Here is a 72,089-nt window from a genome sequence, read left to right as displayed (position 1 = left end):
TGGTGAACCTCTCTGTGTTTGACCTGGGTTTCTCATCAACAACTGCTCCCAAGATGCTGTCATACCTTTCAGGGCTGAGTCAAGGTATCTCTTTTCAGGGTTGTGCTACCCAGCTCTTCTTCTACCACTTCCTGGGATGTACTGAGTGCCTCCTATACACGGTGATGGCCTATGACCGCTTTGTTGCCATATGCTTTCCTCTGAGATACATGGTCATGATGAATCACAGGGTTTGCACCATCTTGGCCACAGGGACCTGGATGGGCGGCTGTATCCACGCCATTATCCTGACGTCCCTCACCTTCCAGCTGTCCTACTGTGGCTCTAACAAGGTGAGCTATTACTTCTGTGACATCCCTGCCATCTTACCTCTAGCCTGTGGGGATACATCTCTAGCCCAGAGGGTAGGTTTTACAAACGTTGGTCTTTTGTCTCTTATTTGCTTCTTTCTCATTCTTGTTTCCTACACCCGCATTGGGATTGCCATCTCAAAACTTCGCTCAGCAGAGGGCAGGCAGCGAGCATTCTCGACCTGCAGTGCACACATGACTGCAATTCTCTGTGCTTATGGGCCAGTCATCATCATCTATCTACAGCCCAATCCCAGTGCCTTGCTTGGCGCTATAATCCAGATATTGAATAATCATGTAACCCCCATGCTGAACCCATTGATCTACAGCCTGAGAAATCAGGATGTTAAATCAGCTCTAAGGAATGCATTTCCCAGGAGAGGCTTCGCTCTGAAGAAAAACTAAGAAAAGATCAAGCTTTGCCGGACAAAGTTTGAGTCTCCATTTCTCAGGACTAATTCTCTTTTGCAGCTTCCAAGGCATGTTGAAATCAAATGTACTCTGAATGGATCTACCACTTAACCTCACCAAGTTTTAAAAGCCATGTCTGCTTTCATATTTTCCTGTGTTTATAATGAAATATAATTACTAGAGTAACTACTGACGTCGATCTTATTCTTGAGCTGCCTGGATTCACTGCCAGAACCACCACCCTTCCCCTAACATTTCCTCCCTCGTTAAATCTTTGAAAGAGTTCAGAGAACATATTTTCTTTCTCATAATCTCAGTTAAAAGTATTTCCATATATATCTAAAGGGAAGGGAGAATGGAAAAAAAATTCAAGCAAAGCCTGCTTAATACAGAGTATCAGAACTCAATATCCTTTCTGTAGAGTATAACCTCCAATTTACTTTCACTCAACACCAAAACTCTAACTTGAGTAACATGTAAGGTAAGATCTATCTCATGTGTAGTCTGGTTTGACTTTAATATTTTCCTTGTGTACACATTCCTTTGGGATCCAGATATTCTTGTATTATTAGATGATTGGAAGGCTGTGAACTTGAATCATGTCTCATTAGCCACTACAAAAATCAGCTTTAGTTTTGTAAAGAAAAAAGGAAACGAAAAGATAGTAAGACAAACAAAAACAGTCAAGTTTAAATGTGGTACTACATGTTTTTCTAAAACAACATCATTGATTGATTTGTCTGTTATAAAAAGCAAGCTGGTTAGAATTTTCATTTAAATTCAGGTAGCAATAAACTTGCCTTTCCATTGAAAATAAGGTCTATATAACTTATTTTGATTCTGCTAATCTCTAGGTTCCCTAATGCTAAGGGAAAAAATAGTAAATTTATTATAGAAACTGTTAAATTTTATAGTCTCATTCTCCTTTTGCTTATTTTATTTTGTTTCCTTTTATGTTTTATCTACCAGATATTATTATGACTTTTCTTGTAAGCCACCTTAAGTCATTTTGGTAAGAACCAGAGAATAAATAATGCACTAAAACAAATAATAATAATGATATTAATAAAGCTGTATTTCAGAAGTTAAGTAGTATTGTTTGTAATGGATTTATTATTTTCTTCTTTCTCTGGCCTTCAATTCCTATCTATCAAAGCAAATGATTGAAAATAAGTTCTCAAAATAGAAACTATAAGCATCACAACAAATGTGGAGTGAGCTGTTAGAAAATATTCAATGGTCTCCCATGGCAAGAGATGCCAATCACCAGTGCTCTAAATTTGTTGTAAAATAATCTCTAATGTGAGATACTGTAATTGAATCTGACAAGCAATTCCGGAGTCACTAGACTTTTCTGGCTAGAAATCCAGAGGACATTAACCAAGTAACCTTAATTGCACGGAAGTTGTTTCCAGGTTAGCAACAACTGAAATGAAATATTAAACATATCAAGTGTTAAAAGATAAAATGTAAATAATGGTTGGATTTTCACTCATTGCTTTCATATAAACATCAAAAACTGAGCATCTTCCATTATAGCAAGGTTGTTTTTTCCAACGTTCTCTTAACCGAGAGAGAACTACAGTAGTTCCGCCCTTATCTGCAGCTTCCTTTTTAGTGGTTTCAATTCTGTGGTTTCAGTCACCCACAGGTCAGCCTTGGTCTGAAACTATTAAATGAAAAATTCCAGAAACAGATCATTCCTAAGTTTTAAACAGCCAGCCTTTCTGAGTAGTGTGATGAAATCTTGAGCTCTGTCTGGCCACGAACATGAATCACTGTCCCAGGAACACAGTGTTTATGTTCAAGAAACCTTTCTTTTACTCAGTAAGGACCCAAAGCTCAAGAGAAGTGATGTTGCCAATACAGATAAGCAGTGAAGCCATAAAGTGCTTCTTTTAAGTAATAAAGCTCTCAAGAAAGAAAAAAATCAGTTCTGTATTGAAGTTGCTGTGACCTGTAATACTAATAATGAATCGTATACCCAAGAAATTGTGAAGAAAGAAAAAGAAATTTATACTAGTTTTGTTGCCACACCTCAAACTACAAAAGCTATGACCATAGTGTGTGATAAGTGTTTAATTAGGATGGAAAAGGCATTAAATTGTGCAGTAAAATATTTTAAGAGCAAGAGGGAGACCACATTCATATAACGTTTGTTACAGCATATTGTTATTATTGTTCTATTTTATTATTAGTTATTGGTGATCTCTTACTGTGCCCAGTTTATAAATTAAACTTTATCATAGGTTTGTTATGTATAGGAAAAACATATATAAAGTGTTAGTCGCTCAGTTGTGTCCAACTCTTTGTGACCCAGTGAACTGTAGCCCGCCAGGGTCCTCTGTCCACAGGATTTCCCAGGCAAGAGCACTAGAGTGGATTGTCATTTCCTTCTCCAGGGGATCTTCTGAACCCAGGGATCGAACCGGGGTCTTCTGCATTGGAGGCAGTTTCTTTATAATCTGAGCCACCAGATTCAGGTTTGATACTGTTTGCAGTTTCAGGCACCCATTGGGGGTCTTGGAACATATACCCCAGGATAATGGGCATCTACTGTAGTCACTTCTGTCCTTTAAGCCTTATCTTGATGCTGTCAGCTGCATTCATACCCATCCCATTCATTTCATTCTTCCTCTAGACTCCAAGGATTTATGCTAATTGCTTTCCATTTCCCTAAACATAAATTCCCATATTTTCTTGCCTGATCTCCCACTTTGATGGGCAGATGCTGAAATAGGTTTATGTTTTACAGCCTCTACTCTTCTATTCTTTAAACACATGCACACTTTTTTGTTTTAAGGATTTTACTACTTATCACTACAAAGAAACACATGACGATACTAAAAAATAATAAACATTTGAAAAGTTACAGCGGTCTAGAAAATTTCTTTGTATTTTATCCTAACAGTTTTCCTCTAATGTGCATTTTAAAATGTAATTTTAACTATTCATATCTTTCTACTCACTTCCAAATTCTTCACCTTCCATTGAAGGGCCAAGTTCACAGGCTAAGAGCCTGGATACAGAAATTTCCTTAGTTAGTGGCAGAAGCAAAAATGGAATCCTGGTCTTCTGGTTTGCAAATAAGTTCTTTTCCTGTTCCACAGACTTATAAATGCCAACTGAGGAATTTATGAGTGATCTTGATGCTACAGAACTTTCATTAATTTCCAGACAAGTCATCATAGCAATAAAAACACTAAATAGAAAAGTAATACAGTATTTTATCTTAAGAGGTCACCTCTGATTCAGAAATTTTACTGCTTCTGACACAAAACATATAAAAGCTTTTAAACATAAAAAAGTATGAAGAAATAATGTCTAGTTTTTATAGTCTCATGATACATTCCTAAAGCTTCATCAAACAGACTTTATAAATTTAGAGATAATTTGAAACTTCCAAAAGAGTTACAAAAGTAGTACAAAAAATCCATGTATACCCTTTATTCAGATTCCAAAAATGTTATCATTATATTTATTACAATTCTTCCTCTCTCTCTCTCCCCATACACATACACACAAACACACACTTTTTTTTCCTAAGTCAGAATAAGTTGTTGCCACGATGAGTTGCAGACATAATTCCCCTTTTCCTTACACTCCTTACTTAGAGTGCATTTTTCTGAAAATAAGAAACCTCCTTATATAACTGTAATAAAGTTATCAAAACTAAGAAGTTAACAATGATACAATACTATTAGCTAATCTGCAGCCTTATTTTAGGTTTTAGTAGTCCAATAATATCATCTATAGCAAGAAAAAAATGTCCAGGATCATGCATTCCATAGTCATTTCTGTTTGGTTTCTGTTCATCTACCATGTTTCCTAAGTCATGCCTTGTATTCTAGGACAATAAAGTTTTTGAAGATTTTAGTCTGAGTATTTTGTGGAACATCCATTAATTTGAGTTTGTCTGATGTTTCCTTCTCATTAAATTCAGGTTATGCATTTTGAGCAGGACAAGCTCAGAAATGATGTTTTGTTCTTCCTAGTATATCATATCAGGAGGTATTTGCTATACATTTATCCCTTTAGTAGTGAGGTCAATGCCAATCATTTCTGCCAGATTGCTTAAGAATAAAGTTATAATTTTACTTTCAGAATTAATTGTGATCTTTGTGGGGAAGAGGGGTACTTTGTGATTATGTAAATATCCTGTTACTCCTCAAAGTTTAAACTGATAGTTGTAACCTCCATGGATGATTTCTGTCAGAATTGATTATTATGGTAGTTGCCAAATAATGTTTTTCTAATTTAATCATTCCTACTATAATTACCAACTTCCTACTGTAAGGGAGAGCTTTCCTTTCTCTTTTTAATATAAAACTTATATTTAAATGTATATAAAATGACATTTATATTAAAGTGTCATGCTAACAAACTGAATAAAACATATGATCCTATCTTGTTGAGAATGTGACAAAGGCTGTTAGCTGGAATCACATGGGGTAAGAAAACCATACTAAGACCTTATCTTATTAGGAAGGAGAAATGCTTTTTAGTAGAGGAAATGCAAAAGATAGCAAAACTGAACTAGATCATGTCTCAGTTCCCTTCCAACTCTGAAATACTAATTCTGTGTCTCTATAGAGCTGCCTCATAACTGTGGACCAACCCTTCTGGTTGGGGAAATGGGAGTATGGGTAGAGGAAAAAATGCAAATGAGAGATGACAATGGGACAGGAAAAAAGGCATTTTATTCTTGCCATGAAATCCTTGCTGAATAACCCAACAAATAAAAAAGAAATAACTTCTTGCTGTGTAACACAGGGAGCTCAGCTCAGCGCTATGTAACAACCTAGGGGATGGCATATGGCCGGAGTGGGAGGGAGGTAGAAGATGGAGGGGACACATGTATACTTATGGCTGATTCACTTTGTTGTATGGCAGAAACCAACACAACATTGTAAGGCAATTATCCTTCAATTAAAAACAAATTTTAAAATACAGATTATTTTTGCTCAGCTAGTTGCTTGATCTCAGCTAGCTGCAAACACTAGATATGAATCAACAGACAAGGATACCAGTCCTCCAAATAACAGGCTGTATTTATTGTAAGGATATAGAAGAAAAGTGGACCATCAGGATAGACATATCACAGAGACAACAGCAACATTTTTCAAGACAGAAAGCACAAGGTTCTTGGACCTGAATTTCACCATTAAACGCAGGGTTGTTTATGATATGGGAATGGCTAAGTTTACCTGTGGAAATATTATTGATGCCCTTCAGACCCAGACTGGTGGGCATTAGAACATAAGACTAGACCATCTCTGTGTATATATGTGTCATCAACAACCTCAGTCTGGGGCAGAAATATGTCATCAGTCTCAGTACTACACAAGTACACAATATGATTACAAGACAGAAGACACAATAAACTCAGACCTCTGAAAAGTCCTCAGCCATTGCTCTCAGACTCTGCAGTCCATGGAGTCTCCTATGAGTACATTCCTGAACTATATGCAGCAGAATTAGAAAGGAACTGTTTCCCAGAATTCTTAGGGGACCACATCAAAATTTTCTTTTTCCATCTCATGCACCACTTAGTCTCAGTCTACACTCTTACACCACCTGGGCTGTTTTGGGATTTCACATCTTCTGCAACACAAGATTTCCTGTACTCTGTACTAGCCAGAGGTCCTGAAGACAAATGGCCTGGGACTAGAAGACTTCTAAACATGGTGGCTTTGCCCGATAACATATTAACTTCATAATTCTCTTTAAACCGTCACCTGTGAGCACATGATAGGAAATAACTTTGCCTCAAGCTCACTTAAATAGGCAAGGAACAATTAAATAGCAAACCCTCAACAGAGTGGGGAGATTTGTAGTGGGTGGGCATGGAGGAGTGTGTGGTACAATCAAATTTAGAGCAAGTTAGAGGATGAGATGGTTAGACAGTGTCAGTGACTCAACAGACATGAATTTGAGCAAACTCTGAGAGATAGTGCAGTCCAAGGACTGCAGTCCTTGGGGTTGCAAAGAGTAGGGTGTGACTTAGTGACAACAACAACAGCGCCTGTGCAGAGGGGAGGATATGTTCTCAGGGGAGACGTGGCTTACAGTTATTCATGTGGGTACTCTGTTGGTAAGGTGAGGTAGAAAGACTGTACTTCAACACAAACCTCAAAAGAAATAGAATTTAATAGGTTAAGCATTTGCTGGAGTATGTGTTATTAAGTCAACACATATTTACTGATCATGTGTAAATAGTTAAGAACTGTACAATAGTTGGGGCTTCCCCAGGGGCTCAGTAGTAAAGAACTCACCGGCCAGTGCAAAAGACATAGGAAATTCGGGTTCAATCCCTGGGTTGGGAAGATCCCCTGGAGGAAGAAAGGGCAACCCACTCCAGTATTCTTGCCTGGAAAATCCCAAGGACAAAGGAGCCTAGCAGGCTACAGCCCATGGAGTCATAAAGAATATAATAGTTAGGAAGTGAATAAAATGCACATGGTTTCTGTCTTTAAATAAAACCTGGAGACTCTGAGGTCACCATAGTAAATTTCTGAATACTGAGAAAAAAAAAACCACTAAGGAAAGTCAAAAGTAATTAAAAGATTTCATGTTAGGGCAATTAAAATTGGGAAGTACTAAAGGAACCTCACCCCATTCCATCAGGAGAAAGCCCAGACATTAGGCACGGAAGAAAAAACATGACCCCAAATAAAGCCCCTCAGCCTTAGAATAAGATGGGTATGAAATAATGAAAGACAGAATTTTGGACCTGCAATTCTTTGGCCTTTAACATACAATGAAAAGATATTTCATATTTATATTTAATTCTTTATGAAATTTTAATAAGAAAATTCATATTCAGAATTGATATTCATATACAATTTAATTTTGTTGGCAGTATATTATTTGGCACGTTTTCACACTATTGTGAGTGCTTACTTTAGAGCTTCTTCTGTTGAGCTGTATTGAAAAATGTAGACATAATCTGTGATGAGAAATTGAATAGAGAAGGCATTTTGGGCTGTGAGTACAGTGTGTCCTTGATATTAAATTAATTTATGTTTTGTGCTGAAGAGAGACCAGTGAGATGGGCTGCTGGATGATGCAGGCAGATCTCCCTGGGTTGCCTGGCAACCAGCTGCCTGAACTGAGTGTTCTGCTTTCCCCCAGACCTCAGCAGATGGGGGAGGGCAAATCAAGATGTCACTGGTTCCAAGGTTTTGGAGGGAGAAAATTAGGATATTCTCTTGCCTTTTTATTCCACCTTTATTAGTGATAAAACCAACATTTTATTTTGACCCTCAGTTTATACATCAATTTTTAGTATGCAGAGACGTGGAAGTGGGCAGAAAGGTGATTGTTGAGGCTTCTTCAACATACATTTTTACATTATTTTATCCTCAGGTTGTTATGATATTTCACAAACCCACGTTGTTTGTAGATGAACTGATGGTTTATGAAATATATTCAGTAACTTCACTTAAAATTCTTCCCAACTTCAGCCTAATATATACAAAGAAGCATCATAAATGCTTTCCAAGTGCATATCAAGCTACGCTTTATATAGAGCACAAGACAAACAAGGTAATTCTTCACCAATTATCAGAGCCTTTTTAAGCGATTAAGATATTACACAAAGGAAATTGCAATCTCCCCTCCCCCTTCCATCTTTTGAGTAGTGACTTTGCTACATAATAAAATGCCCTCATCAGCAACCAAGAGCACACCTTTTTTTTTCTCACACTCCACTCGATAGATCATCCATGAAGATCCACTACTCTATTTACCTATTTTTCCCTAATTATCATCCACTCTCCTTCCTAATTGCCAACACCTTTCTTCATACCTCAGTCACACACTGATAGCCTTCTAAATGGAATCCCAGTCACCACTGCATCCGAGGGCATCTCCCTGTTTATAATGGTTCATATCACATTTTCAGAACAGCATCTGATCCCACGCTTGCAATATGAACGTACGTGTGTGTGTGTGTGTGTGTGTGTGTGTGTGTGCTCAGTCATGTCCACCTCTTTGCAACCCCATGGACCTTGGTCTGCCAGGCTCCTCTGTCCATGGGATTTTTCAGGATGAATACAAAAGGACATATCATAAAAGGCCCTTCCCAGTCTGTCTCTTGCAGACCTTTCTATTCATGGGTCTACATATGAACCTGTGCTGTGGGTCCAGGAATGTCAGGTAAACCACTGCTAAGCTCTTCTGTCAGATGTCTCCCAAATAGTGCCTCTTCCATGAGGCCAGCCTGGGAAAGTTGATTTCTCCTCCTTTAGCTTGCATGCATTTTTTCTGATGGGCCTCTTTCAGCAGCACACTCTGGACATACAATAATAGTGAGGAATAGACCTGAGTTGAATTCCTACAAATACTACTTCGTTGCCTGTGACATTGGGTGTGTTGAACTTCCTAGGCTGCCGTTTCCTCCACTTCAGTTCTGAATAATACCTCCTTCCTGTGGATACTGGCAGCATGAGATAATGCTCGTTAAGCAGCCATCATTATTCTGGCCCTTAGAGCTTATACAGGAATTTTTAATTCTTCCCCCCACCATCCCTGTCCTTTCCACATGGGTTGTAAGAATGGGCTACATTTGCCTGAACATTGCTGAAGTTAACCCACTACCTATTCAAATGTGTACTAAGCCCAGAGAGTAGGTTTTCCTAATGTTGGTCTTTTTACCTCTCTCTTCTTTTTCCATTATTCTTACAATTGCAATGGTATTGTCACACAAAAAATTCTCTCAGCAGAAGGCATGCATTGAGCTTTGTCAGCCTACCTCACCCCTCACCCGCAAGCAGCAATTCTTTGTGACCAAGAACAGAAGCCCAGGATCAGAGCCTTCTTTGATTCTTTGACTCAGCTACTGAATTTGAGTGACCCTGTCATTAAATTCCCTGATCTCCAGCCTGAGAAGCAAAAGTGTTCCAAATAAAAGATTTAAAGAACAAACTTAATTCATAAAAATAAATGAGAATACTCAGAACTTCTAGAGGAAACATGACTATTGTTTCTTTAACCACTTTCAAGGGACTGTGCTTTAATCTAGTACTACGTCTTTAACTTCATTCCTAAATCCTATGCCCACATGTAGAAATCTGCTATTAAAACTAGAGTTAAAACTAGAGTTTATTATGTAAGTAACAGAATTTAATTGCTGTTTATGCCCCTGACCTAAACAATTTTTCATTCTTTTCTTATCTCTATGGAGAAAACATGGGAAGGGAGACTTCATCACTGCAAAAACATTCACCAAAAAGGATATTTCCCTTATCCAAAAATAGCGATTTTCAATAAATTATAGAAGAAACTCTACTTACAATTAAATCTTTTCAATTCCTATTCATGAAGTAAAAATAGATGACAGTTTCTAGATAAAAAGATTCTTTTTTTGTTTGTTTGTCTGGAATAAAGCCAAACTACACATAGAAAAACAGGAAATTGGCATAATAGGGTAGTCTTTTGCGTTCACACGGTGAAAATTATCCGACATTATCTTCTACCCGGATGTTTTTTATCAAAAAGAACAAAATTCAAGCAATATTTTTGTTTATTTATTTAAACAATATTTATTGTTTAAATGCTACCTTTTCAGGCACACTGACTCTACTATGGAAATAATTTAGCTACTGGTACCAGGGGGTTTAATCTTATATTTTCAAAGCAGCCATATGAGGCAACTGAAAATTTTGTGACTCATTGTTAATCGTGTTGCTTACTTTCATGGAAAATGAAGAGGCAGAATTTATAGGGAGAATGTGGGCGGGGGGACGGGGGACACAGGGGACGGACTAGTGTTTTGCTTGATTATGAAAATACTAACTGTTGTGAGAGAGAAAATCTGGCAAATGACCATAGTTTTAAATACCTTTTTTCCTTGTTATTGGTCGGTTCTGGGTAATATTTCTCAGAGCAACTAGAACCTGGTTATTGAGATTCTCTATTGTATAACATAATTAATGTGATCCAGCTGCATAAAACCAACAACAATGAAAAGAAAACAAAATTGAGAGCAAATCACACACCCATGAAGTTTCCACATGACTGACACGGGGTCCCAGCTTCTTTGTGATAGTTTGCTTCATGTCTTACAGATAAGCATGGCCGTGCAGTGGTGAAGACCGGAAGCCTGTGCTTCGGCTGTCTGATGAATTCTCACTAGGGATGCATGAGCTGTGAATGCTGTACCTCCTCTCCCGTGTCAATGTTTAAAGCTAGATCAGCTCAGTATTGAATTCATGGCTTCCTGCAAGTCTGCTTATCAAACTGTGAAGTCCTTGGAGTTCCTCTAGTGACATCACTCACCCTCTCTCCTCCTGGATACCCACCAAGAAACAACCCCTCTAGGGGGCTCTGTCCAGGAGCACCAGGTGTTGAAATGATCAGACAGTTCAGGAGCAGCAGGAAGTACATAGCACTGGACTGGTGGGGTGGCAGGGTCGGGGGAGGAGGGACTACTTCCAGGGAGATAACTGAGAAGGGATATTTGATAAAACCTCCCTTCCTAGTACATCTTGGGGCGTGTGTGCTCAGCTACTAAGTCATGTTTGACTCTTTGTGACCCCAAGGACTGTAGTCCTCCAGGCTCCTCTGTCCATGGGGTTTCCTAGGCAAGAATACTGGAGTGGGTTGCCATTTCCTCCTCCAGGGGATCTTCCTGACCCAGGGATCAAATCTGCATCTCTTATGTCTCCTGCAACACCCGGGGAGCCAACATTCTGACTAAGATGACCGAAACCAGGGAGTGAGAGGGTTGATGCATAAGGTAGGCTGTGGCCTGAGTAACAGAGAGCATAGCCCAGTGAAAGAACATTGAGATGAGACTTTCTAGGCCCTTAATTGTCCCTTTTTCTCTTCTTATCACCTAGTCAGCAGATTCTCAGTTGGGTTTCTCAGTGGAAACTGGATTGCCTCCACTGAAGGAAGGGTGAAAACTCAGACACTGTTAATGACAGTCTTGGGGCCAGCAGGAGCAAATCACCAAGAACTCAGTCACTGTAGCAAAATCTATATAGGAACAAATAACCAGAGAGATGATCAGAAATGAAAATTTACCTCATGTAAGTGACATTAAAGGCACTAAAATGTCCTCAGAGATAAAAGATAATATGAAGGAAAGTGAGATATCTTGTCAAATGGTAAATGTTGAAATGAGGGTCGGTTTGCTCTTATCTCTTTAAGATATAGTCAGATGATCTCACAGCTGTGTGATTACAGCACAGTCATTATGTTTTCCTGTGATCTGCTCTCTGGGACATGTGCTGGCCTCTGACTCATGGGTACTGTCTTGTGTCCACTTCCATATCTTGACATTAATTACTGTGCACCCTTTTAAAATTATTTAGAAGTCCTACAGAGTCATCCTGTTATCAACATTTCTTCCTATCTCTTACTTTTCACTTTTTCCTATCTAGGCTTTATTCTCTTTAGGCAAAGAAAGTGAAAAGACACAAATTTTTCAGTGTATTTATGCTCCAATGAGTCATATCCACCCCTTCCTTTAAAGTTGAAAGGTTCTACCACTGGTCATTACAGGGTGTTCAAATAGCTTATTAAGATATAAAAAAATAATAAATCTTGGGTTTCTGGTTCTAGAACAAAGAGTAAGTACATACTGAAAGTGTGATCTCTTTCTCTACACACAGAAATTATAGGAAAAAATATAGTAAGTATACATCTTCAGATGAAAATAATGAAGACTTCTCTATAAACAAGAAACAGCCAGAACACCCATAGCACCCATCTGACCCGGGGCCAGAGCTTCACAGCCCAAACAAACTCCAGGCCACAGTCACATTTCAAAAAGGACCAGCATTAATATTACAAAATCATCACCATTCAGGAAAGAGTCACAACTGAGAACTGTTTTGTCGGTATTTTCATCAGCTATTCAAAGAAATCAATATTCTAAAAAGACACACACAAAATACTTAAAAATCAGAAGTACTTATAAATTTGGAAATAAAAAAATAGTAGGGCATCAAAAAGAATTTAAAATGTAAATATCAAAGAGAAAATTAGACAAATAATATTATTAGGAAATAAGAACAGGAAATTCTAAACAAGGGAAAGAAAAGTTGTGAAAAGAAATCATCAGAAATCTTATATAAATAATATCATGGAATTTAAAAATTCAATAATATATGACTGAATAAGGACTAAAGAGAAAAAATTACTGAACCAGAAGATTTAACTTTGAAAATGATCTAAAATATAGCACAAAAAATTGAAGAAAAGAAAATATAAAAGCTGATAACTTCTAAGCATTTTCTTTTAGAAGTTATTTCCCAGTTTTCTGAAATTTTTAGAGCTGCATCTGCTGTTGTCCTTCCATCCGCTGATTTCAATCTTAGGACTTTCCTTAGAAACCTTTCTTTTTATTTTAGTACTTTTACTGCTGAGAGTATGTTGAGAGCTCCCCACGCCTCCTTCTCTTTACTCTGTGGGCTCAGGAGAGTACAATATCAGGTGTTCTCACATCAGGAGAGAACAATTACTAGAAGATTCATTCAAGAGAATTACTGTCTCTTCCTTTTTAAAAAGCTGCATAATGATCTCATGAGGTGCTAATGATGAAATAAGTAAAGAAAAACACAAAATATTATTTTTAATCCAGTAAAAATTCCACTTCCTAGAAATGACCACTGATAATAATTTTGGTGGGCGTCTATCAAGCACACCTATATATGCCCACACTTACACAGATTTACACACATGAAATAATATTATAGTTATCATCCTGTACTCTAATTTTTATATTTCCTGAACTATTTTTTTCACATCAATAAATCTAGATAGCCATCTTAATTAATATGGCTACCAAAAAATCCATTTTATGGCCACAGAATGTATTTAACTCACTAACAGAAAATGTAGGAGACACAGGAGACCCAGGTTCAATCCCTGGGTCGGGAAGATCCTTTGGCAAAGGAAACACCAACCCACTCCAGTGTTCTTGCCTGGGAAACTCCATGGACAGAGGAGCCTGGTGGGCTACAGTCCATGGGACTGCAAAGAGCCGAACATGACTGAGCATGCACACACATGATCATGAACTATTAAGTTTAACCATCCTCTCAATTGAGACCCTTATTTCATAAGGGTATTTCATCCATATGCATATAATCTCAGTTTCTTCCCTACTTTAGAAAGGCAATATAACATAGCAATACTCTCACATCTTGTCCTAAAGTATTTTTGCTTTATCTTAAAAGGAAGACCTCAATTTTTTTTTTTTTAAGCATTTATTTAGGTTAAAAGTTTGGGCATGAACTTTTTAAATGCAAAGAAAAGAAACTCATATTTTAAAATCAAGCAGTTGAAAAGAGGTGTTTAGAAGGCAGCCTGAAATAAAGAAAACTGCAGATCTCCTTTCCCACTGGGGTATGAGGGGTATCCATCCTATTTAAGAAGATGGGAAGAGGAAGACAGAGCGCCAACCCTGCTTCTTTGCTTACACAGTTACTCGCATCCTTCCAAGGGCAAAAGGAGAAGCATGTAGGGCTCCATAGCGACCCATTAGGACTTGTGTTTATTTAAAAGAGACAAAGCATTTCAAAGACTTTGTTTAAATGGGGAACATATTGGAATAGTAGGTTTATACTATACCTTCATGAATATGGGGAGAAGAAGAAAGCAATTTTGCCTAATAATACATATCTAGAGTAATTTATATTTCCAGAAGAATAAAAATTCACATTTAAATACAAAAATGAATATAAAAATTATCAAGTAAAAGCCAATTAGAAAACCAAACATTTTAGACATCAAAGGCTGCATTTTAGAGGATAGGAAAATTTCTCCATTCCAGATGGATGTCCTAAAAATTTCCATTATTAAAATAATGCTTACAAGAGAAACTTTATAAAAATCAAAGACAGAAATGCAGCACTATGCATTTTCTTAAGACAGAATTTTGTGAATGTTTTTATTTAACATTTTGTCAAAAGGGGGTTGACAAAACAGAATGGTATCGATTACTACAGTTAAAGGAAAAAAGGGAACCTTTACTCCCTTTCATTTTTTTGAGATTTCCTTTGCTAGCGACTGCTAATAGAAGCAGCAAGATTTTCAAGGCTAAACTCAAGAATTTAACCAGTTAGCACAAAGAAAATCTTAAAACTTTGAATATGAGAAATAGTAGGAGAGTAAATGAAAATAAATGAAACAAAAATATAACTGTTCATACTTGCAACCAAGGATTATAGTGGAGGAAAAATTATTAAACTGTTTCTTGCATTTATCAGTTTCAAGTCTACTCAGCACGTTGAGCTTGGAGAACAGAAAGATTTATATTTATGTCAAACTGTTTTAGAAAAAAACAAAAGATGAGTTACTGAAACCAGCATAGAAAAGGAAAAGAGAGTGAGAAAAATAGGAGCAGTTCAGTTTCTGCCTCTGAAACTAAATAAGACAAAGGTACAGGGGCTTCTGTCCTTCCAAAACACGAAACTTTCCGATTTAGTATAAATTTTATCAATATTTATGTCATGAAATAGTAATAATATTCTGTAGCTACCGAAGTCCCTCTGCTGTTTCCTTTTGTCGAAACTAAAACTTGGTATCATGTTATCAACACAGTTTCTATGCAAAGTTAATTCCCTGGGGTTTCTTAATAAAGGAGATCAAGTCCTTTTCTATGACAAGGAAAATGTTCAGTTCTCTTCTCAGTTAGCTGGGAGTTGGAGGGGAAATACACGTACTAATATCAGAGTGGGGGTTTTTTGGCTTCTGTAAACGAAACGCAGGGCCCTGTGACCTCTGCCAGCCATATTTTCATCAAGACTTTCTCTCTTACCTATATTACCTCTTGTATCTAATCTCTATACACAAATAGTGCATACAGTGACACCAACATGTATCAATCACTGATTTGAAACCGCTGCTCCAGAAAGATATTCACACATGGTAGTGTCATCAGGAAGCCATGAGCTTCACAGACCTCTCTCCCACAGTTCTAATCATCATTTTAACCATTCTTTATCCTATCAGTTCAGTTCTGAGACCTTTTTTTTAAGACTATCTCCTTTCTTTTTTTTTTAACTTTTCTTGTTTTTAACACCAAAAGCACTTTGTATTGGGGTATAGCCATAAGCAATGTTGTGGAAGTTTCGGGTGAACAGTGACGGGACTCGGCCATCTTTATTGCAGCCTAAATCAGGGCAGAGAAGACTCTAGCTTGTCGGTGCCCCAACAGTGCCATCTTCTGGCCAATATGAGGAATTTTCCCTTGCTTCGGAAAGGGAAAGTCGCTCAGTAGTTGACTCTTTGCGACCCCATGGAGTGGAACTCTCCAGGCCAGAATACTGCAGCGGGTAGATGTTCCCTTCTCCGGGGGGTCTTTCCAACCCAGGGATCGAACCCAGATCTTTCTCATTGCACCCAGATTCTTTAAGTTGAGCCACAAGGGAAGCCTTGCTTCAGAGGCCAATCTCAAGGGCTGAATTCTAAACAGAAAGCACAGTTGTTCTCACCAGGAAAAAATGAAAGGATAATTAAATGACATGACAGAAGTGTTACTGAATGCTATCGTGGTGATCATATTGCAATATACAAATGAATCAAATCACCACACACACCTTAAGCTTACACAGGGGTGCATGACAATTATATCCCAATATTTTTTTTTTATTTTAAAAAAAGGCAGTACTGCAAATGGTAGTCATTGCCTCACCAAAATCAGAAACCAGGAGGCTTCTGGGCAACTTTTCTCCCCTCAATCCATGACCACATACTTCTAAATAATAGTTCCTATGATGGTACACAATTTCAGATGTGAAAGAATGCTTAAAGATAATCCAGTCCAACATCTTCAGTTTATAAATGTTGGAAACCAAAGTCACAGAACAAAATGACTTGTTCAAGACCACACAGGGTACTATTATTAATGGAGCCAGGTAGAATCCAGATATTTTTCTGAGTCCTAATTAAGTGCTTTTTTACACTTTACTGTATGAGTAAAAGGACATTTCTATTCTTTCCTATTTCCTCATCTAAAATGACCATGAAAAAAATCACCATTATTATTACATTCTTCTGCCTTAGGAACAGTAATGGGTATGCACATACACACATTTCCACAAAAGGATGTGGTCAGGGAAAAATCCATCAAAGTGAGCCCTGCTAATACCAGTATCTGAGGATGGCTGTGGGCATACTCAGGCTTTTACCTCAGCCTAAGGAACAACATCCTGAGAGGTTTAACACTGCAGGGGAAAGAAAAGAATTCGTTAAAATGATTCAGTCAGCCTCTAACCAAAAAACTAACATGCTCTGGAGGGAGGCATGGACTAGTACCTAGTATTGCTAAAATATATTATCTGAAATATCCAGTTTTCAACAAAAAATTAGAGGACATACAAATAAACAGAAAATTATGATCCGTAGTGCAGGGGGGAAAAAGCAGGCAAAAAAGCTGCCTATAAGAGTAATGAAATGTCAAATTTTAATAGGAAAATATTTCAAAATTGTCCTTATAAATATGTTCAAATAACTGAAGGAAGCCATAATTAAAGAAGCAAAGGAATGTGTGATGACAATGTTAGATCAAATAGAGATTATCAGTGGCTAGAAATTTTAAGAACCAAATGGAAGTTCTGGAGTAGAAAAGTACAATTACTGAAATAAACAATTTATTAGAGGGAATCAACGGTAGACTTAAACTGGCAGGAAAAAGAATGAACAAACTTGAGGATAAACTGATACAGGGTACATAAGTCAAAGGACAGAGGAAAAAGTGAAGAAAAATCAACAGAGCCTCAAAGAAATATGGGACCCCATCAAGCACAGCTACACGTAATAGAAATGCCGGAAGAAACAGGAAGGAGCATTAAAACTATTCAGAGAATTAATGGTTAAAAACTTCCCAAATTTACAGGAAAACAATCATTTATGCATCCAGGAAGCTCAACAAACTCCATGTAAGAGAGGCATAAATAGATACATAATAATAAAAGTGCCAAAAGTCAAACAGAAGGAGAAAATGTGGAAAGCATGCAGAGAAAAATGACTCATCACTATACTAGGGAATCTTAGTAAGAACTTATCACTGACTTCTCATGTGAAACAATGGAGATCAGAAAGCACCAGGATAACTACGTAAAGTACTCAAAGGCAAAAAGTCCATCAAGATCCCACATGTTTTAAAGATATCGTCCAAATGAATATGATATAAAGACAAGACATTCTAAGAAAAATTAAAGTGATCATTTGTTTCCAGTGGATGCACCTTATAAGAAAAACAGAAATGAAGTCCTTCAGGCTAAAATCAGGTAACCCTAGGTGGTAATCCAACTCTAAGTGGAAAACAGACAGCACTGGTAAAGGTAAGTATATAATTTTAAGAGGCAGTATAAATTTATATTTTCTAATTTCTATGAACCTATTTTAATACCAATTATATAAAATAATATACATGTAAAGTATTATATGTGTGTATGTATATATAAATATGTTCAAATAACTGACGGAAACCATAATTAAAGAAGTAAAGGAATGTGTGATGACAATATTAGGTAAAATAGAGAATATCAATGGCTAGAAATTATGAGAACCAAATGGAAGTTCTGGAGTAGAAAAGTACAATTACTGAAATAAACAATTTACTAGAGGGAATCAATGGTAGACTTAAATTGGCAGAAAAAAGAATGAACAAACTTGAAGATAAACTGATATATATACTGATATAAACTGATATATATATATATAGGCATGCAATATATATATATATATATATATATACATATATATAATTGTAATATGCTGCTGCTGCTGCTAAGTCACTTCAGGCATGTTCGACTCTGTGCGACCCCATAGACGGCAGCCCACCAGACTCCCCCATCCCTGGGATTCTCCAGGCAAAAACACTGGAGTGGGTTGCCATTTCCTTCTCCAATGCACGAAAGTGGAAAGTGAAAGTGAAATCACTCAGTCATGTCTGACTCTTAGCCCCATGGACTGCAGCCTACCAGGCTCCTCCGTCCATGGGATTTTCCAGGCAAGAGTACTGGAGTGGGGTGCCATTGCCTTCTCCAATATACTTGCCAATAATAGCAAACAAGAGTTGGGTGGGAGAAAGTCTGTACTGAGCAAAGAAAATGACATGATAATTCGAAAGCACAGAAACGAATGGTGAAAGCCAAAAATAAGTAAGAAGGTTATTATAACAAAAACTATAAATACACAGTTGCTTTACATACTTCCTCCAGCTTCTTAAAAACCATAAAATTATATAAATCAATAATTATAACATGTGCTGTTGGAATTCTAGCATTCATAGATGCAGTATGTCTAACAATAATACCACAAAAAGAGGGGAAAATGAATAGAGATATATAGAAGTAGTGTCTCTATATTGCTCTGGAATTTTAGTATACATTTGAAACTGATTGTAATAAGTTAAGATATAAGATGGTAAGCCCCAGAGCAACTATTAAGGTAATAACTCAAACAAAATAGTGAAAAACTCTTTAAGTAAGTCAAAATACTACTTTATAAAGTAATTTTTTAAAGTAAAGGAGAAATAAAGGAACAAAAAAGACACAGAATGAGGCATAGAAAACAAAAAACTAGCAAATGTAAATCCAATTATATCTATATTAACATTAAAATACAAATGAATTAAAATTCAACTGAAAAGCAGAAATCGTCGAAGTGGAGCAGAAAAAAACTTTTACTAATACATTCTGTCTTCAGGAGACACACTTTAGGTTCAAAGATACAAATAGAAGGAAGACAAATGCATAGAAAAAGAGATGTCATGCAAACAGCAACAAGGGAGATGAAGTAGTTAGACTAACAGACAAAATAGACTTTAAAACAAAAAATGTTACCAGAGATAAAAAGGAATATTTTATAATGATAAAAGGCTTAATCTGCTATGAAGATAGTACAATCATAAATGCATATGTATTTAATAATATATAGTGACCTCAGAAATCATAGGAACTAGGGACACATAAGATACATAAGATAAGAGCGGGGGGAAGGAATCTGCTACAACATGGATGAACCTTGAAAACATTATGCTAAGTTAAACAAGTCAGTCACAGAAAACACATTTTATGTGATTCCGTTTATATCAAATGTCCAGAACAGGCAAACCTGTAGTTATAGAAAGTAGATTAATGGCTGCTTAGAGCTGAAACTGATGGAGGTAATAAGAAGATGATCTGTAAAAGTATACGATATTTTTTTGTGATGATAAAAATGTTCTAAAATTGACCGTGGTGATGGTGGACACTCTGTGAATATACTAAAAAATGCAATGACTCCTATAATTTAAGTGGGTGGATTCTTTGGCATATGAAATATGTCACAATAAAACTGGTTAAAAATTGTGGCAATTGAAAAGGTTTGATACACTACTGAAATAAACCAGGATTATATACATATATATAATATGATTCCAAATATATAAATACATATATGTAGATATGGATGACATAGGTATACATGAAATAGTTGTAAACAGGATTTTAGAAAATTTAGTTCCAATTTAGTCACTCATTAGAGAGAGAGCAGAAATGTCAAAATGTTAATGGTGATTATTATTTAGGTGGTAGGATTAATTTGTAATTTCTAGTTACTTTACTTTTTACAGTTTTCCTATTTTCTTCAAATCTATTTATTTTCAAGACGAAAAAAATGATTACTATTTTTGAGAGTCCAAGAATTCTGGAAGTCAAACTCAGTCTTTGATTTAATGAAGAAAATCTACATTCATACTACAGAATTCAAACCACGGTCGGAAAGAGCAGATACACTGACCTAAGTCTAGAGGATCTATGAAAATACATGTCACTATATAGATATATTAGCACATTTCTGGTTTCTGAAATGTAACTGAATTTCTTTATATCAGACTTCAGTATATAACAGTGATCACAATATAGATGATGAAGTGATAAATTTAATGGAATGAATTGAGTAGACAATAGATTTTTTTTTTTGGAAAAATTTAAAATACTCCATGCAAATTGAAAAGAAGTTGCTGGAAGAGGTAAGCATGTGTGCTCTAATTATGACAATACAGAGGCAACTTTATTAGCACAAAGTTAAAATCCTTGCATTCACATCCAAGCTCAGCAAATTTCTATCTCTGAGACACTGCAGGAGTGTCTTAACCTCTCGGCACCTTAATACACCCCTCTGTATACCGGGATAATAATATCTACTCCATATGAAAATTCTCATAATAACATATGGCAGTATTTATAAAGTGCATAGAATAGTACCTGGCACATGGTAAGTGCCATAAAGATATTCTTGAATACAAATTTATATAAATATATATATGTTAATAACAAAAAAGTCCATTCAACCTATTTATCCCAAATGCCACTTAGCCATTCACCCCAGGTGGTTTCAGAGACCACATGCCCCATATAAATGCAAGGCAAATCTGTAAGCACAGATAATGACATAGTACTTTATGTTACACAAGGATGTACTCCTTGGATTAGTGCTTTTCTCAGAGCCAACTTCACATCCTTGTTTCTCAAGCTGTATATCAAAGGATTCAGGGAAGGGTTAACAATATTATTGAACAACGGAACCACAGAATCCAGCCAAGGGCTGGAGGCAGGCCGAAGATAAATAAGGATCACGGGTCCATAGAAGAGCAGGACGGAAGTCAGGTGGGCACTGCAGGTGGAGAAGGCTCTGTGCCTCCCTTCTGAGGAGCTGATTCTCAATATAGAGATAATGATGCGAGTGTAAGAAGTGAGGACAAGAAGGAAACACAGGAGTGCCACAACACCTACGTTGGTGACACTCACCCTGTGAGCTAGAGAGGTGTCTGCACAGGCCAGGGGCAGCACCACCGGGATGTCACAGAAGAAATTGCCCACCTCCGTGGGGCCACAGTAGGGTAACCTAAACACAAGAAATGTGAGGACAGACGCATGCACGCTGCTCCCCACCCAGGCGCTCAGAGTCAAGATGGTGCACACCCTGGGGCTCATGATGACCGTGTACCGCAAGGGGTGACAGATGGCGGCGAAGCGGTCATAGGCCATCACGGTGTACAGGAAACACTCCGTGCAGCCCAGGAAGTGATACAAGAAGAGCTGGCAGGCACAGCCCTGGTAAGAGATGGTCCGGCTTTGCCCCAGTAGGTAGAGCATCATTTTGGGGGAACTCACGGAAGGGAAAAAGATGTCAAACACTGACAGGTTGCCCAGGAAGAAGTACATGGGGGTGTGGAGGTTGGAGGAAGTGAGGATGGCCAGGAGAATGAGCAGGTTCCCCACAAGAGTGAGCAGGTAGAAGGTGAGGAAGAAGACAAAGAGCGCGTGTTCCAGCCCTTGTGTGTGAGGGATTCCCATGAGGAGGAACTCGGTTACTGGCGTGTAATTCCTCATCTTCATATCTAGTCACACCTGGAAGATCAGACAGTGGTCTCACTGAGATGGGCTTTCCCCAAAATGCTAATACCTGCACAGGATCCACGGGAAAGGGATACTATCTATATATTGTACATTAAAAACCTCTAGACAGGAGTCAGTCCAGTCCTTACTAAGTAATGAGTGACATTCAGCCATTTATTTGTCATTTGTTTCCTCAGAAGAATAAGAGATGACACAACAGGCAGAATAGTCTAGAAAGCAGAGAATAAATCCTACACTTGGATTTATCTGAGTTTCAATTGCAAATCTACTCCCCACTCTGTAACCCTGGACAATTTTGAAAAATAATCTCTAAGTCTCCTCTGTGTCCATGTTCATGGTATAATATATCTTATGATTCTTATGAGAATTAATGCTTTAATATATATATAAATTCCCCAGTGTAATGGCTGCTCTTACTCTTGTTTAAAAATTCACTCAAGATGCTTATATTCTGATTCAATGCACTTTTACTCCACATGGAGTTTCTCTTCAGCTGACCTGCTCCTACAGCAGTTTGGAATCACCTATTGATTAAAATGATTCACGGAAATGTCTTCTGCATCATCAACAGAAACAATGGAAAACTAAGAACTGTCTGGTAGGAATAAACTGAGACAAGATGGAAATGATAATACTTAATCACGAAAAGGAACCGGCACTTAGCAATAATAAAAACTGCTATCTTATTTCAATGTAACATTCAGTCTCTCAATAGAAATTATGTCTGCAATATGACAACAAATGTCATCCCGATGAAGGTTTTTAAGGTTCAGCATCATTAATTAGGGAATATCTTAAGAAAATCCATGGAATCTGCTAAGTCAGTATCAGTCCAAACTCAAATAGACCTAATTCCCATCCTCTCTCACCTGCCTAGGATATGTATAACCCATCAGATGAGGAGAAGAGAGTGTTCCAGAAAGAAGGCACCTACAGATGAAAGGGAAAGAGTGGACATGGGCTCGAATCCAGGCTCCACATCCACCCTCCTGTTTCCTTTCCTTTAGATGCTGTGGAACATGAGGGCCAGGCTCTGAAACCAGAGAAGTTGAACACCCCTCTTTGTCACATTCAGTCACTCAGGCCAACAGTGTGTCTGGTCCCTGATAAAAGCAGAGGCATCCGTTCCCTGAAGAGACAATAGATGTCTTCTGTGTTCCTTTGGGCCCCACTCCCCATGTGGGATGTCTGTATAACAGAGGAAGCAATTAGAGTGGAGACTTTCCGCTCCTTCCATCTGCCCACTGTCTCTATCTCATTAATTCTTAGATGAAAATGTAATTACCTTAAAAAGTGAGAAAAACGCTAGTCACTCAGTCATGTCTGACTCTTTGCAACCCTATGGACTATAGCCCCTCAGGCTCTTCTGTCCATGGGATTCTCCAGGCAAGAATACTGGAGTGAGTTGCTATTCACTTCTCCAGGGGATCTTCCTGAATCAGGGATCGAACCCTGGTCTCACACATAGCAGACAGATTCTTTACCATCTGAGGCACCAAAAGCACTTAATTATTTTCAATTTTCAAACCCCTTAGATTAACAATAACACTTGGGCATTTTTATCTAGTGGAAAGCCATCCACTGCGTTCAGATTTTTGAAATTTCCCAGTGATCCTGTGTTTGGAAGAACTACTGCTGCTGCTAAGTCACTTCAGTAGGGTCCGACTCTGTGCGACCCCTTAGACGGCAGCCCACCAGGCTCCGCCATCCCTGGGATTCTCCAGGCAAGAATACTAGAGTGGGCTGCCATTAGCTTCTCCAATGCATGAAAGTGAAAAGTGAAAGTGAAGTCCCTCAGTCATGTCCGACTCTTCGCGACCCCATGGACTGCAGCCCACCAAGTTCCTCTGCCCATGGGATTTTCCAGGCAAGAGTACTGGAGTGGGTTGCCATTGCCTAATCCTTGGAAGAACTAGGTTTAAGAAAAAAGTTGAGAATTAGGAAAGGAACCACTTATAGAAATAAGGCAACAATCCCATTTGGTGTCAACAAAACTGCTTTTTTCTGTAATTAGTTGTATAGTTCCCCAATATCACTTTCTCAACTGCTTCAATTAATATCTTATCCTTTTCTAAAAACTCTGTTTTTCGTTTTCATTTTAATATCACTACTAGTCTTTATATTAGCATTCTTTAACTACGGTGGGTATGTGCATGCCAAGTCGCTTCAGTCGTGTCTGTCTCTTTGTGACCCCATGGATTGTAGCCCACCAGTCTTTTCTGTCCGTGGGATTTTCCAGACAAGAATACTGGAGTGGTTTCCATGCCCTCCTCCAGGGCATCTTTCCAACCCTGGAATCAAACCCATGTCTCTTACCTCTCCTGCATTGGCCGGCTGGTTCTTTACCACTGGTGCCACCTGGGAAGACTTTAAGTACTGTAACTTGGTTCAATTTATGTTTTAAGAATCAGTCTACTGACTGCTGTGTAGACAAAGGATCAGAACAGACAAAGGTAGAATTAGGTAGGGCTGTGAGCACACTAAGTTTCCCCGGTAGCTCAATGGTAAAGATTCCGCCTGCAATGCAGGAGCCGCAGGAGACACAGATTCAGTCCCTGGGTGGGGAAGATCCTCTGGAGAAGGAAATGGCATCCCACTCCAGTGTCCTAGCCTGGAGAATCCCCATGGGTAGAGGAGCCTGGCGGGCTGCCGTCTATGGGGTCCTTGCTACAGTCCATGGGGTAGCAAAGAGATGGACACGACTGGAGCGACTTAGCATGCACGTGAGCATGTTATTTTTAATGGCCATTCAGAGAAGGAAATGGCAACCCACTCCAGTGTTCTTGCCTGGAGAATCCCAGGGACAGAGGAGCCTGATGGGCTGCCGTGTATGGGGTCACACAGAGTCAGACACGACTGAAGTGACTTAGCAGCAGCAGCAGCAGTGAAATAAGCACATGGATCTACTTAAAATGTTATAGCTAAGATTCCTTTGATATAATACAAAATGCACAAAAGTGGCAATGCTTTAAGTGTTTACAACATTCTAATCATCATTGTCTTTTTTTCATGCTAAGGAATTCAGAAGAAACTTCTGTCTCTATGGTTTTGAAATCACAATTACTTCTTACTGAGAATATCCTACTTTTCTTTTTTAGCCAAACTCTTCAAGGACTCTTTATTTCATCCTTGCACCAATCATATGAGTAGACATCATTTTCTTTTCGAAGATAAAAATAAGGCTGGAAAAGTTTAAATAATTATCAAATTTCACTCCAAAAGTCAATCACAGAACTTGGATTTGAGTGTCAGCCTGTATGCATTTAAAACTTATGTCCATTGCTAACAAAATGGAATGAATAATTTTAGTCTTAATTTTAAAAGTAAATATATTATAGTCTTATATTTCTACTCATTTTCTTATTCGTTGCTTTTGTTTTCAAAATGAAGGTGGTGAATGAAATCATCATAAAAGCTTAAAATTTTTTGACAAGCAATGATTTCTTTAATATTTTAAACAGTTTTATGGAGATATAATGTCTATGCCATAAAATACCCACTTAAAGTTACAACTCAGTGAGAATATATTTACAAAGAATGTGTACTTACAGAGATATGCAACCATCACCACAGGCTAATTTTAGAACTTTTCCTTCATATTAAAAAGAAGTGTCCATTTCCAGTCATTTCCATCGATATCACAAACTCTAGGCAACTATTAATCTATTTTTGGTCTCTATGAATTTTCCCTTTTTGATTATGTTTTACAAGTGTAGTCACAAATTATGTGTTCTTTTTGTCTGGTATCTTTCACTGAATATGTTTTTGAGATTGCTCTCTGCTGTTGCATGTATCAGTATTTTTAAAGTTCCTTCATTTTGGTGAGCAATATTTTATCATATGGATATTCTTATGTCCTGAATGATAAAGTAAGATTCCAACTTTATTCCTAGTACCTGCAGACCCCTAAAAGATTATTGGTGTAACGAGAAATATTTTGCATATCTCAAAATCATCATCACAAATATCCAGTAGAAACTGAATTATTTTGGATTGTCACATATTAAACAGTTCAGAATGTCAATTCTGAATTTATATATATATTATAGTCACAGTTTTTATTATTTTGCTTCAGCTTGTCATGTCAGCTTCTTTACTATGAAAATCAGTGCTGTATTAATGAAAATCAGACCAGCTCCGAAATATTTTGTAATTAGTAATGTGCCCTACTCTTCCTTTTTCAACTGCCCTTTCTATAAATTGAGTATTTTACTTTGCATCTAAGTAATAAAAAGAATTCTTCAAGGAGTTTATGTATTTCATAATCAGTATCCCTGTGACTCATTAAAAACACACGCATTAGAAGACATAAGCCACAGTGAGCCTTATATGTACTATCTCATTTCAACTTTCAGAAATGCTATTCTTGGCAAAATCACAAGAAATAAAAGAACAGATAACCTAATAGCCCCCAATTTTACTGTTCTTTATTTTGTGTTATTCCTAAATTTTCCATATCATTAATTTATTCAATAAGTATCCACAATGAAATGCATTTGTCACCCAGACAGATTAAATTAGCTTCACAATACATTCACTTTCAAAACACTTATACATATATACATATATATGAAATTTATGAATTTGTGAACATATGACTTATACATGAGTAAGAGTATATAAATTTGCAAGGACAAATAAAACACCATATTTACTAGCATGTATGAGTTAGTAGGTTAACATTCTTTTCCAAACAGTAAAATTTTACATTCAAAGCAAAATACTCTCTTAGGAGACTGTTAGTGAGTGCAAAGTTAAAGCAGTGTCAACTATATGATTATAACCAAGGGTTCTCCTACTACAATAATTTGCCACACTTTTCATTACTGTATCAGTATACTTGTCAAACAATCTGAAATGCCTTTGTCAGCTGGTATTCTCTCTCCCATGGACACTAGAGATACACTATCCATTTGTTCAACAGCTTTATGAAGGCACAAGCTACATATCATAAAAATCAACTCTTGTTAAAAACACAATTTAATTATTTTTTTTAATTTACAGAGTCATGCAAACATTGTCAAAATTCTGATCATTTCCATCACCCAAAAGTTTCCCTGGGGTCAATTTGCAATTAATTCCCATTCCCACTCCCCTCCCCAGGAAGCTAACCACTAATTTACTCTTTGTCTCTGTAAATTTGTCTTTTCTAGGCATTTCATACATATGGAATGATACAACATGTGTTCTTTGAACCTGGCTTCTTTCCCTTAGCGTAATGCTGTTGAGGTTCATCCATGCTATATCACACAAAAATAGTTTGTCGGAGACTTTTTCTTGCCAATAGTATTCCATAGCATAAATACATTATATTTAGTTTATCCTTTCACTAGACATTCAAGACATTTCTACTTTTGAGTATTATGAGTAACACTCCTATGAACAATCACATGAAAATCTCCCTATGTATCCACTTCCTTTTCATCTACTATCCAAGACTGTATATTTTTTTCTGAGATTTTGATCAAATCATCATAACATCTTCTGATATCAGTGATAAGCCTCATAAAATCAAACTAAATTGTAGAACGTTTTTGTAGACATCCAATCCCGTCCGTCAAATGTTTATTCTCATCATGTCCTATTTCAAGCGATGCTATTTTCCTGAGTCTTAGTTCAGCCTACTGTGGGTGCTCTATGTGCACAGTGTACGTAAGGACATATCTAATAGCTTTCAGAATTGAGGTTTTTCAAAATAACTTAAAGGCACAACAATTCTTCGGAAATCGAAATATCTCTCTTCGAAATGGTAGCTCTCACTGTGCTGAAAGTCAAGCTGCTCCCTACCCTTCCCCTACATTACTTTACATTCTACAGCGGCAGATGTAGAAGGGCACCTCCATGCCTACCGTGTTTGCTAACAATTGGGCTCTCAGGCCACCATGTGGTTTAAGAACTGATAATCCATCTACTGCTAGTGTAGGGTATATGACCCATGTCAACACAGAAGAAAAAGGGAAATCTGAAATAAATGCTTGAGGGAAAATTCTAGAGACAGAACAAAAGAGATATCAATTGTATTCACTGGGTGTGGGGGCGGGGGAGATGAAGAAACATTATTTGGCCACAGATCTAAGCTTTCAAAAAAAATGTTACAGGACCTTCGTGGTGGCACAGTTGTAGAGTCCACTTGCCAATGCAGGAGACATAGGTTCGATCCCCGGCCGAGGAAGATTCCACATGCTGCAGAGCAGCTGAGCTCGTCGGCCAAAACTGAAAATGATCCAAATACATTCTGTCTATAGGAGACACAGTTCAGAATAGAAAGATGTAAATAAAAAGAAAATAAAAGCATAGAAAAAGAGATGTCATGCTAACATCCACCACAGGGAAGCTGAAGCGGCAGGACTAATAGACAAAACAGACTTTAAAACAAAAAATGTTACTAGAGATAAAAGGGAACATTTTATAATGATAAAAGTGTTGATCTATTATGAAAATAGAACAATTGTAAACATATATGTATTTAATAACATGTAGTGACCTTAGAAAACCAAAGTAACTAGGGAAATTCAGGCCACATAAGAAGTTCGTGGTTCAGTGAAAAAGACTCCCATCTGCCAATGCAGGAGACATGCGATCTATCCCTGGGTTTGGAAGATGGCCTGGAGGAGGAAATGGCAACCCAGTCCCGTATTCTTGCCCAGGAAATCCCGTGGACAGAGGAGCCTGGCAGGCTGCAGTTCATGGGGTCGCAAAAGAGTCGGACATGACTTAGCAACTAAACAACAGCAAAGATAAGAAGTGGGAAAAAAAAAACAAAAACCAGAACCTACTACTACATGTTTGAACCTTGAAAACATTATGCTAAGTTAAGAAGACAGCCTCAAAAAAATAAGCATTATAGAATTCTATTTATATAAAATCTCAAGAACAAGCAAATCTGTAGATACAGAAAGTAGATTAAGTTGCTTACAGCTGAAGGTGATAGGGGTAATAAGATGATAGCTACAAGGTATAGGATACCTTTTTCTGATGGTAAAAATGTTTTAAAATTGGCCATAGTGATGGTTGCATAGATCTTTGAATATAATAAAAAAAAACCATTGACTTGTACACTTTAATTGGGTGAACTATTTGGGCCATGAATTATCTCAGTAAAATTAGTTTAAAAATTGTGGCAATTGAAATTACTTGATACACTATTAAAATAAGAAAAGATTATATTTATATATATATATATATAACTGTATAAATATACATATGTAGATAGGTATATTCATGATGTACATTTAGATTACATCATTATAAACAAGAATTCAGAAATTTTAGTTCCAATTTAGTCATTAATGAGAGAGATAGGAGAAATGTCAGAATGTTAATGGTGATTATCATTTTTGTGGTAGGGTTAATTTGTAATTTCTAGTCACTTTACTTTTTTACAGTTTTCCTATTTTCTTCAAACCTATTTATTTACATGAGGAAAAAGAAGATTATTATTGCTGAAGTGCTAGGAATTTTGGAACTCACACTCAGTCTTTGATTTAATGGAAGAAAATCTGCAATCACTGTTACAGAATTAAAACTACTGTTGTTAAGAACACATACTTCCCTAAGACTAGAGGATCTATGAAACACATACTAGTAGGTATGTGGATATCATCTGGTTTCTGAAATGTAACCAAAATTCTTTATATCAGACTTAGGTACATAACATTCCTCACAACATAGATGAAAAAAGTGATGAAAATTAATGGAATGGAACAAACTGAATAGACTACAGATTTTTTTTAAATTGGAGAATGCTTCATGTAAGTTGAAAAGAAGTTCCTAGAAAAGTGGGCATTTGTGCTATACTTCTGACAATACAAAGCTTTCCACGTGGCACAGTGGTAAAGAATCCTCCTGCCAATGCAAGAGATGCAACAGCCCTGGGATCAATCCCTGGGTCGGGAAGATCCCCTGGAGTAGGAAATTGCAACCCACTCCAGCATTTTTGCCTGGAAACATCCATGGATAGAAGAGCCTGGTGGGCTATGGTCCATGGGGTTGCAAAGAGTCAGACATGACAGGATACCCACACACACTTTTCTGACAATACAGAGGAAGCATTATTAGCACAAAGTTAAAACCCTAGCAGCCACAGTCCTACCTAGCTCAGCAACCTTCTATCTCTGTGATACTGCAAAAGTCTCTTAACCTTCCAGTGCCTTCATATCCTCCTCTGTAAATTGGGATAATACCTACTCCATGTGATAATTATCCTAATAACATATATCAGTAGTTATAAAGTGCATAGAGGAGTGCTTAGCCCATGATAAGTGCTGTAAAAGATTTTGCTCAATAAAAATTATATAAATATATACATGCTAATCACACAAAAAAAAATCCATTCAAATTGTTTAGCAGTCACACCAACGCTAAGACACTAGTCATCCCCAATAAACACAAGGCAAATTTATAAGCACAGGTACTGATAGAAAAGCTTACACTCCTCAGGTATGTACTCCCTGGATTAGTGCTTTTCTCAGAGCCAACTTGACATCCTTGTTTCTCAAGCTGTATATCAAAGGATTCAGGGAAGGGTTAACAATATTATTCAACACCTGAACCATAGAATCCAGCCAAGGGCTGGAGGCAGGCTGGAGATAAATGAGGACCACGGGTCCATAGAAGAGCAGGACGGAAGTCAGGTGGGCACTGCAGGTCGAGAAGGCTCTGTGCCTGCCTTCTGAGGAGCTGATTCTCAATATAGAGATAACGATGCGAGTGTAAGAGGTGAGGACAAGAAGGACACACAGGAGTGCCACAACACCTACGTTGGTGACACTCACCCTGTGAGCTAGAGAGGTGTCCTCACAGGCCAGGGGCAGCACCACCGGGATGTCACAGAAGAAATTGCCCACCTCCGTGGGGCCACAGTAGGGTAACCTAAACACAAGAAATGTGAGGACAGACGCATGCACGCTGCTCCCCACCCAGGTGCTCAGAGTCAAGATGGCGCACACCCTGGGGCTCATGATGACCGTGTACCGCAAGGGGTGACAGATGGCGGCGAAGCGGTCATAGGCCATCACGGTGTACAGGAAACACTCCGTGCAGCCCAGGAAGTGATACAAGAAGAGCTGGCAGGCACAGCCCTGGTAAGAGATGGTCCGGCTTTGCCCCAGTAGGTAGAGCATCATTTTGGGGGAACTCACGGAAGGGAAAAAGATGTCAAACACTGACAGGTTGCCCAGGAAGAAGTACATGGGGGTGTGGAGGTTGGAGGAAGTGAGGATGGCCAGGAGAATGAGCAGGTTCCCCACGAGAGTGAGCAGGTAGAAGGTGAGGAAGAAGACAAAGAGCGCGTGTTCCAGCCCCTGTGTGTGAGGGATTCCCATGAGGAGGAACTCGGTTACTGGTGTGTGATTCCTCATCTTCATATCTAGTCACACCTGGAAGGTCAGACAGTGGTCTCACTGAGATGGGCTTTCCCCAAAACACTAATACCTGCACAGGACCCAGAGGAAAGGGATAACGTCTATATATTATACATAAAAAACTTCCAGATGGGAGTCAGTCCAGTTCTTGCTAATTAACATGCAACATCCAGTCATTTTTCATCTGTGTCCTCTGAAGGATAATAGACAGCACAAGAGAAAGAATAGAGCAGAGGGTAGAAGATAAATGCTGCCTCAGATGTATCTGAATTTAAACGCCCAATCTAATTCCCACTGAGTGATTTTGAACGATTTAAAAAAAAAATCTCCATATCACCTCGGTATCTGGGTTAATAGTTTAATAATATCTTATGATTCTAAGATTTAATAATATCTAATGATTCTACTTTGGCCACCTGATATGAAGAACTGACTCATTGGGAAAGACCCTGATGCTGGGAAAGATTGAAGGCAGGAGGAGAAGAGGATGACAGAGGATGAGATGGCTGGATGGCACCACCAACTCAATGGACATGAGTTTGAGCAAGCTCCAGGAGTTGGTGGTGGACAGGGAAGCCCTGGCGTGCCGCAGTCCCTGGGGTCACAAAAAGTCAGACATGACTGAGTGACTGAACTTGATTCTAACGAGGAATAATGCTTTAATATATATAAAACCCCTAATGTAATGCTGCAAATTCCTACCCTCATTAGAAAATTCCCTCAAGGTACTGAATTCTGATTTCAATGCTCCTTTACTCCACACAGCATTTGACTTAGGCTGATCTGCAGCTGCAGCACTTTGGAATCATCTATTGATGTCAGCGATTCACAAAAATGCTTTCTCCATCGTCAACTCAAAAATGGACAAGAACCATCTAGAGGAAATACAGTGAAACACGATGGAAATGATAATACTTAATTCAGGAAAAAGCAACAGGCAGTTAGCAATAATAAAAACAACTATCTTCTTTCAATGTTACAGTCAGTCTCTCAATAGAAATTATGTCTGCAATATGACAATGTATGCCATCCCAATGAAGGTTTTTAAGACTCAGCGTCATTAACTAGGGAGTATCTTAAGAAAATCCATGGAGTCAGCTAAGTCCGTATTTAGTCCAAACTCCAATAGAGCCGATTCCCATCTTCTCTCACATGCCTATGGTGTGATTGACCCATCAGATGAGGAGAGAGCATTCCAGAAAGAAGGCACCTACAGATGGAAGGGAAAGAGTCGACATGGGCTGGAATCCAGGCTCCACATCCACCCTCCTGCTTTCTTTCCTTTAGAGGCTGTGGAATAGAAGGCCAGGTTCTGAAACCAGAGAAGCTGAATGCACCTCTTAGTCAGATTCAGTCATTCAGATCTGAAAATCCAGACCAACAGTGCCTGTGTTCCCTGGTAAAAGGAGTGGCATTCATTTCCTGCAGAGTGAATAGATGTTTTGAGTGTTCCTTTGAGACCTTCTCCCCATGTGGGATGTCTGTAGAACAGGGAGAGCAATTAGACGGGAGACTTTTTCCTCTCCTTCCTTCTTCTCCCCACTGTCTCTACTTCATTAAATCTTAGACTAAAATATAATTATGTAAAAGCATTTGCTTATTTTCAATATGTATGTATGTTCCACATTTTGATTATCTATTTGTCATTAATGGACACAAATAGCTTCCACCTCCTACCTTTTGTGAATAATTCTGCCATGAACATACTATAAACATGAATATTCAGAACTCTTGGATGTATGCTCAGAAGTAAAATTAGTGAATCATAGGGCAATTTTATTTCTAAATTTACTGAGAAATCACCATACTACTTTCCATAGAGAATGTGCCATTTTGCAATTCCTACCAACAGTGCACAATGGTTCCAACTTTTCCACATCTCTTTTCTATTTTACTTTTTTCCCCAATAAGAGCTATTCTAATGGGTGTAGGTGATATCTCAATGTGAATTTTATTTGCACTTCCCTAACAATTACTGATATTGAGCATCTTTTCATATGCTTGATGATCAGTTGTATGTCTTCTTTATGGATGTCTGTTTAAGTCCTTTACCCCTCCCCCTTTTAATCAAGTTATTTGTTTTGTTGTTGTTCTTGTTGAGGATGATGGAATAAGATTTTAAGATCTGGTGTGTGCATGTGTATGTGTGTGCGCATGTGTTTTAAGAAAAGATTTATGTTGTGTGCTCTACTAAAGTTTTAGATACAGGGAAGTTTTAAGATGTTTTAATATTTTTGCAATGCCAGTCATTACAACACTGATTTTGGAGAAGCTGAGAAAGGTGATTGGAGTTCATTCATATTTGGCTTTCTTCAACTTTAACGAGAATATGTATTTCAACTTTAATGAGACTATATATCTAAATAAGTCGTGTGGTTCTTCTGTATCCCACATGTTTCACTCATGTTTCTGTTTTCATATCAATAAATTTGCAATTACATCATAACTTGAAAGGCTAAGTGGTACCCATTCATTCATTCAACAAACTCACACATCATGCTTATTAGGTCTCTGGGCAATGTCCTATGGGTACAACAGTGAATAAGACAAACATGATGGAAATTTGTCTTGCATAGAAAAGAATTAAAATGAACAAGTTTAAATATTAGTGGTGATAACTATTTGTCATAATCGCTATATAGGGTTTACCAGCTATTAAGGGTTTTCCAGCATGAGAGTTCTTCCACCAGTATCCAGCTTTAATAGGACAGCAAACTAACACTAGAATTGTTTGAATCCAGCATATAGTCTAGGACTCACTCCCAAAGCATAGGAATAGGATTCTGTATGATCTTAGATTTTACCTGTCAGGTTAGGAGGGGCCATGGAATCCTCACATTGCACATCAAACCACTGTCTGTGGGTGTAAATGGACTTCATTTTATCATTTTTGTCTCACACTTTTTGTAAGGGCAGCGATTTATTTTATTTGGGATTTTCACTTTTTGTTTTGTTTTAATGGTTTCAAATGTTATGGATACTTTGGGGAGTAAAAATGGAACACAAACCTACACATCAGTAAAATGTCATAGAAAATAAGAACTGATGTGTCTGTGGGATCTCCTGTAAATATTCTCCTTCTTTCTCTCTGGATTCTGGAGAAGAGTGAGAAATAATGAACAACTTGAGTATCTGGGGAGACCAAGTTGGAAAATGCAACTTGGTGGGAGAACCAGATATGCATGGTAATTGAACCCAGTAATCAGGACATCTCCTCTTCAAACAACTCTGGACAATAAGGCTTTCCCACCCCTTTCACACTAGAGGGTAATCTGGGATGTTGTCAGTATGACACAGTAGGAAACAGTGATAGTAGGAGTTAAGAGGACTTGAGACTAGAGCTGTATTTCCCCTAACTACATGTGTTATGAAGGGCAAGATACGTATTGCTATGTCTCAGTGCCACCATGTACAGAGGAGTACAATGGGTTGTGGCACAGAATTAGTGGAGATAATAAGAAAGTCAATATATATATAAACATGACCAAAGTCCCTCTATATTATACCAGCTATTTATTGAACACTATGTATCATGAGCTCTGAAGAGAGCTCAATAAAGGCCATGTAGGATAGACATAAGTAAACACAGAATAACAAAAATACCAAATACCAAACAGAAGGAAAAAATGTGGAAAGCATTCAGAAAAAAATGACTCATCCTTTACAAGGGAACCTCAGTAAGAACTTTGACTGACTTTTCATATGAAACAGCAGATCTCAGAAGGCACCAGGATAAGTATCTAAGTACTGAAAGGAAAAAAAGCCAACCAGGATACTACTGACATTAAAGAAATCATCCAAATGAATATGAAACAATAAATAAAAACATTCTATGAAAAATTAAACCGGAAAAAATTTGCTCCCGGCAAATGTACCTTACAAGAACTACTAAATGAAGTCCATCAAGCTAAAAGCACTTAACTCTAGATGGTAATCCAAATACAAATGAAAGACAAACACCATTAGTATGCTATTCAAAAAGACAGTATAAATCCATATTTTCTAATTTCTGTGAACTTATTTTAATACCAAATATATAAAACAATATGCATGTAAAGTATTACAGGGCATGCAATATACATGAAACTGTAATATACTTGCCAATAATAGCAAAAAAGAGGTAGGTGGGGGCAAATCTGTACTGAGCAAAGAAAATGACATGATAATTCAAAACCACAGAAACAAAGGGAGAAAACTAAAAGTAACAAAGTTATTATAACAAAAGCTATAAATACATAGTTGCTTTACATACTTCACCCAGCTTCTTTAAAAGACATAAACTTACACAAAGCAATAATTATAACAATGCATCGGTGAAATTGTAGCATTCATAGGTGTAATATGTCTAACAATAATACCACAAGGAGAGAGCAGAAGGCAGAAAGCTAAATAGAAGTAGTGTCTCTCTATCACTCTGGAATTAATTTAGTATGTGTCTGAAGCTTATTGTGGTAAGTTAAGATATAACATGGTAAGCCCTAGAGCAACTATTAAGGTAATAATTCAAGCAATATAGGAAAACCTCATTAAAAAATTAAAAATGATAAAAAGTATTAATTATAAATTAATTTTTTAAAGTAAAGGAGAAATAAAAGAACAATAAAAGACATGAAATGACACATATAGAAAGCAAAAAGTAAAATATCACATGTAAATCCAATTATATCTATATTAACATTAAAATGTGAATGGATTAAAATTCAATCAAAAGGCAGAGATCATTGAACTGGACCATAAAAATGATCCAAATGCATTCTGTCTATAGGAGACACATATTAGATTCAAAGACAAAAACAAGGGGCTTCCCAGGTGGTCCATTGGCTAAGACTCTGAGCTCTCAATGCAGGGGATCTGGTTTCATATAAGAACCAGAGCAACCAAATAAATTAATTAAAAATAAATACTTTTTTAACAAAGATACAAATAGGAGGAAAATAAGAGTGTAGAAAAAGAGATGTCATGCAAATAGAAACAACAGGGAAGTTGAAGTGGTTAGATTAGTAGACAAAATAGACTTTAAAACAAAACATGTTACTAGAGAGAAAAAGGAATATTTTATAATAATAAAAGGGTTAATCTGGTATAAGACAGAACAATTGTAAATACATATGCGTTTAATAATATATAGTTGCCTCAGGAATCAAGAGAACTAGAGACATTCATATCACATATGAAGTTGGGGGGTTGCAGAGGGACATAACCTGCTACTACATGGATGAACCTTGAAAACATTATGCTAAGTTAAGACAGTCACACAGAAAACACGTTTTATGTGATTCTATTGATATAAAATGTCGAGAACAGGGAAATCTATAGATACAGAAAGCAGATTAATGATTGCTTACAGTCAAAGGTGGCAGAGGTAATAAGAGAATGATAGCTAAATGGTAAAGGATATCTTTTTGAGACGATGAAAATGTTCTAAAACACACCATGGGGATGGTTGCACATATCTGTGAGTATACTTAAAAAACACTGACGCATGTACTTTAAATGGGTGAATTACTTGGTATGTAAATCATATCTCAATAAAACTGGTTAAAAACTGTGGCAATTGAAAATGCTTGATACACTATTAAAACAAAACAAGATTGGTGGCTCAGTGTTAAAAGAATCCGCCTGTCAGTGCAGGAGACACAAGAGACCCACTGCAGTAGAAAATGGCAATCCGCTCCAGCATTCTTGCCTGAAAAGTCCCATGGACTGAGGAGCCTGGTGGGCTATAGTCCATGGGGTTGCAAGGAGTCTGACATGACTGTGCAACTGAGCACAGTTTACACACTTATTTATACACATGACCACAGCTGCTGCTGCTTAGTCACTTCAGTCATGTCCGACTCTCTGCAACCCTAAGGACTTCGGGAATACAGGACTGCAGCCTGCCAGGCTCCTCCATCCATGGGGTTCTCAATGCAAGAGTACTAGAGTGGGTTGCCACGCCCTACTCTAGGGGATCTTCCCAACCCAGAGATAGAACCCGGCTCTCCTGCATTGCAGGCAGATTCTTTACCACTGAGCCACCAGGGAAGCCCCAAATATGTGACTACAACTGCATAAATACACATGTGTAGATAGGTATATAATAATACAGATATAAATGAAATAATTATAAACAGGAAGTCAGGAAATTTAGCTCTAATTTAGTCACCAATGAGAGAGAGAGAGCAAATGCCAGAATGTTAATGGTGATTATCATTTCAGTGGTAGCATTAATGCATAATTTCAGGTCACTTTAATTTTCACAGTCTTCCTGTTTTCTTCAAATCTCTTTACTCATATAAGGGAAAAAAGATTATTATATTTGAAGGTTCAGGAATTCTGCAATTCAAACTCAGTCTTAATTTAATGAAAGAAAATCTGCAGTCATTATTATAGAATTCAAATCACTGTAGTAAAGGACAGATATATTTAACTAAGATTGACGATCTATTAAAATACATATTAGTAGATATATGGATATCACCTGGCTTCTGAAATGTAACTGAAATTCTTTACATCAAGATGAAATACATAACATTTATTTAAATATATACTAAAAAGTGACAAAATTAATGGAACAAATTTAATAGACTACAGATTTTTTTTGAAAATTGGAGAATATTCAATGCAAATTGAAAAGAAGTCCCTAGAAGAAGTCAGCATTTATGCTATAATTCTGACAATACAGCAGAAGCATTAGCACAAAGTTAAAAACCTTGCATTCACATCCTAGCTCAGCAACTTTCTATCTCTGTGACACTGCAAAACTGTCCTAACCTCTCGGTGCCTTAATATCCCCCTCTGTAAATTGGAGTAATAATATCTACTCCATGTGATAATTATAATAAAAACATGTGTCAATATTTGTAAAGTGCATAGAATACTGCCTGTAAGTGCTGTAAAAGATTATGCTGAAAAAAATTTATATAAATATATACACAGTAATCATAAAGAATTAATTCAACCTACTTGTCCCAGATCTCACTTAGCAGTCACACCAACTCTAAGACACTAGGTGCCCAGATAAATACAAGGCAAAATTGTAAGGACAGATAATGACAAAAGAGCTTATACTCCTCAGGTATGTACTCCCTGGATTAGTGCTTTTCTCAGAGCCAACTTGACATCCTTGTTTCTCAAGCTGTATATCAAAGGATTTAAGGATGGGGTAACAATATTATTTAATAGCTGAACCACAGAATCCAACCATGGGCTGGAGGCAGGCCGGAGATAAATGAGGACCACGGGTCCATAGAAGAGCAGGACAGAAGTCAGGTGGGCACTGCAGGTGGAGAAGGCTCTGTGCCTGCCTTCTGAGGAGCTGATCCTCAATATAGAGATAATGATGTGAGTGTAAGAGGTGAGGACAAGAAGGAAACACAGGAGTGCCACAACACCTACGTTGGTGACACTCACCCTGTGAGCTAGAGAGGTGTCCTCACAGGCCAGGGGCAGCACCACCGGGATGTCACAGAAGAAATTGCCCACCTCCGTGGGGCCACAGTAGGGTAACCTAAACACAAGAAATGTGAGGACAGACGCATGCACGCTGCTCCCCATCCAGGTGCTCAGAGTCAAGATGGCGCACACCCTGGGGCTCATGATGACCGTGTACCGCAAGGGGTGACAGATGGCGGCGAAGCGGTCACAGGCCATCACGGTGTACAGGAAACACTCCGTGCAGCCCAGGAAGTGATACAAGAAGAGCTGGCAGGCGCAGCCCTGGTAAGAGATGGTCCGGCTTTGCCCCAGTAGGTAGAGCATCATTTTGGGGGAACTCACGGAAGGGAAAAAGATGTCAAACACTGACAGGTTGCCCAGGAAGAAGTACATGGGGGTGTGGAGGTTGGAGGAAGTGAGGATGGCCAGGAGAATGAGCAGGTTCCCCACAAGAGTGAGCAGGTAGAAGGTGAGGAAGAAGACAAAGAGCGCGTGTTCCAGCCCCTGTGTGTGAGGGATTCCCATGAGGAGGAACTCGGTTACTGGCGTGTAATTCCTCATCTTCATATCTAGTCACACCTGGAAGGTCAGACAGTGGTCTCACTGAGATGGGCTTTCCCCAAAACGCTAATACCTGCACAGAACCCACTGGAAAGGGATAACATCTGTATACTATACATAAAAATAGAGATGAGAATGACAACCCACTCCAGTATTCTTGCCTGGAGAATTCTATGGACAGAGGAGCCTGGAGGCCTGCCATCCATGGGATCTCAAAGCACTGGACACAACTGCGTGACTGAACTGACCTGAACTGATTGATGTGAATGGTTCTCAAAAATGCTCTCACCATCATAACTGGAACAGCAGAAAACTGAAAACCATCTATGGTAATACAGGAAAACAGGATGGAAATGATAATACTTAATGCAGGCAAAAGCATCAAGCAATTAGCAATATTAAAAACAACTATCTTCTTTCAACATAAAATTCTGTCTTTCAATAGAATTTACATCTGCAATATGACAATACGTATGGAGACAATTAAGGTTTTTAAGACTCAGTGTCATTAATTAGGGAATATCTTAAGAAAATCCATGGAGTCAACTAAGTCAGTTTTAGCCCAAACTCCAGTAGAGCCAATTCCCATCTTCTCTCACCTGCCTCTAGTATGTATAACCCATCAGATGAGAGAGCATTCTAGAAAGAAGGCACCTACAGATGGAAGGGAAAGAGTGGACTTGGGCTCGAATCCAGGCTCCACATCCACCCTCTTGGTTTCCTTTCCTTTTAGATGCCATGGAACATGAGGGCCAGGCTCTGAAACCAGAGAAGCTGAACACACCTCTTTGTCAGAGGAGTGGCATTCATTCCCTGAAGAGCGAATAGGTACTTTGGGTATTCCTTTGGGACCGTCTCCCCAAAGGAGATATCTGTAGAACAGAGGAAGCAATTAGACTGGAGACTTTCCTTCCTCCTTCTCCCCTCCACTTCTTTACTTCTCTCTATCTCATTAATTCTTAGACTAAAATGCAATTATGCAAAAGCATTTACTTCTTTTCAAATCCCTTTGATTAACAGTAACTCTTAGACATTTTTTTCCTTCAGTAGAGAGCCATCCATTAAGTTCAAATATTTGAAATTACCCAGTGATCCTGTGCTGAAAGAACTGAGTTTAAGGAAAAAGCTGGAGATTAGGAAAGTAACCACTTAGAAATGAGGCAATAATCTCATCTGGTATTGACAAAACCTTTTTTCTATAATTAGTTCCCCAATATCACTTTCTCAACTGCCTCAATTAATATCTTATCCTTTTCTAAAAACCCTTTTTTCATTTTCATCAAAGATCACTACTAGCCTTTATCTAGCATGCTTTAACTACTCTAATTTGGTTCAATTTATGTTTTAGGAATCAATCTGCTAAGTACTGTGTAGAGAAAGGATCAGAACACCAAAGTCAGAATTAAGTAGGGCTGTGATCATGTTATCTTTACTGGCCATTCAATGAAACAAGCACATGGATCTATTTTAAATGTTATAGCTAAAATCACTTTGAGATCACACAAAATGACAATGGTTTGCATATTCACAGCATCCTAATAATCACTGTCTTTTTTTCTATGCTAAGGAATTCAGAAGTCTTCTGTTTCTATGCTTTTGAAATTATAATTACTTCTTACTGAGAATATCCTATTTTATTTAAACAAACTCTTCAAGGCTCCTTTATTTCACCCTTGCACCAACCCTATGAATAGATGTTATTTTCTTTTTGAAGATAAAGATAAGGCTGTGGAAAAGTTTAAATAGTTATGTACTCCAAAAGCCAATCACAGAACTTAGATTTGAATGTCAGTCTGTCTGCATTTGAAACTTACGATCACTTCTAACAAAATGGAATAAATAATTTTAGTCTTAATTTTAAAAGCAAATGTAGCCTTATATTTCTACCCATTTTCTTATTTGTTAGCTTTGTTTTCAAAATGAAGATGGTGAATCATGTCATCATAAAACCTAAAATTTTTTGACAAGCAATGATTTCTTTAATATTTTAGACAGCTTTATTGAGGTACAATGTCTATGCCATAAAGTACCCACTTTAAGTGTACAACTCAATAGACTATACTTACAAAGAATATGTATCGATAGTTGAACAACCATTACCACAATCTAATCTTAGAATATTTCCCTCATAATATATATACTATGTGTATATGTATTATGTACTTATGTGTACATGTAAATAAGTATATATACAATACACATAATATATATATATATATATATATATATATTCCCTCTTTATATACACACACAACAATCAATTTACTTTACATCTCAATGAACTTGCCCTTTTACTAGTGGAGTGACAAAATGTATGTTGCTTTTTTGTCTGACTTCTTTCACTGAACACAGCATTTTTGAGACTGATCTCTGCTGTTGCACTGATCAGTATTTTGTTCCTACATATTTATGAAGTATATTGTAGCATATGAATATTTTGATTTCCTGAACCATAGGTGAAAAGTCTAACTATATCCTAGTACTTACAGACCCCTACAGTTCATGGGGTCACAAACAGTTGGACACAACTGAGCTACTAACACTTTCAGAAATTTTTTAATATCTCAAAATCATCATCATCATTATCCACGCAAAACTGTGTTATTTTGGATTGTGTCACATGTTAAATAGTTCAATGCATGAATTCTGAATATATATACACACATATATCCATAGTTTTAATTATTTTGCTTCAACTTGTAATCTAAATTTCTATACTATGAAAAACATTTACTGAATTAGTGAAAATCAGCCCAGCACTGAAATGATTTATAATTAGTAATGTGCCCCAATCTTTCCTTTCTCAATTGCCCTTACTATAAATTGAATATTTTACTTTGTATGTAAGTAATTCCAAGAAATCTTCAAGGGTTTTGTGCATCTCACAATTACTATCCCCATGATTCATTAAAACACAAATATTAGGAAGAGATATAATCCATTGCTATGGGTGTTGTTGTTCAGCTGCTAAGTCATGTCCAGCATTTTGTGACCCCATGGACTGCAGCATGCCAGGCTTCCCTGTGCTTTACTATCTCCTGGAGTTTACTAAAATTCATGTCTTATGAGTTGGTGATGCTATCTAACCAACTCATCCTCTACCGCCCCCTTCTCCTTTTGCCTTCAATCTTTCTAAACATCAGGGTCTTTTCCAATGAGTCGACTGTTCACATCAGGTGACCAAACTACTGGAGCTTCAGCTTCAGCATCAGTCTTTCCAATGAATATTCAGGGTTGATTTCCTTTAGGACTGACTTGGTTTCATCTCCTTGCAGACCAAGGGACTCTCAAAAGTCTTCTCTAGCACCACAGTTCGAAAGCATCAATTCTTCAGCGCTCAGCCTGCTTTATGGTCCAATTCTCACATCTGTACATGGCTACTGGAGAAAACATAGTTTTGAGTACACATTTAAGTTCTGCACCCCTCCTTTAATTATATTATTTGTTTTGCTGTTGCTGTTCCTGACGATGCAGTAGATTTTATAAACTGGTGTATGCGTGTGTGTTTGTGTGCATGTGTTTTAAATAAAATTTTATGTTGTGTGCTATATTAAAGTTTTACATTTAGGAAAGATTTAAAGTGCTTAATTTTTTTTTTTTTTTTTTGCAATCCCAGTCATTACAACACTGATTTAGAAGGAGCTTAGAAAAGTGGTTGGATTTCATTCAGATTTGGCTTGCATATATCTTCAACTTAAGTGAGAATACATATTTAAATTAGTGTATGTTGTTGTTTTGTATCCCATGTTTCACTCAAGTTTCTGTTTCATCTAAATACATATGCTATTACATGATAATTTAAAAGAATAAGTGGTACCCATTCATTCTCTTAATAAACTCACCCACAGTGCTCACTAGGTACTGGGGCATGTCCAACACATACAATGGTGAATAAGATAAACATGATGGAACTTTCCATTGCACAGAATAGAAATCTACTGAACAAGCTTAAATATTAGTGTGATAACTATTTGTCATAATCACTAGACAGGTTTTACAAGATATCATAACATGAGGGTTCTTCCATCAGTATCCAGCCTTAATAGGATGGCAAACTAATACTAGAATTGTTTGAATCCAGCATATAGTCTAGGACTCACTCCCAAAGCATAGGAATAGGATTCTGTATGATCTTAGATTTTACCTGTCAGGTTAGGAGGGGCCATGGAATTGTACATCAAACCACTGTCTGTGGGTGCAAATGGACTTCATTTTGTCCTTTTTGTCTCATGCTTTTTGTAAGGGCAGCAATTTATTTTATTTGGGATTTTTACTTTTTGTTTTGTTTTAATGGTTTCAAATGATATGTATACTTTGGGGAGTAAAAATGGAACACAAACCTATACATCAGTAAAATGTCATAGACAATAAGGACTGATGTGTCCGTGGGGTCTCCTGTAAATATTCTCCTTCTTTCTCTCTGGATTCTGGAGAAAAGTGAGAAATAATGAACAACTTGAGTATTATGGGAGGCCAAGTTAGAAAATGTAACAGTGGAAAAACCAAATACACATGGTAATTGAACCCAGTAATTAGGACATCTTCTCTTCAAAAAACACTGGACAATAAGGCTTTCCCACCGCTTTCACACTAGAGGGTTATCTGGGATGTTGTCAGTATGATACAACAGGAAACAGTGATAGTAGGAGTTAAGAAGGCTTGGTACTAGACCTGCATTTAGCCTAACTACATGTGTTATGAAGGGCAAGATATTTATTGCTATATCTCAGTGCTACCATTTACAGAGGGGTGTAATGTGTTGTGGCACAGAATTAGTAGAGATAAGAAGAAAGTCAATATATAAACATGACTGATGTTTGTGTATATTGTACTAGTTATTTACTGAACAATCTCTGCGTATCATGAGCTCTAAAGAGAGCTCAATAAAGGCCATGTAAGCTAGGCATAAACAAACACATAATAATAAAAATACCAAAACCCAAACAGAAGGAGAAAATGCAGAAAACATCAAGAGAAAAATAACTCATTATCCCTTACACAGGAACCTCAGTAAGAACTATGAGTGACTTCACATGTGAAACAGTGGAGATCAGAAGACACCAGAATAAATATTTAAATACCCAAAAGGGAAAAAAAGTCAACCACTAAACTACCTACATTAAAGGTATCATCAAAATGAATATGAAATAAACATATTCTATGAAAAATTAAAATGGAAAGAATTTGTTTCCAGCAGATGCAACTTACAAGAAACACTAAATGAAGTTCTTCAGGCTAAAAATATGTAACACTTCATGGTAATCCAAATCCAAATAAAAACAAACAGCACTGGTAAAGCTAAACATGTTATTCAGCTCCGTTCAGTTCAGTTGCTCAGTCGTGTCCGACTCTTTGCAACCCCATGAACCACAGCATGCCAGGCCTCCCTGTCCATCACCAACTCCCGGAGTCCACCCAAACCCATGTCCATTGAGTTGGTGTTGCCATCCAACCATCTCATCCTCTGTCATCCCCTTCTCCTCCTGCCCTCAATCTTTCCCAGCATCAGGGTCTTTTCAAATGAGTCAGCTCTTTGCATCAGGTGGCCAAAGTATTGGACTTTCAGCTTCAATGTCAGTCCTTCCAATGAACACCCAGGACTGATCTCCTTTAGGATGGACTGGTTCGATCTCCTTGCAGTCCAAGGGACTCTCAAGAGTCTTCTCCAATACCACCAGTTCAAAAGCATCAATTCTTCGGCACTCAGCTTTCTTTACAGTCCAACTCTCACATCCATACATGACCACTGGAAAAACCATAGCTTGGACTAGACAAACCTTTGTTGGCAAAGTAATGTCTCTGCTTTTTAATATGCTGTCTAGGTTGGTCATAACTTTCCTTCCAAGGAGTAAGTGTCTTTTAATTTCATGGCTGCAATCACCACCTGCAGTGATTTTGGAACCCGGGAAAATTAAGTCTCTCACTGTTTCCCCATCTATTTGCCATGACATGATGGGACCAGATGCCATGATCTTAGTTTTCTGAATGTTGAGCTTTAAGCCAACTTTTTCACTCTGCTCTTTCACTTTCATCAAGAGGCTCTTTAGTTCTTCTTCACTTTCTGCCATAAGGGTGTCATCTGCATATCTGAGGTTATTGATATTCCTCCTGGCAATCTTGATTCCAGCTTGTGCTTCTTCCAGCCTAGCATCTCTCATGATGTACTCTGCATATAAGTTAAATAAGCAGGGTGACAATATACAGCCTTGATGTACTCCTTTACCTATTTGGAACCAGTCTGTTGTTCCATGTCCAGTTCTAACTGTTGCTTCCTGACATGTTATTAAAACACTCTATAAATGTATATTTTCTAATTTCTATGAACTTATTTTAAAACCAAATATGTAAAGCAATATGTGCATAAACTATTATGGGGCATGCAATATATATGAAAATGTAAAACACTTATCAATAATAGCAAAAAAGAGGTAAATGGGAGCCAATCTGTATTGGGCTAAGAAAATAACATGATAGTTCAAAACCATAGAAACAAATGGCGAATGTCAACAATAAGTAGGAATGTCATTATAACAAAAGCTATAAATACATAACTGCTTTACATACTTCCTTAAAAGTCATAAAATTATACAAAGTGATAATTATAACAGTATGTTTTGGGAATTGTAACATTCATAGATATAATATAGATTTAACCATTTTATCCCAAAAGGAGAGGGGAAGGAAGAGAACTGTATCGAAGTAGTGTCTCTATATCACTCTGGAATTAATTTAGCATACACCTGAAGCTGATTATGATAAGTTAGGATATAAGATGGTAAGCCCTAGAGCAACTATTAAGGTAATAACTCAAGGAATATAATGTAAAACTCATTAAAGAAATTTAAAATGCTACATTATGCACTAATTTTTAAAAGTAAAGGAGAAATAGAGGAACAAAAAGACATGGAATGAGACATATAGAAAACAAAAAGTAAAATATCACATGTAAATACGATTGTATCCATATTAACATTAAAATGTGAATGAATTAAAATTCAATCTAAAGGCCAAGATGGTCAGGCTGCACTTTTTTAAACTATCTTTATTGTTTTTGGGTTTTTTTTTTTACTGTGTCGGGTCTTGTTTGGTGTGCAGGCTTTTCTGTCCTTGAGGTGAGTGGGCTACACTTCCTACTGCGGTCACTTTGCTTGTTGACGGGCTCTAGGCACGACAGGTCGCTCAGTAGTTGCAGTTCCCAGGCTCTAGAGCAGAGGCTCAATAGCTGTGGCTCACAGGTTCAGTGGTTTTGCAACATGCCTGATCATCCCAGATCGGGATCGATTCCGTGTATCCTGCATTGGCAGGTGGATTCTTTACCACTGAGCTACCTATGGAACCTTACAGAAGACACACACACACAGAGATTCAAGATACTCCCTCACAGAGACAGATACAAATAGAAGGAAAATAAAAGCATAGAAAAACAGAGATGTCATACAAACAACAACCACAGGAAAGCTGAAATGGCTAAATTAATAGCCAAAATAGACTTTAAAAGTATTACTAGAAGACTTCCAAGAGGACTTATGCCAAGACGCAACTCCTGGGACTGTGGCTGCCACCTCCCCCATCCCTGTGGCAGGCCACTGCCAACCCACGCCTCTGCAGGAGACCCTCAAACACTCACAGCATCTCCCCTTTTGCATCTCTGTCGGGATCCCAGGATTCACTCCCTCGCCCCAACCACCAATAAAGCAAAACTGGCTGGAAGCATGCAAACTAGTGCTTCTCAACCCTGATTGAATAATGGAATTTTCTGGGAACTTTTAGAACTGTTACTATTCAATTGTCTAAGGTGGAGATTGGGCATCAGTATTGTTTTACAGCTTTCTAGATGATGATTCTAGTCCTATTCTCTGACCCTGTCTTCCCTGCCCCACCTTTTTCCCTATCAAAATTCGTTCTCATCTGTGGTTTGGAAAAAGTTGTAATATATTCATCTGAAATAAGAAATTGAAAAAAAAAGTATTACTAGAGATAAAAAAGGGGCATTTTATAATGATAAAAGTGTCAGCCCTTTATGAAGAGAGTACAGTTATGAATATATATGGATTTAATAACATATAGTGACCTCAGAAACCAAAGTAACTAGGGATGTTCAGGCCACATAAAATAAGAAGTGGGAAAAAATAGTAACCTGCTACATGGATGAACCTTCAAAATGTTATGCTAAGTTGAAGAAAGCAGTAACAAAAAAATATACATTTTATGTAGTTCTATTTCTATAAAGTGTCCAGAACAAGCAAATTTATCAATACAGAAAGCAGATTATCAGTTGCTTAGAGAGGAAGATGATAAGGATAATAATAACAGAATGGTAGCTAAAAGGTATAGGGTATCTTTTTGTGATGATAAAAAAATGTTGTAAAATAGACCATGGTGATAGTTGAAATTCTAGTATATACTTAAAAAAACATTAATTGTATAAGTTAAATGTGTGAATTATTTGGTATGTGAATTGTATCTCAATAAAACTGGTTTAAAAATTGCAGCAATTGAAAATGTTTGATACACTGTTAGAACAAGAATATATATATACTATGACTACAACTGTAGAGGCACACATATGTAGATAGGTATATGGATGATACAGTTGAAATAATTATAAACAGGAAGTCAGAAACTTTTGTTTCAATTTAGTCACTAATGAGAGAGAGAGGAGAAATAACAGAATATTGATAGTGATTATCATTTGGGTGGTAGGATTAATTTGCAATTTCTAGACACTTCAGTTTTTACATTTTTCCTGTTTTCTTCAAACCTATTTGTTTACTTGAGGAAAAAAGTTATCTTGATGAACCAGGAATCTGGAATTCAAATTCAGTCTTTGATTTAATGACAGGAAATCTGAAATCATTATTAAAGAATCCAAACCATGGTCATAAAGAGCAGAAACACTGACCTAAAACTAGAGGATCTGTGGCAATACCTATTAGTAGATAACATGGATATCACCTGGCTTCTGAAATGTAATCAAATTTCTTAATCTCAGACTCAAGTATTGAACACTCATCACAATATAGATGAAAAACTGATGGAAACTAATGTAACGAGTTGAATAAACTAGATTTTTTTCTGAAAAATTGGAGAATACTGTCTGTAAATTGAAAGAAAGTGCCTGGAAGAAGTAGGCATTTAAGCTATCTCTGATGACACAGAGGCAGAATTAATAGCACAAAGTTAAAACCCTTCCATTAACATCCTAGCTCAGCAACCTTCTATCTCTGTAAACTGAAGTGTCTTAACCTCCACTGCTTTAATATATTCCCCTGCAAATTGGGATAATAATATCTACTGTATATGATAATTATCATAATAACTTATGTCGGTATTTATAAAGTGGACAAAATAGTGTCTTGCACAGGGTAGTGCTATAAAAGATTTTGTTGAATAAAAGTTTATGTAAATACTACATGATAATGACAGAGAATGCATTCAACCTACTTGTCCCAAATCGCACTTAGCAGTCACACCAACTCTAAGAAACTAGTCGCCCCCAATGAATACTGGGCAAATTTATAAGAACAGGTACTGACAGAAAAGCTTACACTCCTCAGGTATGTACTCCCTGGATTAATGCTTTTCTCAAAGCCAACTTCACATCCTTGTTTCTCAAGCTGTATATCAAAGGATTTAAGGATGGGGTAACAATATTATTCAACAATGGAACCACAGATTCCAACCATGTACTCGAGGCAGGCTGGAGATAAATGAGGACCACGGGTCCATAGAAGAGCAGGACGGAAGTCAGGTGGGCACTGCAGGTGGAGAAGGCTCTGTGCCTGCCTTCTGAGGAGCTGATCCTCAATATAGAGATAACGATGCGAGTGTAAGAAGTGAGGACAAGAAGGAAACACAGGAGTGCCACAGCACCTACGTTGGTGACACTCACCCTGTGAGCTGGAGAGGTGTCCTCACAGGCCAGGGGCAGCACCACCGGGATGTCACAGAAGAAATTGCCCACCTCCGTGGGGCCACAGTAGGGTAACCTAAACACAAGAAATGTGAGGACAGACGCATGCACGCTGCTCCCCACCCAGGTGCTCAGAGTCAAGATGGCGCACACCCTGGGGCTCATGATGACCGTGTACCGCAAGGGGTGACAGATGGCGGCGAAGCGGTCATAGGCCATCACGGTGTACAGGAAACACTCCGTGCAGCCCAGGAAGTGATACAAGAAGAGCTGGCAGGCGCAGCCCTGGTAAGAGATGGTCCGGCTTTGCCCCAGTAGGTAGAGCATCATTTTGGGGGAACTCACGGAAGGGAAAAAGATGTCAAACACTGACAGGTTGCCCAGGAAGAAATACATGGGGGTGTGGAGGTTGGAGGAAGTAAGGATGGCCAGGAGAATGAGCAGGTTCCCCACGAGAGTGAGCAGGTAGAAGGTGAGGAACAAGACAAAGAGCGCGTGTTCCAGCCCCTGTGTGTGAGGGATTCCCATGAGGAGGAACTCGGTTACTGGCGTGTAATTCCTCATCTTCATATCTAGTCACACCTGGAAGATCAGACAGTGGTCTCACTGAGATGGGCTTTCCCCAAAACACTAATGCCTGCACAGGATCCACGGAAAGGGATACTATCTATATATTGTACATTAAAAACCTCTAGACGGGAGTCAGTCCAGTTTTCACTAATTAATGTGCAAGTCACTTTTCATCTGTGTCCTCTGAAGGATAACAGATAACACAAGAGGCAGACTAGAGCAGAGGGCAGAGGATAAATCATGCCCTTGGATTTATCTGAGTTTAAATGCACACTCCATGATTTTGGACAATTTTGAAAAAGTCTCCAAATCTCCTTGGTATCTGGTTAATAGTTGAATAATATGATTCTTATGAGGAATAATGCTTTAATGTATATAAAATCCCTAATATAATGGTTGCAACTGCCCACCCTCATTAGAAAATTCCCTCAAGGTACTAATATTCTGATTTCAGTGCTCCTTTACTCCACACATCACTTGGCTTTAGCTGACTTGTGCCTACAGCACTTTGGAATCACCTGTTGATTAAAATTATTCACAAAAATGCTTTCTCCATCATCAGCTAGAACAATGGACAACTAAGAACCATCTAGTGGAAATAGAGTGAAACAGGATGGAAATGATAATATTTAATGCAGGGAAAAAGCAACAGGCACTTAGCAATAATAAAAATAGCTATCTTACTTCAACGTAACATTCAATCTCTCAGTAGGAATTATGTCTGCAATATGACAATATATGCCATCCCGATGAAGGTTTTTAAGACTCAGCGTCATTAACTAGGGACTATCTTAAGACAATCCATGGAGTCAACTAAGTCAGTTTTAGCTCGAACTCCAATTAGAGCCAATTCCCATCTTCTCTCACCTGCCCATGGTGTGTTTAACCCATTAGATGGAGAGAGAGCATTCTAGAAAGAAGGAACCTACAGATGGAAGGGAAAGAGTGGGCTTGGCTAAAATCCAGGCTCCACATCCACCCTCCTGCTTTCTTTCCTTTAAATGTTGTGAAAAACAGAAGGCCAGGCTCTGAAACCAGGGAAGATGAATGCACCTCTTGGTCAGATTCAGCCAGTCAGAACTGAAAATCTAGACCAACATTTCCTGTGGTCCCTAAGAAAAGAAGCATCAGTTCCCTGAGGAGAGAACTTGGGGTATTCCTTTGGGACCCACTCTCTCCCCATGTGGGACAGCTATACAACAGAGAGCAATTTATCAGAGACTTTCCCCTCCTTCATTTTTTCTCCCCAGTGTCTCCACCTTATTAATTTTTAAACAACAAATAATAGAACAACAAATAATATTCAGAAAGCAAGATGTAAGGATAGCTATAATTATATAGAATTTATGATACCTCAGTGCTTTTTATAAACCAGTAACCATTCAGTTCTAGATTCAGACTGTCTGGGAGTAAAAATTTCTCTGGCCTTAGTTATTTCACCCATGAAAGGAGGATATGTATGTCTTTGTATCTATGTGTTAGGATTTTGTGAATTAAAGTAGTCAATACATGTAAAGTGTATCATATACATTGAACTATTTTAAGTGTTAGCTCTTATTCTAGATGTTTGGGTGGATAAATCTAAATAGATAATCAACCTAAAACTCATTTGATTAAAGATTAAAATTTAAATGTTGAAAGATTCAAAAACAAGTAAGTTATATTGTTAGTGGTTCAGTTTTATTTATTTTTTGTTGTTGTTATTGTTGTTCAATTTTAACTAATTACAGATCTATTAGATTTTTAGGAAATGGACCAAACCTATAATGAATAGAGAATGCTGGCTCAGAGAGACTTTCCTCTGCCAATTTACAGAAATCCAGTCTCCCATTTTATAAGAATAGATTAATGGCCAACTTCTCACTTGAGACATATGAGTAGAATTTTAATGCCAAATTTCTCTGATGGCCAAAAGCATAAAGCTCCAAATGGGATTGTTTTGTACTGAGAAGACATGATTAAAGCCATAGAAGTTATAAACCAAGTTTAAACTTAAATTTACCAAACTGTGCAATTCTACTTTAAAATTTCATACCTTGTTGACCTGGTTTTATTAAATGGCCAAAAAGAGATTGTAAGAGAATAGAGTAAGGCATATATTTTGGGAAAGAAGGAAGGAAGCCAGTCCATGTTCTCCAGAACCTTTCTTCTTTATGGTAATCAATCAAAACATAGTTCCCATGAGAACAGACTGTGTAAAGCAGAAAAGATACACTGTTTTGGCAAATTAAAACAGAGAAAGACTGAGTTAATCTGAAAAGCTTCCTTGAAGTGGTACATCGTGGCTCAGTCCACCAATCCCCAACCACATGACTTAGGACTCCCAAGAGATGTCACATAGCATCTTCACCCAGCTCACTATTTCGGCAGCAATCCTGTTGTACAAGCAGTGTATCTGAAGCAACTCCTCAAAGAATTTCAGAGAGGAACTGCCACCATACCTTATGCCCCAGAACGTGGACCACTTAAGTTAATACTTTCCTCAGAGCCAGCTTCACATCCTTGTTTCTCAAGGTGTAAATCAAAGGATTAAGGGAAGGGGTGACAATATTATTTAACACTTGGATAACAGAGTCTAACCAGTGGCTGGAGTCAGGCCAAAGATAGATGAGCATCACAGGCCCATAGAACAAGATGATTGAAATCAGGTGGGCACTGCAGGTTGAAAAAGCTCGGCGCCTGCCTTCGGAGGATCTGATTTTGAAAATGGAAAGGATGATGCAACCATAGAAAGTAAAAATAAGGATAAGACATGTAAGAGTCACAAAATCCACGTTAGTGAAGCTTACCATCTGAGCTAGAGAGGTGTCTGCACAGGCCAGGGGTAGCACCTCTGGGATGTCACAGAAGAAATTGCCCACCTCATTGGGGCCACAGTAGGGTAACTTAAAAACAAGAAATGTGAGGATACTTCCATGTAGGCAGCCACCCAGCCAAGAGCCCACTGTCAAGGTGGTACACACTCTAGGGTTCATGATAACCATGTATCGCAAAGGATGACAAATAGCCACAAAGCGGTCATAGGCCATCACAGTGTACAGGAAACACTCGGTACCACCCAGGAAGTGGTAAAAGAAGAGCTGGGAGGCACAGCCCTGGTAAGAGATGGTCTGGCTTTGGCCCATTAGGTAGAGCATCATTTTGGGGGAACTCACTGAAGGGAAAAATATGTCAAACACTGACAGGTTGCCCAGGAAGAAATACATGGGGGTGTGGAGGTTGGAAGAAACCAGAATGGTGAGGAAGATGAGCAGGTTTCCCAGTAAAGTGAAAAGATAGAACATCAAAAACAGGATGAATAGCAAGTTCTCCAGCCCTCCAGTGTTAGGAATTCCCAGCAATATGAACTCTGACACGGAAGTGTAGTTCTGCATGTTTATGCACCAGGCAGTCCTGGAAAAGAAAGCATTCATGATATAAGACCACAAATAACTAAGAAAATATCTTCCTAGTAGAGTTATTTCTCAAGCAGTGGCTGTGAGCAAAAAAACATCAAAGAGGAAAAGGAAATCAGTAATAAATCCAGGCCTGCAGCTAAATAATGTGTTACATTTGGCCTCAGTATTTTTCATATGCAAAATTACATAGGATAATTTATCTCTATAGTTGACAAATCTCGCAGTAATCCACACTTATTATAGGTTTTAAGTAGTTTCTCCCAATCCAGTTTATCATCACACAGACTGGTATATTACAGAAGCATCTTCTCCAAGGAAAATTTGGAATCAGATGGCAAAGTTGTTTTGTATTATAAGCCAAGTCATAATTAGTTGCTCAATAGACCAACTGGGCTTGTCTAGTGGCCCAGCTAGTAAAGAATTTGCCTGCAAATCAGGAGGCCCTGGTTTGATTCCTAGGTCAGGAAGATCGCCTGGAGACGGGATAGGCTACCCACTGCAGTATTCTTGGGTTTCCCAGGTGGCTCAACTGGTAAAGAATCGGCCGGCAGTGCAGGAGACGTGGGTTTGATCCCTGGGTTGGGAAGATCCCCTGGAGAAGTGCGTGGCAACCAACTCCAGTATTCTTGCCTAGAGAATCCCAAGGAAAGAGGATCTTGGTGGGCTACAGTCCATGGGTCGCAAAGAGTCAGACATGACTGAGCGACTAAGCACAGCAAAGCAATAGACCAACTATCCAAGTATATGCATATAAAAATGTGAACCTAAACAGAAATTATACTCACTTACCTATTTATTTTTACTTTCAGCAATAGTGTTTTCCATTGTTTAGCATTTACATTCAAGAAAAGATATACAATTCATATTTATAACATGCTCACACACACACAGGAATTACACCAAGTCTAGAAGAAAGCCTCGTGTAAGTAACAGAAATAATATTGCATCCCACCAGAAATATGTCCCTCCTCAGGAAGACTTTATTTCTATACTACAGATCTCATACATGTAAGTTTCAATGACATTATTATTTTTTAACTTCATTAATTAATGTCTGTCAGATAAACCAAAAGATCCTCAATTATTTTTTCTGAAGGCCCAATATCTTCTTTTGTTCCTTTGAATCAAATTTTATGTTAGCCCTCCACATGTTGTCACTTGGATATAACTTATTTTTCTCTGCCTGTGATCATTATTTGCTCATAGGAAATAATCTGATAGATCTATTAATATTAATTTATAAATTGCTAATCTCTTACCATTTCCTACATTGTTTCAATTTTATAAGAATAAAGGCTTATAGCCATACAAGAAAAAAAGCTCAATAAGTAGAATTTATGGCAAAGAATGAAGAAGTGAGAAAGTAGGAGCTCTTCAGAATAGTCTTGAAATCAATCTATAGAGCCAGGGCCCTGTATAAAGCTTGTCCTGCACAAAATGTTTGAGTAGATTGTGATTCTGGCAAAAATACAAACAGGAAAGCAAAAAAACTCCTTTCCAGCCCAAAATATAATATACATATTGAGTTTAAACCTCAACAATTAATTTAATCTCACAAACATTAATTTTCTATCCACCTGCTAGAAATATAAAGATGAATAAAAGAAAGTGTTAGCCCCTAAAGAACTTACTCTAATAGAAAACTGGTTTTTAACTCTGACCCTGACTCTATCATTTTCTACCTCTGGGCCGTAGGAAACTCACTTAACCTATCTGAGTCTCAACTCTTACAAAAGAATAGTGGATAATCATATTTTCTGCCTGATAAAGTCTTTGTGAGGATTGAATGAGATAACAAAAATAAAATTCCTTGCCCGGTGCTTGGCACTTAGTAGTAAATGTCCAATATCAAAGACTAACCTCATGCATATAAGAAAATGGTAATGTAGTTAAAACAAAAGCATTGAAGGTGTGATGAAGATATAATTAGAAATGGAGTTGAAAAGGGATCTGCAAGATTTGAAAAAAAGTAGAGTAAACATAGTCAACTGATCTTTGACAAAAGAGCAAAGGCAATGCAATGAGAAAAAATAGTCTTTTAAAACTAATGATTCCGGAACAACAGGACATCTCTCTCTAACACACATAAATACACAAAATGTATCTAGACATAGACCTTATACTCTCCACAAAAATCAACTCCAAATGAATAACAAACCTGAATGTGAAATGCAAAACTACTGGGCTCCTAAATGATAATTTAAGAGAAAATCTAAATGATTTTGGATATGGCAATGAGTTTTTAGATATAGCACCAAAGGCACAATTCATAAGAGAAATAACTGATACACTGAACTTCATTAAAATTAAAAAAAAAAACTTGTTTTGCCAAAGACACAGCCAAGATAATAAGAAGATAAGCTACAGAATGACAGAAAATATTTTGTAAAAGACAACATCAGACAAAGGACTAATGTTATGAAGAACTCTTAAGATTCAGCAATAAGAAAATCAACAACCCAATTAAAAATTAGCCCAAAGACCTTAACAGATACCTCACCAAAGAAGACAAATATACAGCTAGAAAATAAGGACATAAAAGGATGTTGCACATTATGTCATCAGGGAAATACAAATCAAAACAAATAGATAACACTACAAACTTAGAATGCCCAAAGTCTAAAACACTGACAATACCAAATACTAGTGAGAATGTGAACTAACAGGAACTCTTATTTCTGGTAGACATGCAAAATGGCAGAGTCACTTTGTAAGACAGGCAGTTTCTTATGAATCTCAATATATTCTTACCATGATCCAGCAGCCATGGTCCTTGATATTTAAGCAAATATCAAGTTGAAAACATATTTTAACACAAAAGTCTCCATATTGATGTTTATATAAACTTTATGCATAATTGCCAAAACTTGGAAGCAACCAGGATGTCCTTTGGTAGGTGGATGGATAAACTATGGTATATCCAGACAATGGAACATCATTAAGTGCTATAAAGAAATGAGCCATCAACCTATGCAAAGACATGGAGGAATAATGAGGCTGTATTACTAAATGAAAGAAGGCTATCTGAAAGAGCTACAACCTTTATCATTCCAACCATATGACATTCTGGAGACAGTAAAAAGATTACTGGTCGACAGGGAATGGATAGGTGGAACACAAAGGACTTTTAGGTCAGTGAAAATACATTGTATGGAATGGTAGATAGATGCTATTATATATTTGTTCAAATCCATTGAATGGACAAAACTGAAAGTGGACCCCAAAGTAAACTATGGACTTCAGGTAATTATAATGTATCAGGGTAGATTTATCTTTTAAAGCAAGTGTACCCTCTTGGTGGGGATGTTTGATAATGGGACAGGCTGTACATGTGTACGGGCCTAGGGTATATGAGAAATCTGTACTATAAACCAAAAACTCATCTAAAAAAATAAAGCTTTGTTTAAAATAGCAAGGAAAAACACACAGGTCAGGAAAAATGTTCTTTTCATCAGACCTTCAACAGAGGATTATGTAAATATCTGGCAGAATTAAAAGATATCTTGTAGGCTAGAGGTGCATAAATTCTCCCTTTACCTGAACTTTGTTTCTAGCTCAACAGTCAAATTCACAAAGGTGTTTGTTCCAAACATGCCATCAACAAAAGTGCAAATTTTACAAATTACCTTAGATCCACTTTCAAACTTCTCTTTCCTCCTCTGCAGTTAGCACTCAATGCCTTATCTCCATCCAAACCTATTCTCAGGAAAGAATCTGACATGAAAAAAAATTCTAAGAACAGATAATAACAGAAGATTTTCAAGCAGAAATTTTTACCTCTTAGAGAAACAGAAGGAACTATTTTGTTGCAAAGGAGACTAAACTAGATGTTTTCTTCCAACTCTGAATTCTAAAATTTTATATTATTAGCATTTTATAAATTTTGTGGCTTTCACTATCACCACATTCAAAGATTTTTGCATTTTAACCTTCAGGGTTCAATGACATGAAAGTACGTATGCCTGCTAAAGGAAGTTCTCATACTGATAAGAAGAGCAGATTGATATTAATTAAAAGGGTAGATGTTAAGAGTGGGGATAGTTTTTATTTTTTATACTAACTGCAAAAGGGAATTCATAAACAAAGAATCTCTCTGCTTCAATCTCATCCACCTTCCTCATACAAACCATTCTCCTACCACATGAGCACATTTATCTCTGAGTCTCTCCCCCTTCATGCCCTTCTCAGTGCTGACTTACTAATGAATCACAGGACTCCACAACATATAAGAATTTTCATAACTTCATACTTCTCCTTCCTCAGTTGGTTGAACAGGGAAAATGATCAGGACAAATAGAGTTAAAAGCAAGACAGAGAGAGAGAAAAGAAAGAAGCATAGTGTAAGCAGAACAAGAGTTGAATAGAAGGAGGTAAAGTTTTAGACAAACATCAGCTAATGGAAAGCACACCTAACATGGGCAGAGGGATTTTTGTCAAGTTTTTAGGCAAGAGTGTGTTTCTAAAGTCAAAAGTCCGTATTGGCGTAAGATGCCATGACGTAGAGACAAGGTTCAGCGCCTTGTACTCTTGAGTCCAAGACACAAAGTTTCCACACTCAGCCCTGTCATGTAGTCTGGTCCTGAAATGCTGGGTTTATGATATTTTCAAACTGGAGAGTTTCTGTTGAGACACTATCCCCAGTGGCCCAATTAAGAATTGTGAATCAGCAAAAGGAGTAATTAGAGGTCCTCCTGTCTATCCTAACACCCGTTTCCCATTACACATCTCATTATTTCATAATATATTATAGATTCATTGTAAATGCCGCATTACAACTTTATAAACTATCTGGTAAATATTCAAAAGAGTGAGAAAAATACCAATATCTTTCCTTGACCTTATTTAATATGCTCTTTCCAATTGCTATAAACACATAGTTATATTTTTAACTACTTACAATCATACCCTATATGTAGTTTTGCATAATTCCTTTTTAATATTAATTTTTTGATTAATAATTTTTCTTATATCTGTCAAAATAAGCACACATAGGTAGGTACACAGATGTGTGTGTGTGTGTGTTAGCTGCTCAGTCATGTCCAACTCTTTGTGACCCCATGGACTGTAGCTCACCTGGCTCCTCTGTCCATGAGATTCTCCAGGCAAGAACACTGGAATGAGTTGCCATTTCCTTCTCCAGGGAATCTTCCCAAGGATCAAAGGATCAAACCTGGGTCTCCTGCATTGCAGGCGGATTCTTTACCAACTGAGCCAACAGGAAAGCCTGAGATAAAGCTTGAGACCCCACATAAGAAATTATTACCTAGGGCTGGATTGGTCACTTTCTATATTGTGGTCTCTATATTAGGAAGTTTAAAAAACTCTAAGAGGGTTTTTAGTAGCCTTGTATTTGAGTGTATTATTGGAAAGAGGGCATGTGAAGAGACAACAGCAACTATCATGGGGATGGTGGCTGGAGGAGCTCGAATACATTGAGAAAAATAAATAAAGAAGGTCCTTGGACTGTAGAAGTTTGAGATACTTGGTCAGGAAAAAAGGAGAAAAGACAGTAACTAAGTCAGAGAAACGCCACTGGGAATGTATGTGTATTAACATCCTCCTTTAGCTTAACCAGATGACATCAGAATAGAATTTTTTGCATTTAAGTTTCTGTACATGAAATTACCCTGAGAACTAGACTTGGATTCTAATAATCAGGTCCACACAAGTATCTCCTGGGAACACTGAGAAGATCAGAACCAACAAAGGAGAGTAACAGGATGAGTCTTTGGGATCAGAACTTGTTTTTACAAATTAGTTTAGGTGTAATCTATAAACAACATAATATATAATACATTATGGTTTTAGAGGAAAAAATGGTTCCCATTTTTCTGTGAAGTAATTGCTCTGGATTTTTTCCTCAAAACTTTCTGTTCAGATATCCCACCTCAATAATTGCATATTTAGATGTCTCTTTAAAAAAAAAAAAAAAAAAAAAGGCTTATTTTTTTTTAAGTGTAATAAAGCCATTGTAAAATTATGAAGGTAACAGAAAAACATGGGCTTCCCTGGTGGCTCAGACAATAAAGATTATGCCTGTAATTCAGGAGACCTAGGTTTGATCCCTGGGTTAGGAAGATCCCCTGGAGAAGGGAATGGCAACCCACTCCAGTATTCTTGCCTGGAGAATCCCAGGGACAGAAGAGCCTGGGGTGCTGCAGCCCATGGGGTCGCAAAAAGTCTGACGCAACTGAGCAACTGAACTGAAGTGACTGAAATGCAGATGGAGTTATAAGAAAAAGGGGAGAACCAGCAAACTCAAAAGGCACAAGATAAGTGAAAACTAAACAAGCGGCCTAATGTTTAAACTGTGCTAAAAGACACAAAGCACAAAATTTACTGTCAGCCATTCTCACTGTGCAGTTCAGTAGTGCTAAGTATATTCACTCTGAGCAGCCAAACTTCACAGCTTTTTCATCTTACAAAAGGAAACTTTATACCCATTAAACTATTTTCCCTTTCCCCAGCCCCTGGCAACCACCATTCTATCTTCTTTTTCTATATTTTGACAACTCTATAAACCTCATATACTTAAATCATACAGAAATCACACACTATTTGTCTTATTTTGTGACTGCTCATTTCACTTAACATAATCTCTTCAAGTTTCATCCATCTAGTAACATGTGTCAATTTCCCTCCTTGTAAAGATGGGAGTACTATTGCCTGTATTTCAATTATCTATTCATCATTAATGGACTCCTGAATTGCTTCCACCTCCTGCCTATGTGAATAATGCCGTGATGAAGAGCATGCTATAAATATCTACTCAAGACTCTTTGGACATAATTCAGAAGGATAATTGCTAAATCACAGGGCAATTTTATTTTTAAATTTTTTGAGGAACCACCATACTACTTTCCGTAGTGGCTCCACCACTTTATATCCCCACAATGATTCCAACTTCTTCACATTTCTTATCTTTTCCTTTTTTTTTTTCCACTAAGAGCCATTCTAATGGGTGTGAGGTGATTTCTCATGAATTTGATTTGAATTTCTCTAGTGATAGAGATTGAGCATCTTTTCATATGCTTATTGGACATTTGTGTGTCTTTTTTTGGAGAAATGTCTGTTTAAGTCCTTTACCTCCTTTTTGATCAAGATATTTGTTTGTTGTAACTGTTGATGGAGTACAATATTAAAAAGCAATGTGCGCATGTGTGTGTACACATTATTTTTTAAAAAATTCTATGTTGGGTGCTGTACTAAAACTTCACGTGCAGGAAAGATTTAAACTGCTTTGATTTTTTTTAGTACTAAGCAGTAATTATTAGAAGGAGGCAAGTGGTTGGAGTTCATTCATATTCAGCTTTCATACATCTTCAACTTTAATGAAAATATATATTTAAATTAGTGAATATTGTTTTTGTGTATCCTAACTACCGCACAATTGCACTCATCTCACATGCTAGTAAAGTAATGCTCAAAATTCTCCAAACCAGGCTTCAGCAATACGTGAACTGTGAACTTCCAGATGTTCAAGCTGGTTTTAGAAAAGGCAGAGGAACTGGAGATCAAATTGCCAACACCAGCTGGATCATCGAAAAAGCAAGAGAGTTCCATAAAAATATCTATTTCTGCTTTATTGACTATGCCAAACCCTTTGACTGTGTGGATCACAATAAACTGTGGAAAATTCTGAAAGAGAGGGGAATACCAGGCCACCTGACCTGCCTCTTGAGAAACCTGTATGCAGGTCAGGAAGCAATAATTAGAACTGGATGATGAACAACAGACTGGTTCCAAATAGGAAAAGGAGTATGTCAAGGCTGTATATTGTTATCCTGCTTATTTAACTTATATGCAGAGTACATCATGAGAAATGCTGGGCTGGAAGAAGCACAAGCTGGAATCAAGATTGCCAGGAGGAATATCAATAATCTCAGATATGCAGATGACACCACCCTTATGGCAGGAAGTGAAGAACTAAAGAGCCTCTTGATGAAAGTGAAAGAGGAGAGTGAAAAAGTTGGCTTAAAGCTTAACATTCAGAAAACTAAAATCATGGCATCTGGTCCCATCACTTCATGGCAAATAGATGGGGAAACAATGGAAGCAGTGTCAGACTTTTTATTTTGGGGGTTCCAAAGTCACTGCAGATGGTGATTGCAGCCATGAAATTAAAAGACGCTTACTCCTTGGGAGGAAAGTTATGACCAACCTAGACAGCATATTAAAAAGCAGAGACATCATTTTATCAACAAAGGTCCGTCTAATCAAGGCTATGGTTTTTTCAGTAGTCATGTATGGATGTGAGAGTTGGACTATAAAGAAAGCTGAGCGCCAAAGACTTGATGCTTTTGAACTCGTGGTGTTGGAGAAGACTCTTGAGAGTCCCTTGGACTGCAAAGAGATCCAACCAGTCCATCCTAAAGGAGATCAGTCCTGGGTGTTCATTGGAAAGACTGAAGTTGAAGCTGAAACTCCACTACTTTGGTCACCTGATGCCAAGAGCTGACTCATCTGAAAAGACCCTGATGCTGGGAAAGCTTGAGGGCAGGAGGAAAAGGGGATGACAGAGGATGAGATGGTTGGATGGCATGACTGACTCAATGTACATGAGTTTGGATAAACTCTGGGAGTTAGTGATGGACAGGGAGGCCTGGTGTGCTGCGGTTCATGGGGTTGCAAAAAGTCGGACACGACTGAGCCACTGAACTGAACTGAACTAAATTATTTCACTCATGTTTCTGTTTTATGTAAATAAATAGGTAATTACATTTAATTTGAAAGTCTAAGCAGTATCCATTTATTCATGCAACAAACCCACCCACAGTGCCTAGTAGATCACTGGGCCATGTCCTGTGGGTATAACAGTGAATAAGACAAACACGATAGAATTTTTCATAGCATAGAAAAAAAAATCTACTGAACAAGCTTAAGTGCTGATGTGATAAGTATCTGTCCATAATCCGTTTTCAGGCTTTATCAGATCTCATAGCTTGTGGGTTTTCCACCAATATCCAGCATTAATAAGACATCAAACTATAGTAGAATTGCTTAAATACAGCATATTGTCTAGGATACATCCCCAAAGCATAGGAATTTTTATTGTGTTGTTAGATTTTACTGGTATGGTTAGGAAGGGCCTTGGAACTCTCACACTGCACATCAAACCATTGTCTATGTTTAAATGGGATTCATTTTGTCCTTTTTGTCTCATGCCTTTTGTAAAGGCAAGAGTGTATTTAATTCGGGGTTGTATTTTTTGTTTTGTTTTTGATGGTTTCAAGTAAAATGGAAACTTGGGGGAATAAAAATGGAATACAAAATAACCACAAATTAATAAAATGTCATAAAAGCTAAGGGCAGTAAATATTGCTCTCTCTTTCTCCTTAAATTCTGGAGAAAATTGAGAAATAATGATCAACTTGAGTGTTGTTGGAAGCCAACTTGGAAAAATGTCTTGGTGGGAGAACAAGATAATCCTGGTCATTTAACCCAGTAATCAGGACATCTCTTCAAACAACACTGAACAGGAAGCCTTTCCCAGCCCTTTCACACTAAAGAGTAATCTGGGATGTTGTCAGTATGATAGAGCAGGGAAAAAATGACAACAGGAGCTAAGAGGGCTTGAGCTAGACCTGGCTTTACTGTAATTAAATGTGTTATGAATGGCAAGATACTTATTTCTAGATCTCAGTGCCATCATATACAGAAGGATACAATGAGTTGTGGCACAGAATTAATGGAGATAAAAATAAAGTCAACATATAAACACAACCTATGTCCGTGCATATTTTACTAGTTATTTATTGAATGTTCTATGTGTATCATGAGCTCCAGAGAGAGGTAGTGAGGTTGAATAAATTGCCAAGCAGGTCCTTCAGGGCAGTCATGTGGTAGCGGGATTAAGAGTAAGAGCTATTTAATTAACAAGATCTGAGTGTGAGGTCTGATTTGCCACTTAATGTGCAAATTTGGCTCCATTATTTGAAGCTTCTAATCCTCACAGTTCTGTTTTTTTTCATTGAAACTCCTTTATGGGAATGATATGAAAATTACATAAGATGGTATCTGTGAAATATTCATCACAGATCATATTCTAGCAATTGTGATTAATACTATTGTTAGCAACATGGACAAACTGAAATATGTATAGGTAGAACCGAGGAATGATTACACTCTAAGTGAAGTAAGAAAAGCTAATTTGGCACAGAGATGGCTATTGAAGGATGATTTTTGGATTGCCATAGATCTTTACTATTTTCAATCAGGCAAAATTGGCTGTCTATTACAAGAAATCTGTCTCAAGCTTCTTGCAATTTCCTTTGGATTCCTTCCCCAGGATTAATGCACTGAGAATAGTATGAATTATGAAGTTACTTATGGGGCCTCAGGGTTTATAATTATGCACAAAAATAGAAAATCATATTAGGCAAACTTAATGCTTTAGAGAAAGCATTTTCCATTGATATTATTTGATTATTTATCTGATTACTTATTTGATTGAGTAGGTAGGTGATGTTAAGAGTAAATACATTTTAAAATCCATTGTAAAACCTTTAATTTATTGCAGGACAGTAAATACTACATTGTGGCAAATCCTTTTTAGGGAACTTTTCACCTCTTTGTTCCTTAAGGAATAGATTAATGAGTTCAGCATGGGTGAGACAGTATTATTTAATAGTTGCACTGTGGCGTCTAGCAAGGGATTGGGTGTGCAATGCAGATAGACAATGATTATAGGTCCAAAGGCACAGAGAATGGCAATGAGGTGGGCACTGCAGGTAGAGAAAGCTTTCTGCCTGCCCTCGGCTGAATGGATCCTCAAAATGGCAATCCCAATGCATGTGTAGGAGGCACAAATACTCAACCAAAGCATTAAAGCCAGAAAGCCAATACTAGTGGAAGCTACTCCCTGGACAGAGGAGCTGTCAGCACAAGCCAGGGGTAGGACAGCAGGAATGTCACAGAAGAAGTGGTCCACCCGATTGGGGCCACAGTAGGGTAGCTGAAAGGTAAAGGATGTCAGGACGGTGGCCTGAAGACAACCCACCAACCAGGCTGCCACGACCAAACCAACACAGACTCCAGGTCTCATGATGAGCTTATACCTCAGTGGGTGACAGATGGCAACAAAACGATCATAAGCCATCACAGAATAGAGGCAGCCTTCCGTAGAACCCAGGAAATGATAGAAGAAGAGCTGAACAGCACATCCCTTATAAGAAATGGCTCGGCTCTGGCCAGAAAAACAGACTAGCATCTTGGGACAGAGTACAGAGGGGAACAGCATGTCCATAATCGACAGGAGTCCCAAGAAGAAGTACATGGGAGTGTGAAGGGTCGAGGAGGAGACAATTCCTAGAAGGATGAGCAAATTTCCTAGCAGAGTCAAGGGGTAAATGAAGGAGAAGATGACAAGGAGCACAGTCTCCAGTCCCTCTGTCTGAGGTATTCCCAGTAGGATGAACTCATTCAGCTCTGTGTGGTTCCTCATGTTCCTGGGAGGAAGGTCTAGGGGAGACAAAAGACAGGAAAGCATGAATGTGGAGGCTGATTGTGACAGACACAATACTGATACATTCATCATCACTAATCTTTGTTTACACATAAAGATGATGTTGAAATTAAGAATCAGAAATTCTGGGAATAATATTTAGGGGCTAGCAAAGCAGATGTATATCACATTCCTTTATGAATAGGGATTCCAAGCAATATGAAACTTTAACAAAGTGAAATACTGGATGTACTAGGAGAACAAAGGCATCAATACTGAGCAGATGAGCATAGTTTGAAATAAGTCCACAACCAATTATACAACAACAACAAAAATGTCCTAAATTTAAGATCAACCTGAAAACATGTGGAAGCCCGCCCCTCCTGACTCCTTTACAGAACTACAGTTACTCAAATACGTGTTCAAACACCCTAAATATTCATCAAAGGTCAATTTGGGCACCCATACCTCTGTTGAGAAGAATGGTCTGTGATACAGTTTAAGGAGCAGTAAGATTTGGGTGTATGATATCATTCTAATTGGATATATTTCTTAGTCTGAACATGGGGTCTCAAAGAGCCAGACACAACTGAGTGACTGAACTGAACTGAAGGTTATTTGCCTGAAAAGAAATTAACAGTGACGAGTTTGATTATTATCCTTGTGTTTAGTTTGTTTATAGAGATTAGTAGATGTTTAGAGACTGTGTAGATGATAGGTTTTAGTGAAGTCATCATATATAAAGATGAATTTTGGGAATATTTGATGTTTGCTAACTACTGAAATTTTGAAATCCAAAGTATTTCAATTCTGCAGACTTTTCTGTGTCTTCTGATTGCTTTAAATTCTAATTTTAATTTTATTGTGGTAATAAAACTTCACATGAGACCTACTCTCTAAACAGATTTTTAAGTGTACAGATAATATTAACTATGAACACGATGTTTTACAGCATTAGTGAAACTTTACACCTATTCATTAGCAATTTCTCATTTCCTGTTGTCTCCTACCCTGGTAGCCATCATTCAGTGTTTTGCTTTTAAGAGTATAATTGTTTTATTTTAACGGAAAAACTCATTATGTCGAGAACAGGAAAGGGCCAGTAGGGAGTGCTGTGGTCAGCTGTCTGCTACAATGGTTGAGCTCCTGAATTTCTCAAGAAGAGATGCCATGATACTATGCATAAAATAGATAACTAATGAAAACCTACCCTATAGCACAGGGAACTCTACTCAATGCTTCTTGGTGACCTAAATGGGAAATAAATCCAAAAAAAAGAGTAGACTTATGTAGCTAATTAACTTTCCTACAGTGTAGAAACTAACACAATATTGTAAAGCAACTATACTCCAATAAATTAACTTTAAAAAAGAAGAGAGATGTCTTTTTCACTTACACTTTTTACCATTATAATTTGCTTTTTTGAGATGCAAAATGCAATTTAAAATGTCCAATTATAATGGTTAGAACTTCTAATTATAATTCCTGGTCAAATTCTCTGATTTTCTTTTATAATTGATATTATTAATAGTTATTGATTGATAATTTTGTCTTCTAAAAAACCTGAAAAATGGTAAGATAATGCTCTCCATGTACTCAAGTTGTTTATAATCTTGGAATCTCAATTTCTCATCTTTATATAAGCAGAAAGTGTTCCCTGCACCAGTAGTCTCAACCTTAACCAATCAGTTAAGTATATTATTCCAAGCAGGACACTTTTGAGAGTCAAAGAAAGCGTTATTAATAATTAAGGCAGGATAAGAGGGGTAAAATAGGAACATTTCTGTTCAATCATTGAATAGTCTCCTTTCCCTCATGTGTGTCCTACAGATCTTTATTTTAATGTTCTGATATAATCATGCCCCTTGAAGATATGGGATATTCTTATAATTGTGCTGGGTAAATAGAGGGTACCCACTGAATTTTTTTTTTCTGATTAACTGAGATAATATTTACCTTCCAGAATTGCTGTAAAGATTAAATGTGATGATACTCAGGAAAGATTTTGATACACCGTAAGATGCTGTATAATGGTTCATTATCATTGTATTTTCTATAGAGATAGCCATGCTAAAGAATTTGAGAAAGAGTTACCTGTGTGAAGATCAGAATTAGTATCCTAAGCCTGAATGAAGTCACCAGGAGAGACAGGGTAAATTATGGACAAAGAAGGAATGAGAGACCGAACTTTGAAAATACTATATTTTAGGAAAAGGAGAAGAAAAGGGAGCCATATAATAAGAAATATATACATTTGTCATATGATTTGGAAGAGGTCAGAGGGATGTCTTTTGCATACTATTTATCATGAAAATTATTATTTTCTCCATGTCTTAGAATTTTCCCCATTGTCAGGGAGAATATGCAACTAATTTTTACACTTAAACAAGTGTGTGGTTCTTTAAAAGTGACAGATGCTGAATTAATGATTAAGGAACAACAAATGAAATAATAGATGAATGTATTTCTGCATGCTATTTTGTGGGGTGAATGGAGGAAAGGACTCTAACCATTGCACAAAATGGGAAGGAAGCTCTTAGGCATGATTGCTTCCAACAATGCTAGTCAGGAGTCTATAGTGGAGTAAAAGTAAAAATTAAAGAAGATGGGAAAATGCTCTGAGCAGTGACATGGCTCAGTTAAGGAAAACAAATGTTTTTCCTACCTTTAAGTTCAGTTTCTTCTATAGACTTGTGGGACTCAGCATTCTGAACATCTCTCTTCCCTGGGTGCCACAGAAATGGATTTGGGCTCTCTAAGTGTAGACCCCCAAATGGTCTTTTCCATTCAGGATTACAGAGAGAGAGGATAGTATATGTATATGTCTGATGGCTTGCCCATCATCTAGGGTGATTTCTTCAGAGTTAGCAGAAGTAAGATCTCCTACGTTCATAGGGTTTTAAATGATCTCTTACTCCCTCTGGAACCCCATCCATGATACATCCAAGGACTCAGGGGCAGGAGCCCTTGAGCACAGGGAGCAATCAAATGCTGGATGCTGAGAGAGCTCGTGACTGAGGAAAGACTACACAGTAATCAAGATAATCCTCAAGCAATTAGGAATCAAGGGAGTTGTGGATCCCTTGTGGCCACCCTAATTTTCTATTCCGGGTAGACATTCAAAAGCCCTCTTTGTTCTTCATAGACTTCACAGATTTGACTTCCTTCTCTGTCATTTGTTGAGTCTCTACCTATTCCCTTATTTTTTTATGGCTGTAGGAGAAATTGTAACACAATGAAAAGATCATTCACCTTGGAAGTTTCTGGGGTAAAGAACAAGTCTGTTTCTCATTAGCTGTAAGTCCTTGAGCAAGCCAGTGCTCTTCTCTGAACCATAATATCAGTCAGTCGGTCAGTTCAGTCGCTCAGTCATGTCCAACTCTGCGACCCCATGAATATAATATAGTCCTTCACAAATTGGAGTTATTTCACAGGGAAACTGGAGATTAAATGAGATAATGCATGTAAACTTCCTGGCACATACTACTTAATTATTTGTATTGAAATTGGATGGAACATAGACTTGTAGTCATTGTTAGAATCTTTTTTTGTTCTTTTACTCCTTCTCTTCTTAAGATGAGTTTTTTCATTGTTTTGTTTTGTTTTGTTTTTCAGTTTAGTCAGTTTGGTTTCATTTCTTTTATCAACTGGTAATTATAGTGTGGGGCTTCCCTGGTGGCTCAGACAGTGAAGAATCGGACTGCAATGCAGGAGATCTGGGTTTGATTCCTGGATTGGGAAGATCCCCTGGAGCAGGGAATGGCTACCCACTCCAGTATTCTTGCCTGGAGCATTCCATGGACGGAGGAGACTGATGGGCTACAGTCCATGGGGTCGCAAAGAGTTTAACACTACTGAACAACTAACACTTTCGCTATAACTATAACAAAAGAGATAGTGAGAAGCCAAACCAAAATGAAACAAAACAAAAGAAAATAAAAGGTATAGAGTTACCAAAAAAAAAAAAAAGGAATATCAGAATGTTTTTCCTAATAATGGATTGTTTTCTATGAAATCTAAATAAGATTTTCCAGGTTCTCAGGATTCTACAAGCCAATCCAAGAAAGGGAAAGTGGAACTAACATTTAAAGAGAGCCCACTTGTGAAAAAGGTCTTTTAAAATCGTATTTTATTTACTTCTTACAACATCCACACAGGGTAGCTATTATTAGTCCACTTTATAAATGATGACATGGTCATCAGAGAGAGTAATTTTTCCCAAGATTACACAATGTTGAGTAGGAGAGGTAGGAATTGAGCCACAAATTTTTTAATCTAAAGCTCACAGACTTAATTCTGGGGACAGAGCCAAGTTGATACTAAAACATCAGAATCTGGTTCCTAGTTTTCTCTCCAACTTTGACCCTCTGGATCAGCAAGGTATACCCTTTCCTAGTCCTCAGAGAGTAAGACCCTTGAGCTTTACCCTGCCCATCTCCTTTCACAGCTTTTTATGACTCTGTTTTGCCCAAAACACATTTGCTTGTAGTTGATGATGACTGTCACTCTTAAGCAATGATTAGTATCTTCTAAGGAATTTCTGACAAGCAATTAAATGTCTTTATGATGACACCTATTATTCTTGTCTGAAATTAAAACTCTCTGTCTTATTAAGTAGAATACATAGCACTGATTTATAATAAGAGCTCATGTAGAGTAGTAGCTAGATATGTATTTTTTAATTCATCCTATCTACTATCCATCCACCCATGATACATTTCTTCTGAACCCAGTTTTCATGTGATCTCTCCAAATATAAACTTTATGAATTACTAGTAATTATGTAAAAATGATGCTTATTATTTGTGACTTTCATCACAGATAGCTGACATAATAAAAGCTTATAAGACTGTGTATCTTTTTAAGCATTTGTCCATTAAATATTTTTGAAATCTATTTAATAATATCTATAGTCGATAACCGACTTAGTGACTAAACAACAACAATAGCATGGCTTCCCAGGTGGCGCTAGTGGTAAAGAATTGGCCTACCAGTGCAAGAGATGTGAGAGACATGGGTTCAATCCCTGCGTCGGGAAGATCCCCTGGAGAAGGGCACTTTCTCACTCCAGGATTCTTGCCTGGAAAATTCCATGCACAAAGGAGCCTGGCAGGCTATAGTCCATGGGGTAGCAAAGAATCAACATGACTGAGCATGCACACACACACACACATAGTAGAAAACAGACTTCGTGACTAAACAGCAACAACATAACAGATAACAATCAAAGGGCCTAACAGTATGCAGAAATTGGGATACATGTGTATTTATTCTTGGGGCTTCCCAGCTGGTGCTGGTGGTAAGCAATCCACCTGCTAATAATGCAGGAGACAGAAGAGAAGCTGGTTAGATCCCTGGGTCAGGAAGACCTCCTGGAGGAGACCATGGCAGCCCACTCCAGCATCCTTGCCTGGAGAATCCCATGGACAGAAGAGCCTGGCGGGCTACAGTTCATAGGGTCCCAAAGAGTTGGACACAACTAAAGCCACTTAGCATGCACACATGTGTATTTATTCTTAATTAACATCTTGGGCACTTATTTACTGATAGGTTTTCAAGTTTTAAAAACACATAAAGTTGGATGCATGAGACAAGTGCTCAGGGCTGGTGCACTGGGAAGACCCAGAGGGATGGGGTGGGGAGGGAGGCAGGAGGGGGGAACGGGATGGGGAACACATGTAAATCCATGGCTGATTCATGTCAATGTATGGCAAAAACCACTACAATACTGTAAAGTAATTAGCCTCCAACTAATAAAAATAAATGAAAAAATAAAATAAAAACACATAAAGGGCAGGAAGAGAAATCATGATGGCAGAGTAGTATGACTTGGAGCTCACAACCCCCACAAACACATCAAAAATACACCTACATACAGAGCAATTCTCACTGAAAACTAACTGGAAACTGTCATGAGGATTTCTGCACAATGAAGGATATGAGAAAGGTGAAGTAAAGTGGCTCAGTCATGTCTGACTCTTTGCGACCCCAAGGACTGTAGCCCACCAGGCTCCTCTGTCCATGGGATTCTCCAGGAAAGAATACTGGAGTGGGTTGCCATTTCCTTCTCCAGGGAATCTTCCCAACCCAGGGATTGAACCCAGGTCTCCCACATTGCAGGCAGGCACTTTAACCTCTGAGCCACCAGGGAAGCCCTAAACTGTACGTTGCCCCCTCTGAGGTTCGAAATCAGGACCTGCAGATTATGAGACTGACGCGCTGCCTACTGTGCTAAGGAGGCAACAATAAGAAAGGTACACACTTAAAAAGACTTTAAAGTCCCATTAGTGTTACTTTATTTATCATTAGCAGAATCATTCATCTTTTCCAAGTAGAAAAAAAAAAGCCAAAGCTCATAACAACAATTAAAAAAAGAGATGAATATATTTCTTAATTTATTCTTAATTAGGAATAGGAAAAGGAAATAGTGAAAGTGGTATGAAATAAAGAAGACATATTTTTTAACATTTTTTTAATTTTTAAATTTAAATTATTTATTTATTATGCTTTACAACATTGTATTGGTTTTGCCATACATTGACTTGAATCCACCATGGGTGTACATGTGTTCCCCATCCTGAACCCCCCTCCCAGCTCCCTCCCCATCCCATCTCTCTGGGTCATCCCTGTGCACCAGTCCCGAGCATCCTGTATCGTGCATCAAACCTGGATTGGTGATTCATTTCACATATGATAATTTACATGTTTCAATGCTGTTCTCCCATATCTTCCCACCCTCGCCGTCTCCCACAGAGTTCAAAAGACTGTTCAATACATCTGTGTCTCTCTTGCTGTCTCGCATACAGGGTTATGGTACCCTCTTTCTAAATTCCGTATATATACATTAGTAAAAATTGAAAAATACTTGATAGAAAACTCAAATTTCCTTCCCCATGATGAGAAAGAAATAGAATGAGAAAGTTACCAATAAAAATATTGTAAATAAACACACAGAAACCCTTCTCCTATGACTACTTGCACCCTGATTCTAATCAATACTTTCCAACTGGGTCCTTAAATGTATTATTTCATTAACTGAGGTCATCAAGTCCTTCTCATCATAGGGAAGAGTGGGGCCTATTCAATTAGAGGGTATGAGTTTCAGTCCTACCCCCATGTTTACTAACTTGGACATGGCACTTACTCTCTATGCCTCAGGTTTATAATTTCTAAAATAGTGATGATAATAATAGCATCTCTTTCATTGGGTTGTCTTGATGATTAAATGGAAAAAAACACCTAAAATGGTTAGAACAGTATATGGCACGTGGTATATAACCAATAAAGTCAGTTGACA

The 72,089-nt window shown here is 37.7% G+C and overlaps 7 protein-coding genes across 7 annotated transcripts in view; 1 reads left to right on the top strand and 6 right to left on the bottom strand.

Moving 5' to 3' along the window:
- LOC122431346 (putative olfactory receptor 10D4) overlaps positions 1 to 755 on the top strand; it is a 939-nt gene extending 184 nt beyond the window's left edge. The window contains exon 1 of the mRNA XM_043452634.1: positions 1 to 755. This exon is cut by the window's left edge and continues 184 nt beyond it. Coding sequence (XP_043308569.1) covers positions 1 to 755 — 755 coding nt within the window.
- Positions 756 to 21,166: 20,411 nt separating this feature from the next.
- On the bottom strand, positions 21,167 to 22,105 carry LOC122431342 (putative olfactory receptor 10D4). The gene has a single exon (XM_043452630.1). The coding sequence runs from the start codon at positions 22,103 to 22,105 to the stop codon at positions 21,167 to 21,169; it is 939 nt and encodes a 312-aa protein (XP_043308565.1).
- Positions 22,106 to 30,561: 8,456 nt separating this feature from the next.
- Positions 30,562 to 31,491, bottom strand: LOC122431394 (putative olfactory receptor 10D4). The gene has a single exon (XM_043452693.1). The coding sequence runs from the start codon at positions 31,489 to 31,491 to the stop codon at positions 30,562 to 30,564; it is 930 nt and encodes a 309-aa protein (XP_043308628.1).
- Positions 31,492 to 38,544: 7,053 nt separating this feature from the next.
- On the bottom strand, positions 38,545 to 39,474 carry LOC122431393 (putative olfactory receptor 10D4). Its single transcript, XM_043452692.1, has one exon. It carries the CDS (start codon positions 39,472 to 39,474, stop codon positions 38,545 to 38,547), a length of 930 nt encoding a protein of 309 aa, XP_043308627.1.
- A 9,547-nt stretch (positions 39,475 to 49,021) lies between these two features.
- Positions 49,022 to 49,951, bottom strand: LOC122431375 (putative olfactory receptor 10D4). Its single transcript, XM_043452676.1, has one exon. The coding sequence runs from the start codon at positions 49,949 to 49,951 to the stop codon at positions 49,022 to 49,024; it is 930 nt and encodes a 309-aa protein (XP_043308611.1).
- Positions 49,952 to 52,416: 2,465 nt separating this feature from the next.
- Positions 52,417 to 53,346, bottom strand: LOC122431416 (putative olfactory receptor 10D4). Its single transcript, XM_043452732.1, has one exon. It carries the CDS (start codon positions 53,323 to 53,325, stop codon positions 52,417 to 52,419), a length of 909 nt encoding a protein of 302 aa, XP_043308667.1. The 5' UTR covers positions 53,326 to 53,346.
- Positions 53,347 to 63,859: 10,513 nt separating this feature from the next.
- Positions 63,860 to 64,792, bottom strand: LOC122430696 (olfactory receptor 148-like). The gene has a single exon (XM_043451538.1). The coding sequence runs from the start codon at positions 64,790 to 64,792 to the stop codon at positions 63,860 to 63,862; it is 933 nt and encodes a 310-aa protein (XP_043307473.1).
- Positions 64,793 to 72,089: the final 7,297 nt, after the last annotated feature.

This window comes from Cervus canadensis, chromosome 29, assembly GCF_019320065.1.
Source record: "Cervus canadensis isolate Bull #8, Minnesota chromosome 29, ASM1932006v1, whole genome shotgun sequence".
Taxonomy (NCBI): domain Eukaryota; kingdom Metazoa; phylum Chordata; class Mammalia; order Artiodactyla; family Cervidae; genus Cervus; species Cervus canadensis.
The sequence above is the reverse complement of the archived record's forward strand: the minus strand, read 5'-3'. Positions and strand labels throughout refer to the sequence as shown.

What these genes read in the sequence shown, in the direction of transcription:
- LOC122431342 (XM_043452630.1), bottom strand. Translation starts at nt 22,105, where the DNA reads ATGAAGATGAGGAATTACACGCCAGTAACCGAGTTCCTCCTCATGGGA.
- LOC122431394 (XM_043452693.1), bottom strand. Translation starts at nt 31,491, where the DNA reads ATGAAGATGAGGAATCACACACCAGTAACCGAGTTCCTCCTCATGGGA.
- LOC122431393 (XM_043452692.1), bottom strand. Translation starts at nt 39,474, where the DNA reads ATGAAGATGAGGAATTACACGCCAGTAACCGAGTTCCTCCTCATGGGA.
- LOC122431375 (XM_043452676.1), bottom strand. Translation starts at nt 49,951, where the DNA reads ATGAAGATGAGGAATTACACGCCAGTAACCGAGTTCCTCCTCATGGGA.
- LOC122431416 (XM_043452732.1), bottom strand. Translation starts at nt 53,325, where the DNA reads ATGCAGAACTACACTTCCGTGTCAGAGTTCATATTGCTGGGAATTCCT.
- LOC122430696 (XM_043451538.1), bottom strand. Translation starts at nt 64,792, where the DNA reads ATGAGGAACCACACAGAGCTGAATGAGTTCATCCTACTGGGAATACCT.